Below are 72,089 nucleotides of genomic sequence, written 5' to 3' on the forward strand. Positions count from 1 at the left end.
TTCAGAACGTTGTTGGTTCTACTCGGGTGCATTTTGTGCCTGAAATAATGTACAGAGGAGTGCCTGATATTATATGCTCTGCTGTGTATATATAATAAATAGCATATACGCGCAGAGTAAGAAATTGTACTCCAAATGTACATGGCTATTTTATAATTATATTAATTATATATATATATATTTTTGTACGAATGATGATCAAAAATAAACCGGACTGTGGCTGTAAGTTTTCAATTTTCACCCAATCACTTTTACAGATAAAGATATTTATAAACAATGGATCCATCGGCATCAACGATGTGTGGAACACGCAGGGGCGTACTTTGAGAAGGAGTAAGAAGTTCTACACTACAAGACACTACACTTATGACGTCGTTAACGTTAAACGTTTGTAATATCCGGTGTGCCGGATCACTCTTCATGTACATGCAACAAACAGCATATCTTTGTTAAATGTTAATGTTTTATTTTAATTATTTTTTGTATCATGTAGCGGATAGATTCCGCCTTATGTTGTGGTTTTTAATTATGAAATGCATTAAAACATTAATGAATTATATACAAAATATATGATAAACAAGACCAACAAGGAAAGGCGGCGCTCAACGAACGCAACCCCCATATGACCCAGCAACAAGAACCAGTGGCAAAGAGCCCAGGCGGACCCCAAACAAAAATGTGGACATGCGTTTTGTTCAATATGCGCCACACATTTTGAGGATAATCGTTGTCTGTGACCGATTATTTGCCAGAATGTTTCATAGGCCTGCTTATTAGATCATTAAAATCCATCTGCATTTGATTCATGCTTCTTGGCATACAGTTATTGAAAAATCAGTAACAAAGCTAACATTAACTGGAAAGTAGGATATATATTCTATGTGTTCGGCACAGTACGAGTTATCATTTATTAAATATCAAGAAAATGGTTGGTTTAATTATCCCAAGACTGGCCAGACAACTAATCTGTTGTGTGAATTGCTTTAAAGGTGGATTTTTTTTCAGTATCAGAATATGTTTTGACTTGCTCTACTATAGAAAAAGATATATACAATTCAATGCTTTGTTGGAAATTAACTTTACTCAAACAAACAGAAAATAATTTTGTAATCAGATTTCAAAAGTGTCACTCTTATATGACATTGTTGAATAAATAAACTTGCATTGCACCAACATCCAGTATAACCCTGGTATTATTTCATTGTTTGCAAAAATATAATACACATCAGTTAAAACGATTACAACAATCTCAGAAATAGCTTTTTTTGCTTGGCTGCATGAGTTTGTACCTTTTTTATTAAGATCAGATATATTTTACTAAACTTATACAGAAATGCAGTTTTTATTTATCATTCCGTTCACTGGGTTATAATAAGTGCCATAAGCTAGCTTGATTACTTGTTGGCATGTGTGAAATTCCTTTCCTCAGAAAGGAGATAGTTCGATCATAAAATGATACATGTGAAATAGAAAGTCATGCAGATATCTCCCCTCGAATCTGGACACTATATAGGTTAGATAAGCTAAATATAGCCAAATAAGCTATTATAGTGTTTTGGGGTAATAAGACCAACTGTATATTCTTCTTTTTATATTTCATTGCAAAGTCGGAAGCCATATACAACAATCAATTTGCTATCTTTTTGCCTTGATTGATTCTTGTTAATTTGCCACTGGGCATATATTGCCTCGCTTCAGGGGAGCTCTTGTTTGACTTAGAATTTCGGTTAAGTATTTCATCCCCCCCCCCATGTATTTCCAGTACACTTTTAGTATTCATTAAGTATTCATTGAGTTTGACAAAAGTATGCCCCACTTTCCAAATATAATTAAAATGTTGTATTTCACTTGATGTACATAGACCTGTGTTGGCTCTTGTAACTGGGTCGGGTGGGGTTGCGTTCATTGAACGCCACCTTTCCTTGTTGACCTTTTTTATCATATTTGTCTTATTTAAAATTATGAAATTGCTAGAGTATTTACATAAAGCATTTTCATTATTTCACTTTTAGTCAGAGCATTATAGGACCTATTTTTATTCCACCAGTAAGTCGAGCACTGTCGCTGTTAATTGTTTGTGTTCATTTTTTTCTGTGTCAAGTTTATGACTTGTGCCTTTGTTTAATTTCAAAAGTTATGTTGCAACCTGGAATTCTAAATTTTCAGACATGTAATAGGACAATACATGTATATATATAATAATCCTTTTGCCGTTTATTATATTTTTGAGTCACACAAATTTTAAAACAGTGGCCATTTATGGGTTAAATACAAACAAAGTTTGTGTCGTGTTAAAGCTGGTAAAATATCGCTCCGTACATTCAATCAAAGAGATGCTATAATTTTTCGATAATTGAAGACCGTTCACCCAGACATTAAACTTTTCGGCATTTTCTAGTTGGGTGGTTCCAATATTCCTACTTTGAATAATGTTTCAAATCACCCTTAGGATATGTTGCCTGCCTTTTAAAAAGACAGACAAGACGCCTAAAGAAAAATTTAAAAAGCAGGCAACATATCCTAAGGGTGATTATACAGTATTAAAGTAGGAATACTGGAACACCAAAATGAAAATGGCTCAATAGAAGAAACTAAAAGTACCACATAACATGTATACATAACAATAATGTCGTGCTGACCGATCTTCAAGGATCGAAATATAACATCATAGATAAAATGTACGGGGAGACTTTTTAACAGCCGCCACACGGCACCAATAACATGGATATGACAATAAAGTAGAGAAAAACAGAATCCCTAAAGAAAGTCCAACACAACAAAATTGAAAATGTTGCAGCCTCGATTTGGTTGGTACTGTAAAGTGCAAGTTACCGTCCACGCCTTAGCTCTATGTAGATGATTTCTTATCTGCTATCGATCGAAAAGTATGAGAACAATTGAAAGGCAACTTCAAAAATTTAGATAAAATCCAAAAAGTGGGCAATAGAAAATGGTTTTAAATTTTCAAAGTCAAAACTCAATGTGTTCATTTTTGTCGATTGCGGAAAACACCATAATGACCCTGAAAAACTTTACATATCTGGTTCTAAAATTCCAGTAGTTGATGAAGCTCAGTTTTTAGGAATTATATTTGACAAAGAACCCTTTCTTTTATACCACATTTAAAACATTTGAAAACTAAATGCCTTAAAGCTTTAAATTTACTTAAGGTTTTTATCAAGTAAAAATTGGGGATCATATTCTTCCACATTACTGAAATTATACAGAAGTCTTATCCGATCAAAATTAGATTATGGTTCTGTTGTATATGGGTCTGCAAGAAAATCATATCTTCAAATGCTAGATACCATACATCACCAGGGTTTACGCTTAGCTTTAGGTGCATTTCGCACCTCAACTGTAGAAAGTCTATATGCGGAAGCTGGGGAACCATTCGCTTCAACTTCGTCGAAAAAGCTATCACTTCAATATGCAACTAGAATTTCATCAAATAGCAAAAATCCAGTCCAAAATATTATTTTCAAACCAAAGTATATTGAAAAATTTCTTAACAACCAAAGGAAATTAAACCATTAGGCCTCCGTTTAAAAAAGATGATTTAGATAAACTTAAAATTAATCCTGTCAGTATCCTTCAAAATGACGATGAGGATGTTCCACCTTGGACTTATAATTCCCCTGAAATAAATATTAACCTTTCAAATATAAAAAAGACATCAAATTCACATGAACATTTCAAAGAGAAGTTTTTAGCAATTAAGGAAGAACATGAAAATTTTATACATGTTTTATACGGACGGTTCAAAGGAAGGTTGCAAAGTAGGTGCGGCTGTGTATGAAAATGATTTTACATCTAGTACGAGGTTACCAGATAATGCATCAATTTTTACTGCTGAAGCAAAGCTATAGATTTAGCATTGTCATACATAGAACAGCATACCCATGATAAATTTGTGATATTTTCTGACTCGCTTTTTGTTTTAATATCCATTAAAAATTAAAAAATCTGACAATATCATGATAAAGAAACTTCTTTTGCGATTTCATTATATACTTAAAATAAAATCTGTTAAATTATATTGGATTCCAAGTCATGTAGGTATACGAGGAAATGAAAAAGTAGATGCTTTAGCTAAACAAGCTTTAAATTTTCAAAAAACTGACTTATTGTTAGAACGGCTAAAAATAAACTCGTTTCATCTGAATGGAAAGCAAATTGGGACAATGCCGTCTTTAATAAACTTCATGGTATGTTTAACCCATCTCTTGATGTGTCACCATCTCTGTCTCTGTCAAACCGCCATGATCAAACACTTCTTCTTCGATGCCGAATTGGACACACTAAAGTTACCCATTCTTATCTCCTCACGAATGACAATGCCCCTTTCTGTGTAGGCTGTAATGAAAATTTTACTGTCAAGCATTTTCTTCTGGAATGTCATGATTTTTCACAGGCCCGTAACAGATTTTATAATGTAAACTCACTCAAAGAACTCTTTAATACAATTCCATCAAAAAACATCATCGATTATTTGAAAGAGATAAACTTGTATTCAAAGATCTGATTGGCTCTTTTTTTTTTTTATTACAACGTTTTACATAATAGTTTAAGACTTTTTTAGCATTCGGCACGATATGGCCATTAATGTGTTGACGTGCCGTAAAATCCAAACAAACAAACAAACAGCACCGGTTTAAGCAGAATTCAACATTTAACATGAAAATGGTGAAATTTTGAATTTAGAAACATCCTCAGATGTGTTCATACGGCGGTCATCATGGAACCTCAATGTGACACAGTGGTGCCATTCCATGAAAAGCGGAGTATGGTCCCCAATTAAAAGAAAAGAAACTAAAAGTACCACATAACATGTAGACACAATAATGTCGTGCTGACCGATCTTAAAGGATCGAAAATATAACATCATTGATTAAATGTACGGGGAGACTTTTTACAGCTGCCACACGGCACAAATAACACGGATGTGACAATAACTCTGCTAGGTGTGTGGACGGTTGTTTGCATTTGACAGAACCGTCCATGAACAGGCTCAATCAAACTTCTTTATGGATTCTTAATTTCTCTTATTGCATTCCCCCCTGTCCCACCCAGAAGCATGTTACCTTACAGGGGAAAACTGAATGAGACGGAGAGACCAATCAGTTGAACCCTTTACCGGTCTGACCACTTTAAAAGTAAATCGGTCCTCCTGACCGCTGGTATTTGTTGTTGGGTCGTGTTGGGGCTGCGCTCATTGAACGCCGCCTTTGCTTGTTAGTCTCCTACGATAACTTGAAAAGTACTGAAAATATTTTTATGAAACTTCATATATGGATAGATGGCAGACAACTAATCTGTTGTGTGAATTGCTTTAAAGGTGGATTTTTTTTCAGTATCAGAATATGTTTTGACTTGCTCTACTATAGAAAAAGATATATACAATTCAATGCTTTGTTGGAAATTAACTTTACTCAAACAAACAGAAAATAATTTTGTAATCAGATTTCAAAAGTGTCACTCTTATATGACATTGTTGAATAAATAAACTTGCATTGCACCAACATCCAGTATAACCCTGGTATTATTTCATTGTTTTGCAAAAATATAATACACATCAGTTAAAACGATTACAACAATCTCAGAAATAGCTTTTTTTGCTTGGCTGCATGAGTTTGTACCTTTTTTTATTAAGATCAGATATATTTTACTAAAACTTATACAGAAATGCAGTTTTTATTTATCATTCCGTTCACTGGGTTATAATAAGTGCCATAAGCTAGCTTGATTACTTGTTGGCATGTGTGAAATTCCTTTCCTCAGAAAGGAGATAGTTCGATCAAAATGTACATGTGAAATAGAAAGTCATGCAGATATCTCCCCTCGAATCTGGACACTATATAGGTTAGATAAGCTAAATATAGCCAAATAAGCTATTATAGTGTTTTGGGGTAATAAGACCAACTGTATATTCTTCTTTTTATATTTCATTGCAAAGTCGGAGCCATATACAACAATCAATTTGCTATCTTTTTGCCTTGATTGATTCTTGTTAATTTGCCACTGGGCATATATTGCCTCGCTTCAGGGGAGCTCTTGTTTGACTTAGAATTTCGGTTAAGTATTTCATCCCCCCCCCCATGTATTTCCAGTACACTTTTAGTATTCATTAAGTATTCATTGAGTTTGACAAAAGTATGCCCCACTTTCCAAATATAATTAAAATGTTGTATTTCACTTGATGTACATAGACCTGTGTTGGCTCTTGTAACTGGGTCGGGTGGGGTTGCGTTCATTGAACGCCACCTTTCCTTGTTGACCTTTTTTATCATATTTGTCTTATTTAAAATTATGAAATTGCTAGAGTATTTACATAAAGCATTTTCATTATTTCACTTTTAGTCAGAGCATTATAGGACCTATTTTTATTCCACCAGTAGTCGAGCACTGTCGCTGTTAATTGTTTGTGTTCATTTTTTCTGTGTCAAGTTTATGACTTGTGCCTTTGTTTAATTTCAAAGTTATGTTGCAACCTGGAATTCTAATTTTCAGACATGTAATAGGACAATACATGTATATATATAATAATCCTTTTGCCGTTTATTATATTTTTGAGTCACACAAATTTTAAACAGTGGCCATTTATGGGTTAAATACAAACAAAGTTTGTGTCGTGTTAAAGCTGTAAAATATCGCTCCGTACATTCAATCAAGAGATGCTATATTTTCGATAATTGAAGACCGTTCACCCAGACATTAAACTTTTCGGCATTTTCTAGTTGGGTGGTTCCAATATTCCTACTTGAATAATGTTTCAAATCACCCTTAGGATATGTTGCCTGCCTTTTAAAAGACAGACAAGACGCCTAAAGAAAAATTTAAAAAGCAGGCAACATATCCTAAGGGTGATTATACAGTATTAAAGTAGGAATACTGGAACCACCCAAAATGAAAATGGCTCAATAGAAGAAACTAAAAGTACCACATAACATGTATACATAACAATAATGTCGTGCTGACCGATCTTCAAGGATCGAAATATAACATCATAGATAAAATGTACGGGGAGACTTTTTACAGCCGCCACACGGCACCAATAACATGGATATGACAATAAAGTAGAGAAAAACAGAATCCCTAAAGAAAGTCCAACACAACAAAATTGAAAATGTTGCAGCCTCGATTTGGTTGGTACTGTAAAGTGCAAGTTACCGTCCACGCCCCTTAGCTCTATGTAGATGATTTTCTTATCTGCTATCGATCGAAAAGTATGAGAACAATTGAAAGGCAACTTCAACAAAATTTAGATAAAATCCAAAAGTGGGCAATAGAAAATGGTTTTAAATTTTCAAAGTCAAAAACTCAATGTGTTCATTTTTGTCGATTGCGGAAACACCATAATGACCCTGAACTTTACATATCTGGTTCTAAAATTCCAGTAGTTGATGAAGCTCAGTTTTTAGGAATTATATTTGACAAAGAACTTTCTTTTATACCACATATTAAACATTTGAAAACTAAATGCCTTAAAGCTTTAAATTTACTTAAGGTTTTATCAAGTAAAAATTGGGGATCATATTCTTCCACATTACTGAAATTATACAGAAGTCCCCTTCCCCTCTGTGGGCCTATTATTATTTTCTTTGAATTCCTAATCAGTTACAAATTATTTATCATTTATTGATTAACGTGTCATTGCCCTGTCCTTTTTATGTTTGGGGTCCGCCTGGGCTCCTTGCCATTGGTTCTTGTTGCTGGGTCATATGGGGGTTGTGTTCATTGAACGCCGCCTTTCCTTGTTGATCTTGTTTTTCATATTTTATCCGATCAAAATTAGATTATGGTTCTGTTGTATATGGGTCTGCAAGAAAATCATATCTTCAAATGCTAGATACCATACATCACCAGGGTTTACGCTTAGCTTTAGGTGCATTTCGCACCTCAACTGTAGAAAGTCTATATGCGGAAGCTGGGGAACCATCGCTTCAACTTCGTCGAAAAAAGCTATCACTTCAATATGCAACTAGAATTTCATCAAATAGCAAAAATCCAGTCAAAAATATTATTTTCAAACCAAAGTATATTGAAAAATTTCTTAACAAACCAAAGGAAATTAAACCATTAGGCCTCCGTTTAAAAGATGATTTAGATAAACTTAAAATTAATCCTGTCAGTATCCTTCAAAATGACGATGAGGATGTTCCACCTTGGACTTATAATTCCCCTGAAATAAATATTAACCTTTCAAATATAAAAAAGACATCAAATTCACATGAACATTTCAAAGAGAAGTTTTTAGCAATTAAGGAAGAACATGAAAATTTTATACATGTTTATACGGACGGTTCAAAGGAAGGTTGCAAAGTAGGTGCGGCTGTGTATGAAAATGATTTTACATCTAGTACGAGGTTACCAGATAATGCATCAATTTTTACTGCTGAAGCAAAAGCTATAGATTTAGCATTGTCATACATAGAACAGCATACCCATGATAAATTTGTGATATTTTCTGACTCGCTTTTTGTTTTAATATCCATTAAAAATTAAAAAATCTGACAATATCATGATAAAGAAACTTCTTTTGCGATTTCATTATATACTTAAAATAAAATCTGTTAAATTATATTGGATTCCAAGTCATGTAGGTATACGAGGAAATGAAAAAGTAGATGCTTTAGCTAAACAAGCTTTAAATTTTCAAAAAACTGACTTATTGTTAGAACGGCTAAAAATAAACTCGTTTCATCTGAATGGAAAGCAAATTGGGACAATGCCGTCTTTAATAAACTTCATGGTATGTTTAAACCCATCTCTTGATGTGTCACCATCTCTGTCTCTGTCAAACCGCCATGATCAAACACTTCTTCTTCGATGCCGAATTGGACACACTAAAGTTACCCATTCTTATCTCCTCACGAATGACAATGCCCCTTTCTGTGTAGGCTGTAATGAAAATTTTACTGTCAAGCATTTTCTTCTGGAATGTCATGATTTTTCACAGGCCCGTAACAGATTTTATAATGTAAACTCACTCAAAGAACTCTTTAATACAATTCCATCAAAAAACATCATCGATTATTTGAAAGAGATAAACTTGTATTCAAAGATCTGATTGGCTCTTTTTTTTTTTTTATTTACAACGTTTTACATAATAGTTTAAGACTATTTTAGCATTCGGCACGATATGGCCATTTATGTGTTGACGTGCCGTAAAATCCAAACAAACAAACAAACAGCACCGGTTTAAGCAGAATTCAACATTTAACATGAAAATGGTGAAATTTTGAATTTAGAAACATCCTCAGATGTGTTCATACGGCGGTCATCATGGAACCTTCAATGTGACACAGTGGTGCCATTCCATGAAAAGCGGAGTATGGTCCCCAATTAAAAGAAAAGAAACTAAAAGTACCACATAACATGTAGACACAATAATGTCGTGCTGACCGATCTTAAAGGATCGAAAATATAACATCATTGATTAAATGTACGGGGAGACTTTTTACAGCTGCCACACGGCACAAATAACACGGATGTGACAATAACTCTGCTAGGTGTGTGGACGGTTGTTTGCATTTGACAGAACCGTCCATGAACAGGCTCAATCAAACTTCTTTATGGATTCTTATTTCTCTTATTGCATTCCCCCTGTCCCACCCCAGAAGCATGTTACCTTACAGGGGGAAAACTGAATGAGACGGAGAGACCAATCAGTTGAACCCTTTACCGGTCTGACCACTTTAAAAGTAAATCGGTCCTCCTGACCGCTGGTATTTGTTGTTGGGTCGTGTTGGGGCTGCGCTCATTGAACGCCGCCTTTGCTTGTTAGTCTCCTACGATAACTTGAAAAGTACTGAAAATATTTTTATGAAACTTCATATATGGATAGATGGCAGTGTGGAGATTATGCACGTCTTTTTCTTTTCTTCCTAAAGGAAAATTCTATGGCAACAAATAGGCTGAAAATATGGCAAATTTGACACATAATCTGGATACAGTGATAACGCAAAAAGAACTGGAAATATTATTTATTAAACTTGAAATATGGGTAGATGGCAGTCTGGAGATTATGCACGTCTTTTTCCTTTCTTCCTAAGATGGAAATTCTGGTTGCTATGGCAACAAATACTGAAAATATGGCAAATTTTACAAATAAACTGGATCCAGTGTTAACGCAAAAAGTAATAGAAATATGTTTATGAAACTTGTAATATGGGTAGATGGGAGTCTGGAAAAAGAAATGTTTTTATGAAACTTGTAATATGGGTAGATGGCAGTCTGAAGATTATGCACGTCTTTTTTTTCTTCCTATGTTGAAAATTCTTGTTGCTATGGCAACACATAGACTGAAAATATGGCAAATCTTTACATTTAAACTGAATCCAGTGATAACTCAAAAAGTACTGGAAATATTTTTATGAAATATGATAAACAAGATCGACAAAGAAAGGCGGCGTTCAATGAACGCAACCCCCATATGACCCAGCAACAAGAACCAATGTCAAGGAGCCCAGGCGGACCCAGCAACAAGAACCAGTGGCAAGGAGCCCAGGCGCACCCCAAACAAAACAAGGACAGGGCAAAGACAGAGCACGGACAGGTTAATCACTAAATGATAAATAATTCAGTACACTGAATTGAAGTACGGGGCAACTTTTTACAGCTGCCACACAGCACTTGACACCTGCTGTTGTGAAGTATAAAAATCTGGAGACAAAATGATCCCTCGGAAGCATTAATCACAACAAAATTACAAGAGAATTGCAGACTCGGTTCGAGTCTGTACATTCTGGATAATGAATACGTGCAACATCCATCACGCACTCTAGCACCGACTTGAGCGGTACTCAATTCGTGCTGGCATCAATGAGTTCAAAAACTTTATATCGGAGAATCGAAACCACAGTGAGAGTTCCATTATAAAGTCGGTGCCTGGTGGCGTAAACGGTACCGACGGTAGTTTGAAATAACCAATACCATCCATGAAGGTCAATTTTGCCGTGTTGCGCTTGAATGATTCTGTATTTCTTTATTTTACAAGTACAAGCAGATGTAACATTTTAGGATTATAATAACGATATTGTCAGGTGTACAGTTAGGCATCAGATCGCTCAGGTATTTATGGACCTGTTTGGGAGAGCCTGCCTGTTCACAGGAACACAAAACCTTTTGATCTTGTGGCTCCTCCTGGGCTCCTTGCTGCTGGCGCTTGTTGCTGGTCGGGTGGGGGCTGCGTTCATTGAATGCCGCCTTTCCTTGTCGATCGTGTTTATCATATTTTAGTGACCATACGCCGCTTTTCATGAAATGGCGCTACTGTGTCACATTGAAGATTCCATGATAACCGCCGTATGAATACATCTGCGGATGTTTCTAAATTCAAAATTTCACCGTTTTCGTGTTAAATGTTGAATTCTGCTTAAGCCGGTGCTAGGGGGCATGGACAGTAACTTGCATTTTCCAGTACCGTCCATGAACAGGCTCAATCAAACCGAGCCTGCAACATTTGTAATACTGTCGTGTTGGGCTTTCTTTAGGGATTCTGTTTTACTATATTTTAGGATTTGCCTTTAAGAGATGAGAAATAATAATCGCATCCACCGTTTTCTGCGTGTTAGTATGAGGCGACAAAATTGGTTTAATATTATTGTAGTCTATGCATCTCTTTATCTCCAGCAGCTGAGGTGATTTATTACGCTGATGTTGCTTTAGTTATTATTACCGAGGTTAGCAAAAACAAATTGTTGTGAAACCAAACAAAAAACATGCGCCGGAAAACCAAAAAAAAAAAAAACTTTTTGATTGGCATACACCCTTTGACTGTTGTGATACATTTCACAAGAAGGTAGTTAGAATGGGGCTTTAGGAAAATACTTGATACAATTAGTGTTTTTCAAATGCAATATGTGTACTAACATTGAATGTACAGTATATTTAAGCTTTTCTTTGCCATTACAAATTTAATATACATCTTTTCAAAAAGTATTTTAGTTGTATTCAGTCCGAATTGACATCTTACAAGTGAAATAGAACAGAATCCCCGAAAAAACCCAACACGGCAAAATTGAAAATGTTGTAGGTTCGGTTTGATTGAGCCTGTTCGTGGACGGTACTGGAAAGTGCAAAAATTTATAAACAAGATCAACAAGGAAAGGCGGCGTTCAATGAACATAAGTTATGCAAGTTACCGTCCAAGCACCAGCTGAAGCAGAATACAACATTAAAATATGATAAACAAGATAATCAAGGAAAGGCAGCGCCCAATGAACGCAGCCCCCATCCGACCCAGTGGCAAGGAGTCCAGGAGGACCCCAAACAAAAACAGGAAGGGCACAAGGCAGAGTACGGGCAGGCAAACCACTACTTAAACTGATAAGGAACTAAAAGAAAACAAATACATAATTGAATATTAGGCCCATAAAGTCAAAAGGCACAGGGGAAGGGGAAATGAGACCCTGAAGAGAAAGGAATCATCAGTTAGCTTTTTTATTCAGTTGGCCGTAGCTTTTTTGTTCAGTTGGCCGTGGAATCACAGTGGCATTTATGCACAGGCATCAGGATTTTTTAAAAAGAAACGAGAAATGAGATAAAATAGAGAAAAACATCCAGATAAATGATAATCATCATACATTTCGTATACTATTATTATTATATTAATAGAATATATCCTTGTGACATATTATGGTTTATTTTTATGTTGAACTATGCTTAATTTACAGATAAGTGATTGTTCAATCATATTCTTTGTTTATATAACCATACTAGCTGTTCTTCTCTTAATCGTAAACACATATGTTTTGTATTTCTTTTCAGAAATGCATCAGGGAAGTAATCGTGTCATAGTGACTGCAAAACGAATTACTGGATTGGTTCCCTTATTATTCATTATAAACTGAAATAAACATTTCGTTTACGTTCAATGAACGCAACCCCCATATGACCAAGCAACAAGAACAAGTTTGCCAGGGAGAGAGTTTCATATGTGTAATTCATTTATTGTCATTTGTCTGTCACCGACCAGGGGCGTCCGTGGCAGAGTGGTTAAGGTCGTAGACTTCAAGAGATGTTATAATTCCGATCCTTAAAGATCGTTCAGCACGACATTATTGTTGTCCTTGTAGTTATTTAGTTCTTTCTATTCGGCTTTTTAGCACAAAGTGACAGGGTGAGCTTTTGTGATCGCTTTTCGTCCGGCCTCCGTCCGTCGTCTGTAAACTCTTTTACTTTAAATGACATCTCCTCAAAAACCGCTGAGCCAATTTCATCCAAGCTTCAGAGAATGTTCCTTTGGTGGTCACCTTTAAAAATTGTTCAAAAAATTTAATTCCATGCAGAACTCTGGCTGCCAAGGCAACCGATAGAAAAACCATAATTATCTTCTTTTAAGTAACCCAAAAAGGTAGAGCTTAGATATTTGGCAGGAAACATCTTCTAATGAGTGTCCATCAAGTTTGTTCAAATAAAAGCCCTGGGGTCAAAATTGGCCCCGCCCCGGGGGTCATTGATTTTCCCTTTACGCATATAGTCGAAACTTAAAAAATCGGTAAAACCTCCCTGCACCGTTTTCGATTTACCACCAATAAACCGTATGTGGTCCTTATCATCATTTCCAGATTGATATTTTGTTACTTTGAGCTCTGTGTGCTCGTCAGCTGCCCGCAGACCAAACAATTTGCAGGCGTAGAAGTAAACTGCATATTGTAAACAAACAGCATCATTATTACTAAACACGGAACTCCAAAGGATAACTTCCTCCATGTTACTGATAGGTTCAGCTTGTTTCTTAGCCTTCGTAAGTTACATGTCCAGTTCCTTCATTCTTCCATCACAATATGATTGGAGGTTATAGTTATTTTTCTTTAATTCACTAATTTCCTTTCTCATAATTTCAATACTTTGTTTCTTTCTTTACATGTTCATATTTTGGCTAAGTCCATTCTTTTGTCCTTGCATATATTAAGTTTTTGCGGATCTTAATTGTTTTATTAGTCTATTTTGTCTAATACTTGATTTGAAAGGTATCCTATTCTTTTTTTTTATTTCTATCTATTTATTTTCTATCACTTTTTGTGCCAGTCTCAATTTTGTAGTCTGTCTAATTTTAACAGTTTCTTTAACGTTGGTTTTCTTTTTGCAATTCAGCATTTTCTTTACATCATTTACCAAAATCTTTTGAAAGTCCAATAATGACATTATTGGCAATTTCAAAGACTTCCGTCTTCAATTTATTTACTTCTAATTCAACACCATTTTGCTTTTTCTGTTTTTGTCTCTTTGGAATATTGAATTTTTGGCTACAAAACTTTCAAATTTCACAGCATAGAAATTTTTGTTTTTAGATTTTTACAAGTTCTTGTATTGGTTTATTATCTTTTCTTGTTTTCTTTTTTTAAACTAACTTAAGTTGCAGGCTGTTCTGATTTTTCCATTAGCCATTTCAAACAAAAGTCTTTTCCATTGTTTAAGGTCACCAACATTTATTGATATATCCATTTTATTAACCTTTTATTTTGCTACAAGGAACCCTCTTACTGCTACTGTCACTGTTGCTTTGATGTATTTCATGAAATTTAAAATTTATTTCAACATGCACCATATTTCTCAGTATTTAATCAAGTGCTTAACATTTTTGCCAATTGCATCAATGAATATATGTTTGGACAAGTGTAATGAAATATGAACTTTGAAGCAGCACACCTCCAGGTTCATGCTAATTTTTATGAAAATTTAGAAATGTATTTAAAAGTACAATATTGTAAAGTTACCAAAAGAATGCAATGTACACATTATCAATGGCACTTATAACCCATGTAAGCTACCAAAAAGAGGTCAAAATATAAAAAATTTCCCCTGACTGCATTAGTAACGCAGTAAAAAATATAGTAAAATAGATAAATACAGAATCCCTAAAGAAAGCCCAACACGGCAAAATTGAAAATGTTGCAGGCTCGGTTTGATTGAGCCTGTTCATGGACGGTACTGGAAAGTGCAAGTTACCGTCCACGCCCCCTAGCACCGGCTTAAGCAGAATTCAACATCTGAATGAGCTACACATGTGAGTTATTTCAAAATCAATCATCACATGTATTAATTATAGTAGGGACAGTCAATTAAAGCAGACAGATAAATAATATTTTTATCATAATATATGGTATTCTACTATATCATTGAACAATAATTATCTCAAATTTACATACATTGTAAATGATGTTATATAATTGAAATTTATGTAATAATCTGTTTCTTAAAACATTGTCATAGTTGGCTCTTAAAAGAATCTAATGAGGCTATGTATTTTGGATATATGAAGATTTAAATTTTACGAGTTAAACCTCTTTTGTCAAAGAAACTACGAATATTTCTTCATCATCATCATCCTCATCTGTACTGTATGTATTCAACTGTGATATATAAAATAATAATTTTATCAACAATATATAAATATATTAATTTGGACAGCTAAATTCCCATTTTTATTTTATTTATATAAAATGAAAATAAGTATTTGAACATAACAACCTAATTCAGTGATTATGTTTTGCTCAAAAAGACTTTTACAAAGGAAAAATGAGGTTTAAGTTTAATTTCTGCTTTTTTGAGGTTCAAATTGTTTTGCTTTTAGAACTGTCTATCATAACTGAAATAATAATAATGAAATAGTTTTGTGATATGAAAATAATTATGTTCATAAAAAATGGCCTACAAAGAAAAAAGTATATGTAAATTAATTACATTATTGTTGATGTGAGTATCTGAAGGTGGCTGTGTGGATATATTACTGACTGTTTCATCATCTGAAGGTGGCTGTGTACTGTCGCTTTCTTCTTCATACAAAAAAATGAAGGCGACTGATTTCTGTTCACACGTTCTACTTTCTTCTGAAAAATATGTAATAGAATATGTAAGAATTAAAGTCATTCAATATTAACTTCTGATTGCAATGGATGTTTATTGTCATGTGTTTTAATGTAGTTCAACCCTGAACAGGCTCAATCAAACCGAGCCTGCAACATTTTCAATTTTGCCGTGTTTGGCTTTCTTTAGGGATTCTGTATTTATCTATTTTATAAAGTGTACTGTTGAATCAGAGATTAATAGAAATATATTTTTTTAAATTGTTTTATAATGAAACCACCCTTATATATTAATATAAATTTCGGCAAAGCCTATGTACAACTTCAAGGAAGTCAGATAAAAAAATATTGCTCTTTTCTTATTTGATTTTTTTTGCACCTCATCCATTTTCAATTATTATTCTTAAAATATGATAAACAAGATCAACAAGGAATGGCGGCGTTCAATGAACGCAACCCCCATATGGCCCAGCAACAAGAACCAATGGCAAGGAGCCTAGGCGGACCCCAAACTTAAAACTGTAAATTTACTTATGTTCCTTTTTCGTAATACTTCTCTGATTATATTTTTAGTAAAATTAAGAATGGCAGAACCCAACTAAAAATGACCTGGAAATTTGACAGTATATATATGTTTTTTATTGTTTTTCATTTTATTTCCTTTTATTTTATTTTCTTCGTATATGTATTGTCTGTAGCCAAAGCATGTGCCTACGACATTGCCATCGTCCATGTGTGGGTTGAGGGCATCTTCCTTCCAGTTACAAAGTTGTGACAGGTCATTTTCAAGTAATGGAAAGATAAATAATATATAACATTTCATATTCATAATTTAATAGTAACATAATTTTTAAATAATGACTGTGGGTGATTTATTGATGTATCAGAGTCACTTTCTGAAGAAATAACAATAACATCAAATTTTTCTGAGTCACTCCCGCTCCTGTAAAAAAAAATATTTAAAATGTCAATTTTTTTATTTGATTATTTAAAACGGTCTTAAATATTTTTTCTTACTTTAGAAAATAACTTAAATAGTGGGAAGGGCTATATTCAAATGGAAGTATATCCAAATATGATAAAGAAATAGTGTCATGTCATAAAACATGTACTGAATGAAACAAATATCATATATAAACAATTTCCCATGTAACTTTTTTCGTGTTCCATCTTGACTCACATGCTAAAGACGAAAGCTTTTATTATATGTTTTTCTCTGTCGCGTATGAGCTGTTTAAATCTCGCAAGGTCACGTTTCTCAAAAACGGAGAGTCATCAAGAAACATAACTCTTGAAAATCCTACGATCATACTTCGGCAACGTTCGACATGCAACGTAAATTAACGACATCTGCCGGAAATTCCCGAAACATTAAAATGCTTGTCGCTATTCGTCGCAACATTTTATCTCGTTAATTATGGTACCACTTTGTTAAGAAAAGATGTAAGAAACGATAGTAAGCGGTTTCCATAGGTGTTTTTTGGTTTAAACATCTTTTGTTTTCAAAATTGGTATTTTTTGGTCTTAAAATACGCCTCAAAACGGTTAATAAAACGTGAATAAAATTATTATGTTTTTCTTCCGGTTGTAAAAGGTTTAAAAAAAATATTTTTTGCATCTGAACTGTCAATGCATTGCTTAAAATTACATTTTTAAAGTATAATTTCTGTTCCGAAAGCGTCACTTTTCATTCGTTATTAGTTTACACCGTACTTAAATGGTCTACACGACGCTGAAGATATTTTTAAGCTAATTATGAAATTATTTATCCTTTTCTGTATAATTTTTGAGTTTTATACTTGAAAAAAGTAAGGTTTTCAATAAGAACGACCAATTTATTTGAGGTATATACGACATGGTGACAGATAGGCGCCATATTATTGGATAATCCGTTGTTATCGCTACTAAATTGGTTTCAACTTTCTTGTCAATCATAGCTTGAGAGTATGGAAAATAACCCATTTTTACGTCCATATCCATATTAAATTGCCTTAAAACAAAGTCGGTTTCGGTGTCAAACCAATATGAATCAGAAAAAGAGTCCATCTCCATTTGACTTAAAACTAAGTCCGTCTCTTCTTCAAAATTTAATTCGGCCATTTCTGTCGATGTTGATAGTGTACATGAAGAAAAGCATTCGTCTAAACTTTTTGCACGAAAATTTCGTGAGATAACTTTTTGTCGATACTATCATTGCGTTTAGGCCAACGAATTATTTTTACATTTCATTTTTTTCAACAAATATTTTTATTTCATTTAATATTTGAAAAGCATTGTATTTATTTGCCTTTATATCATATTTTACCCATTCATATGTTTTTTACACCTAGTTGTCTTATAAGTCAGATAAATTTACTCGTTTTTCTTCAAAAGTGTCTTCTTACAGACGTAAAAAGGCAGTTTGCTAGGACAAACAACAATTTATCCTCGGCTTCGCCTCGGACAATTTGCTGTTTATCCTAGCAAACTTTTTGCAATGAAAACAAACAAAACACCATGGCTATCAATTTGAAATAGAAAACTAGAAGTTAGGCGTGTATTATTTATTGTTTGCTGTGAGAAACATGTTTATGCTTAAATGAAATGCATTCATTTCAGGTGTGTGATTACAGACTCGTATGTGAGGTTTTGATTGTGACGCGATCGGTTACCAATAAGCCTTCTCTAGTATCATTATATACTGAAAGGAAGCAGGTGAAATTTGATTCAGACGTTTATTTATGAGACCAATTCTCGGCTATTTTAGTCAAACCTCTGACAAGAACCTAGAACACAAACATACAGCATTTCAGACATCTCTACGCATCAAAATAGAGAAAACAAGAATCACTAAAAAAAAGCCCAACACGACAAAATTGAAAATGTTGCAGGCTCAGTTTGATTACACATTGTAAAAAATGGTGAGTAAATATGCTTTGAGTAAAGCAAGCTTATTGCATTATATCTTGTAAATGTTTTGTATATAAAAGTTCCAATTAATGACATAAAAGTGGGCAGTGCATTATTTACTTATGACCATGCTTAAAGAAATAAAGAAAAACAGAATCCTTGAAGAAAGCCCAACACGGCAAAATTGTAAAATGTTGCAGGCTCTGTTTGATTGAGCCTGTTCATGGACGGCAATGGAAAGTGCAAGTTACCGTCCACGCCCCCTAGCACCGGCTTAAGCAGAATTCAACATTTAAACATAAAAATGGTTAAATTTTGCCATGAAGACGACAGTACAAATGTTTACCTGTGAATGTTATTTCGGATTTAGTTATAAGCTACGCAAATTGTTTGATCAATTGATTCTTATCATCTGCCATATCTTCCAGGTATAATATTACCAAAATATACATTATTTTCCATTTGGTGTAAAATATATACAGAAATGTCACTCTCTGTTTTCTGTTAACATCTAACGTTACGTGGTAGAACTAAATGTCTACTGTTTGTTACCATAAATAGGCTACCGTCACATTTAATCTGCTAACTTAAATATTATGTGACTAAGAAATTTTGCTAATTCTACAGATATTGGACGAATCTTCTAATCTCAGAATGTTCTATATTCTTTATTGGATATTTGAATATCAATTATTGCATACCTTCTTTTCCATGCTACTTTTTGAACACCCAAATTATGAAAAAAAACTTTTAGGACTACATACAGTACCCATAGTTCATGCGCGTCTGACAGTGTACTCGCTATCGACAAAGTGCTAAATAAATAATATCACAAAAACTATCGAAAGAATGCAAGACAGCTTTCAGGTCCATACAAAATAATCCGACATACGACATTATTCGACATTTACCAAAGTCATCAGAGTCCGTAATTCTTAAGATTCGTTCAGTCAAACACGTGTGAATTTGAGGATGTAAAAGGATATAAGTTCGTGCTAGTTATATCATATCGTTGACTGATTCTTACAGATAAGAAATAATTAATGCGTTATGAATAACCGTCTAACACTTATTCAATTTACCTGCGTAGTATTACTTCTTGATATACAGATAAAAAATAGTAAAGTTCCCCTTTCGTCTTGTTTGCAAATCTGATTAATTATATGTGCTAAACTTAACTTTCAAATTTATAAATACAGTAAATGTATTATATTAAACAAGAGCGCCATGATGGTCCAGAAGACGCTCACCTGAGATTATTTGCTAGAAATGGTTATACAATCTAAATGTCAAATCAGATAACTTGGTAACATTTGGGCCTGCCCACATAAAATTGACCCAGGGGCAGGCTATTCTACCCAATTTGAATGTGTTTCTTTTTTATAAATAATTTTTATAAAGGTTTTAAGCTATTTTTATAAAGGTTTTAATCTATGTTCGGTAGGTTTAGTTTCACTCACGAAAGCTTAAATGTGTGTCACTATACGCTTTTATATAACTAAGTGACAGTTAATGTCATGATTTACAAAACTTTTCTGTGGACCACAAAGAGATGGTACATGCCAAATATCTAATGTATGTATTAGGCATTTCCGTTTCATACAGGAATACTTAACTATGTTTTCCTTTAAAGTTTATATAAGCAATTAATCTCTGTAACGGGGCCAATTTTAATCCTAGATGAAGTCAAATAACTGTAGCAAACTATAATTTGACTCTACATTCCAAATAACTAAGCTCTGTATATTTTTGTTACTGAGAACAGGATTGCCAAATAATCTGTTTATAAAGTCCTTTTATAGCTCATATAAACTATTTAGCAGACTGGAACCATTTATATTAAAGTTAGTTTGTACAGAACTACTCCAGAATAATTTCTGTGAAGTTTGATCAAAAGTCTTCCATGTGGTTGCAGACAAGAAATTATAATGACACATGGCCGATGAGACCATGCTGATTTACCTGTTCACCTCTGAGCACTTTGTTCTCAGGTGAGCTAATAAATGCAAATTCTGTCTTTACATGCTTTATGGATAGAAGAATAGAAATTGATCAAGATATCACTGTATATTTTAAGCATGTCAAATACAATTAAATGATGGCTGCCCATTTTTCTCACCCTGTGACATTTGGCGCCCAACGGGGGATCGTGACTGAATAAAGTTCAGAGTTTAATTCACATTGCTCTGTAATTCTGTGACATTCGAGGACGAATTTCAATATAGCAGGGGAGTATGTCACTGTTCAGACCTGTTCACTCTTTAGGGGAGAAGATGTGTAAGCGGCCGGATGGCTTAGTCGGTAGAGCCGCGGAACGGTATTCCGAGGGTCCCGGGTTCGAGTTCTGTTCAGACTGCACATTTTTCTCACCCTGTGACAAGTATCTTTTTTGGAATATGTAACAAGATACAAACAATTAAACAGAAATTGAGAAAACAAAGTGATAGAATTTCTGAGGCATAACGTGCCTTTAATATAAAGGTCGAAATCAAGTTTGTCAAAAATTCCCGGTGTAAATAAACTAAACATATTTATCATTTATATTGCTTTAACATCTACTTCACGGCAAGCGAATTACTAACTATTTCTATTAGCAAGCGATGCTTTTATCTTTAGCATCATCATAATGTTGATTTAATAATATATCCCGTCTAGATAAGTTTACAATTAGCTTCAAAAATTCACGCAAACTATCAACATGTATACAGATATAATAATACGTAATGCAAAGGTACATTTATACTAGAGCATCTAGCATGCGATTCTCTGCGCCTACGTAATAAGAACATAATTATATATCTGACAGTAAAATTTGTTCATGTCAATAGACCTAGATTTTTCTTGGTATGTTTCGCTAATGAAAATGTTTTAGAAATAAGCATGGAATCAAGGTTACCGTAGTGTTTTGTTTTATTTACTTACACAGCAAGTTAAATCAGTCGACCAATCTGGTAGCTGACTGGTTGGGTATTTGTACGTAAACTGTTTTCATCCTTATTTCAAAGTAAAAGTATTGTTTCTAATACCCTAAAAGATGTACAAGTTAAACAAATTATCCAGAGTACAGCTTGTTATTTAATTTGAGAGCTTTGTTCGCTGACTATTGCTTACGAATATATATACGAATATACGAAAATTTTAGTCAGCAGTTAAACACTGTTTATAGCCTATACAAATCCAAAGTGCAGTGTGTACAAAAACAGGTTACAAGGTAGATGCAATTATTGATAATTGCTACATAGCCTTTTTGTTAATAGAAAATAAACATGTAATGACTTTAAACAAAGAAGATATGTTATGAATAAAATTTTACACAATATATGTGGTCACAATATGAATATAAAGTGTCATTAAAAACTGGCATGTTTGTTTGTTTTTGTTTTGTTGTTTTTGTTTTCTTTTGTTTTTGTTTTTTTAAGAAAGGACTAGCTTTACTTGTCCCGTAATAGAGAACGCAGCTTCCCGTTTGTATTCATTCTTTTATACGAATTAGACATAACAGTATAATAGATTTTAATAAATTTCTTTGATGAATATATTTTACTAAACTTTTTAGGATAACAGGACAGCATATCTTAAGATTAGTATATCTTTAGATAACGTTATGTTTACAAACCATACTAGTAATTAAAAACAAATGTATAAATTGCTATTTTGTTCGTTCGTTTGTTTGGTTGTTTGTTTGTTTGGATTTTTACGGCACGTCAACACATAACTGACCATATCGTGCCAAATGTTATAATAGGCTAGCCTTTTTTGTTCGTATATTCTATTTTAATATTCATAATTTATCAAAGTCATGTGCTAATAGCAACAAGGTCGGATCTTTTAACTTGCTTAAATGATTATGCAAGGAGACAACGTTGCTGCTTTATTTTCTTCTATTTCTCTACACGTTTATCAAATAACAGTTTTGCAAAGGATTTCTATTCATAACAAGCAGTAACTTCAACTATGTAACGTAGATAAACAGATGGCGCACTTCAACGAGCAAATTAAATGAAGACAGCTCTGTCATTAATTTTACAATTCTGCAGGCGGAATAAAGCATTTAATAACAGTGTATAAATTTAAAACACATTGGATTAGATATCAGGGCCAAATATCAGGTAATATTTTTTCAGGATCTTTTTTAATTGTTATCTTAAACTTTATTTATAATTATATAGTCTTTAACGGAAACGCATATGAGCGAACTCCAAATAAATGTTTATAAATGCATAGTGTAACGAATATAAATAATCAAACCTAGGAGAAACAAGCCTTTGTTTTTCGTGCAATGCGCCAGCACAATTACACAGGACCTTAATTTTTAAAGGTTCACCACACACTTGTCATTTTTTACATAGCACATCGGCGACTCGATGTAAAACAAGTCGGAAGCATACCAACCCGTCGAATTTCTATTTCTCTCGTTGAGAGAGTACACTAGCCAAATACTTATATAATAGAATTTTTTTGATGTGCGTGTTGTTATACTCGATAATATATATCACTCAATGTCCAGTTCCAATCCACTCTTTGTGGGCGCTACTGGTGCGTGAGAATTTGGTGCGAGTAGTGTGATATTTTACTATCCTCACTCCATCACTATAGTATATTTTTAAACTCAATGTTTAAAATTGTTTTTGATGATCTTTTGCTCTGAACATACCAGTTTATACCTTACTGTCAATTGTTACATCTGCAGAATACATTTTTTGAGAGTGTAACATTCTAAATATTTTAAATCAATCTTTTTGTGATATTTCATTACAATTTCGATCGCATCATTCATTATAAAATGTAAACTTTGAAACCATATAATATTTTATTTAAAAAATATTAACATTTATTTGAAAAAAATGCGCTTTTTTAGATATACATATATCACAAAATCAAAATTCTTAATCTTTTTTTTTTGTACAGATTGTTTAACAGCTCTATCAAAACTGAAAAAATATACATTTTATTATGCTATGAATTTATAATTTATTATTTTATATAGTACATCAAGATAGAACCACGAAGCGTTAAGATGAAAGAAGCTAGGGTCTGATTTCGTTCTTAATTGTCTTTTTTCTTGTATTTTAGGGGTTAATGATCTAGGCCAGTATGACGTTTGGAATATTTCTACTTGTTGCTGCACTTATGGCTGGAGTAGAGAGCGTACCTACAATCAGCTCAATCAACAATCTGTCATCAATGCTAATGAAAGGCTACAATAAGAACACTCTACCAATCGCAGACTTTGACGGGAAATTTGAGCTAAATGTTGAAGTATTTCTAGTCGCTCTAGGTGACATTGACGAAATCGAGGAGAGACTATCTACTGTGCTGATGTTTATCTATACCGTACGTAATTTTAGTACCGTCTTATGTCTAACACTTAAAGATATATTATGTAAAAATTTGATATTTGAAAATACTGTCTCTTATTTAATGTATAATCATCATTTTGTTGTGCACCCACAGAAAAGAAAAGTTACGTTTTAAATTCTACACATAAGAGTTTTCACGACCAAACTAAATGACCCGTATATTCTATTATTCAAATAAGACATATCCAGTAAGAAGTTCCTAGATTTCAATCCAAAGCTGTACATAACTTTAAAGAAGCTATATACAATTTCATTGCAACCTGTAAACAGAGCGTAATTTTGTCAAAATCGATGTTTGTAGTTAAAGGGTGAAAGTGCAATTAAATGGGTTATTTAAAATTAAAATGTCTAAAGTGTAATAGATTTTTGTAAATTGAATCAAGACTAAACGAAGTACATGGGGCGTCCGTGGTCGTTGACTTCAAACCATTTGACTCTCACTGCTGTTGGTTCGAAGCCCGATAGGGACTTTGGATTCTTTCATGTGAGGAAGCCATCCAGCTAGCTTACGGAATGTCGATGGTTCTACTGAGTTCCCCGTTTGTGCCTAAAATAATGCACGGAAAAGGAACCTGAGGTTTCTGTCTAACAGTAAAGCTGGCAAGTCGCAATATAACCTATAAAAAGGAAGTACGCACAGGTGAATAAAGTGATCAATTATGTAAACACATTATATTAAGAAGAGAACAAAGAGGCATCAAGGTGAATTAAACAAACTGTGTTGTATTAGAAATACTAATGGATAAATGTTAAGTAAATCAATGTTGTTTTAACGTTATTTGACTCATAATTAAGCAATATTTGTTAGATTACGAGAGTATTAATGCACAAACACATTTTGTTTTCAAAAACAACTACAGTAAACAACAACAAACACACATAAAAATGTCTATCTAAATAGTGACAAGCTGCAAGTTTAGATATTACTATATATCTACAGTAACTGTTTTACTTAAATGAAAACAAAATATTATCCGCTGTCTTTGATATATGTGATACCGTCCGGTGCCTCTTTGTTTGTAATTGCTGCATATAAGTGTTGGAGCGTTTATCTTTAGTCTCATATCTAGAGATAAACACTGTTATAGTTGGTAAAAATGTTAACTATGAAAAACATTTTAAAAGTATAACATTATTATACATGTATTTACAGTGGAATGACGTAAGTATGAGGTGGAACTCAAGTGATCATAGTGACATACAGAACTTAACAATGACCTGGTCTAAAGTCTGGAAACCTATCTTACTCGTGATTAATCCGCATCAGGAGGCTACACAGAGTCATTCCGAAAGAACCTCGGTAATACAATGTATTTATTATATACTTATAAATGAAATTTATTGATGAACTAAAATGCTTATTTTCATTTTCCGTATTTTTGTTGTAAAGAAAATTATTTTGCACTGCAGTCAAACATATTTTCGGGATTTTCACTAGTGTCTTGCCTACGCTCGTACATTCAGCCAATACACAGAATTTTTGGGGGAATCTTTGAATTTGAAATGTCAAAAAGGAAAAAGAACAGTTCATATAATTAATAGAAAATTCAAGATTTCTCTATTAAAACAGGATTTATTTTCATCTTGTGATATTTGATTTCATACCACTCGCTGAAAATTATTCCCGTATTTATAGAAAAAAGCTTGAATATTGATCACTTATTTTATTTTGGATTTTATGATCGTACCAGTACTGAAAAATAACACAAAAAAACATACATCTATTCAAGCTTGCTTTAATAAATGAAAAATAATAATGCATTATCTATTGTATCATCAAGATTCTCTGATAATACATTTCAAAGCAGAACAAAAGGCAGAAGTTTTATTATAATATAACAAGCATTTTCATTAAAGGCCCATTATGCCACAGCATAGTTTTCTTTCATTTTTAATTTATTGTTGCAGTTTAAAAAAAAACATATTTTATTTAAAAAAACTTATTTGCCACATAGATGAAGTCTTTTTTACATCTTTGCCCAGTTGGTATAAACAAAGTGAACGAGTATTTTGTATGGAAGTCAATATACTACTTTGTTCACACTTTGCCGTCTTTATGACACATTATTTATCAACTTTCTTAAATTGTTAAACATCTAATATGCTCTAGATCCATTACTAAATCATTACTAAACAAACGTTGACATTTCTAAGGATTAAAAAAATTTTTTTTAGGCATAATGTGCCTTTAAAAGAGAATGTTTTAAGCATTCGAGTATATGAGGTTACGGGAAACATTTATATAAAAAACAATACTAAGCACGATGTAAGTTTTTATAATAAAATTCCTTCTTTGGTTTCAATAAATTTACATTTATAGCGTAACGTGTGATATGAAAATATCTTTTTTTTCTATCTTCTTAAATGTATGTTATCGCGTTTGTCTTTCATTAAAATCGTGTATGTTACTTCATCATTGGGGGAAATGAAAGAATCTATTAATTTGAAAGTGGAGAACCACATGCAAAGTAAACGCATTAAGTGCTTTCAGTGTTCATATTTTTTTTATTTTGGGGGTAATTAATAGCAACCTTGTGATTTGAATATGGTTTATTATTAATTCGTTTAATGCAGCAGTAATTTTGCATTTGCTGAACAGAGAAATAAAAAACCCAAAAACGTGATTTTAAAGTGGCAAAAAATTCATATGAAGCATGCAAGAAACATGTATTTCTTATGCTGGTACTTGTACCTATTTATACTGGATCTATGCTTATTTCTATCTATTTATGCTGTACTTGGTATTCTTTATATTTATATAGTTTCTTAGTATACTGATAATTATACGTGTTATACATTCATGCCGGTACTTGGTAAACTAGTATAAATTTTAGCCTGAACTTGGTTTACTTGTATAAATTTATGCCTGTACATGTTATTCTCGTATATATGTATGCCAGTACTTGGTATACTTGTATATATTGATGCCGGTACTTGGTATAGTTGTATATATTTATGCCGGTATTTTGGTATACTTGCATATATATTTACACCGGTACTTGGTATACTTGTTTATATTTATGCCGGTACTTGGTATACTTACCTAAAATAATGCCGGTAGTTGGTATATTTGCATATATTTATGTCGGTATTTGGTATACTTGCATATAATTATGCCGGTAGTTGGTATTCTTGTATATATTTACACCGGTTCTTTGTATAGTTGTCAATATATTTATGCCAGCACATTGTATACTTGTATATATTTTGGCCGGTACTTGGTATACTTGTATATATTAATTATGTTACTTTTCATCCTTGTGTATATTTATGCTGGTACCTAGTAAACCGGTTTGTAGTTTTTGAGGTACTTGGTACATTGTAAACATGTTTCAAATCAAATAACGAAATATTCGTTTTAATCAATTAATTAATCAATGAATTGATTGATTAATTAATGTTTTATTAATTAATTACCTTATTTATTTATTTATTTATTTATTTATTCGGAATATATACCTATATCTTCCAAACTAATGACAGAGTAACAATAAACATGATTTTATTACAGATGACTGTCGGATATACGTCAGACGGGCAAGCGAGACTTCTTGAACTGGTAACCTTTCATACCACATGCGATCTGGACACAACCGCCTTTCCTTTTGATATTCAAATTTGCAGTATTCAATTATACATTTCTGAAAACGATGCATATGAAATGCGCGTAAACCCGTCCTGGTCAAAGTCTGGAAATTTTGAGAAAGAAAATGGTGCCTGGAAACTAATTGGGAGAAACATTGTTGGAGGTGACAAGTCTGGTTTTGTCATATCTTTTCAGCTGGAGCGGAAACCTTTATTCATGTTGGTAAACATTCTGTTACCGATTATCGTTCTTGCATTGCTGACTCCACTCGTATTCCTGATGCCTAAAAGTTCTGGAGAGCGTGTTGGATATGCTATCACCACTTTACTTGCTATATCAGTGTATATGACAATTATAAGTGACCATCTGCCCCAGAACTCTGATCCAATGCCTCTTGTTTCTATCATGATCTTTGTATGGTATATCATGAACTCTAGTAGTGTATTTATAGTGATTTTGAACACGAAGATTAACCATATTAAAGACAAACGACCACTTCCATTTCTGTTAAGGAAGTTTGTGTACTTAACCCGCAGAATTCGGCGTGTGAAGCGGTTACATGTATCAGTCACAGCAGAGGGGGCCAGATGTCTTGCTGACAATAACGATGACGATGTCGAAAAGGTGAAGGTAAATGGAAATGACGAACTTCCTGCAGAAAAAGCGGAAGAACATCATCACGCTGTTGTGACGTGGCAGGAGCTGAGCGTTGCCATTGACAAATGGTGTTTTGTTCTTAGCTATCTTGTTAAGATATTAATTCCTGTTATATTCTTTTCCCTCATGAAATCAAAGAGACCATCGCCTGATAAGTGGTCATAATTCACATTGAATGAACAATCGTCTGTGAAAACTAAAAGAATATAAAATCGTGTAGTCTATGCGACGTCACCTTATATTCAACAAGACCAAAATTCACCTTTTGTCATGTTTTCATGCATGTTTTGTACTTTATCTATCAATTTATTTTTGTGAATGAAATATTGTTTTTACAGTAGCCTGCGCCTATAATGTCAGAATAACTCTACACAATATCATTTGTCTATGTTATGTTGTCCGACTTTGAAACAGAAAATACGTTTACATATTTCATTAACTTTTAATTAATATTTACAGATATAAATTTCAACATGACAAATTCTGCATTTCAATTATCCCTAAAAAGAAACTTCCACGCTCTTTGCAGATTTACTAACAATAATATGTTTTCAAATTTATTAATGGTCTAAAAATTGTTGAATAACGTATAAAGAATAGAGAATTTTGAATAGTTTTCATGATAAACATGTGAATTCAACTATAAAACCTATGTTATCTTTTTTAGAATACATATCAGAATCACATGTATTTGCTTATATGTTTTCACCCGTCACTTATACTGTGAAGCTAATGATATAATAAGAAATTTTGTGTGTCAGAAAGGTAATGCTACCTTAGAAATAGGAAAATGTATGTGAAAAGCTTTAACGCCTCTGTATTATTTGAGAATAATAGTGTTATATTTCGAGACACGTATATTCAACAAGATATTATGAAATTACAAAGCCTGCAAGGATTTCTATTTATACCTAATTTAATAAATCTGTATTACGTAAATGGTTAATTACTACTATAAGACTTCGGATATTTATGTGTAGTGATGGTGTTGCTCAACTACACGACTACTATCAAATTAGAACAGATAGAGTAGAATAGAATGGAACAGAACAGAATAGGATGGAATGGAACGAGACAGAATATTATTAAATGAAATAGTATAATAAATGGAATGAGATTGACCAAAACATGGAATGTAATTAAATGAAAATAGAACAGAATGGAATAAAAAGAAGCTAACAGTTCAACTAGATAGGAACATTTTCACCTTTATCAATATGACCAATTTACTATCGTCTGTTTATTAACTTGACTATATTGTACTTAACATTGTATTATATGTTTGAAAATGCCATCACTTAATAAAGAAACACCGTGTGTATTCATGACTTGTTATATGCATCAGTAATTTTCCTGTTAAGTAATAGAAAGAGCATCGAAACACGAGGCTATCTGATTTGTACGAGGGGCGTAGCCCCCGAGTATTAATCAGATTGCCGAGTGTTTTGATGTTCTTTCTCTTTTGTATCATCGTCAAACATAAAAACACGTTCCCTGTTGTCACAATATGAAACCCCAGAAAGAAGGAACCAATGAACTAGCATCTGAATATGATATTTCTGTCCCTTACCCTTTCTCTGCCGTCACAATAAGTAAACCCCAGCAAAAAGGAGCCAATCAATGGGCATGCTCTGGAGTGCGGGTATCTAATACCTGCACTCCAGTTAACGCACTGTGCATGTATATGTATACGATCTATCTCTAATATATTTACAACAGAAAGGTCCCCATACTATAATGCAATGATTTGTTACATGGTTACATCATTAATTTTACCATTAATGATTTTCTATAAGCATCATTAATTTCACTATAATTAATGATTTGCTATATGCATCAGTAATTTTACTATTAATGATTTGCTATATGCATCAGTAATTTTACTATTAATGATTTGCTATATGCATCAGTAATTTCACTATTAATGATTTGCTATATGCATCAGTAATTTTACTATTAATGATTTGCTATATGCATCAGTAATTTCACTATTAATGATTTGCTATATGCATCAGTGATTTCACTATTAATGATTTGCTATATGGTTACATCAGTAATATTAACTAAAACGAGTACAGTTATTGTTCTCTTTGTACATTGTTATATTGAACTTTTTAGAGCATTATGTTGGGCACATGTGTTTTCTTACAGCGCGTTTTAATTATTATTATTTTACAAAAAAGAGCGGAAAATACGAAGGGTCGCTCAAAATCATGTTTATTTGATTTTCCTCTGTTTTATTTAATAAGTCAATTTTCTAAATAATCGATGAGTGATATAGACGATATATCACTGATAAATAATTCACCTTGCTTTTATTGATAACCTTACATATATCGTTTTTGTTAAATTCTCTACAGAAGTCAATATTGGAATAGATTTGAGCCGTGTCATGACAAAACCAACATAATGGGTTTGCGACCAGCATGGATCCAGACCAGCCTGCGCATCCGCGCAGTCTGATCAGGATCCATGCTGTTCGCTATCAGTTTCTTAACTTGTCAAAGGGTTGGTAAGCGAACAGCATGGATCCTGATCAGACTGCACGGGTGCGCAGGCTGGTCTGGATCCATGCTGGTCGCAAACCCATTATAGTGGTTGTGTCGAGACGCGGCTCATATGTTTAAGTAAAAACGTCGTATCACTTTGAAAAATCTCTGCAGACGAGACAAGTATTAAATGATCACTGTAAGTAAATGTTGAACTTATTCATAAAATGAAATTAAACACACGCGCACAATGTTTAGAGAAACGATTTACCTGACAGAATCTACATCATCTCGCAATATCTGATTGCATGCTATGAAGTCTCTGTTTCAATATGATAACTTTAGAACGTAACAGAGTTTCTTCAACATAATCACTTTACTTTGATAGAGATAAAGTCGTGTATGTTTCCTGTTAGTATAGCAGTATGTGAAGACGAATCTAGACAATATCCGTGTTAAAATCATATCCTTCATCCATCATATAATCAGCGAACAGTTACAATTGTTTGAAATCTTACGGAAACGTCAAAAGGCCTCCAATAAGTAAGATCATGATGTGTAAGTCAACTGATTTTAATTTGATTTAATTAGACGTTTAAACACAAATCAATTTATTTTATTCTGATCACAAGATCAAGAAAACGTTTATTTCACGAACATTGCTGGTATGCTTTAAGATTTGATCTAGGTGAAAAGGTATATTATCGTCTTTGGTAAAACATTTGTCTTTCTGACAAAAATTCGCCTAGACATCAGAAACTTCAAGCATTTTGATAAAAGTCACTTAGAATGACAAAAATGGTATAGTCGTTTTTAATCAAATGAGTTGATTTGTGTTAAAACATCTGATCAACTCGAACAAAAATCAGTTGTCTTACACCTCATGATTGCGCGAAATGGGCTAAAACGCACTGAAACATAATTACTCATAATAGAATAGTAATGGAACATGAAAAGTTTTGTAAGTGAATGAAGAGAAGATACTACATTGTATATATAATCAATTCAGTGTGATTTTTCAAGCTCTAGATGAAGAAAATGCTTTATTAATTTTATTCTTCTTAAGTTGACGTTGACCAATAAAGAAAGTTAAGGTGTGAATTCTCCGAAAGTAAGACGATTTTGTATGTAACTTATGTAAATTAAATATGTTATATAAATCAGATACACCAGGTTTATCTTAAAATGAATTTATATACGCATTAAACAAAAATTGGGCTTTTAATTCACTTTTGAGTGATATGATCATTTTTAAATTAAATATCGGGGTGTGTGCATTAATGGGTTGTCACCCCGCGTTTAAAGATAGTATACAAGATTTTATCATACATCAGCCAATTTTATTTTGTAAAATCCACCAGAATATCTAAAGATAAATGTAGAAAAATGAAAAAAACAAGTAGGTTAGTATATATATAGTTTTGTGAAATCAGAACATAAACGCATATTTGTAATATTGAAAAGTATCTGTCTGTTCAGGTGTATATAGCGTGTTTTGAAATCAGAACATGAACGTAAATTTTGTAACATTGAACTGTTAGTGATTTATTGAAATGTTATACAACGAATAGTGAGAAGATAATTAAGTCATCTTCCCTTATCATATTTTGTATATACGAAATTTCGTATGACGTGTGGCGGCTGTGCGTCGTCGCCCGTACTTCAACTCGGTGTCACGATTTCTCCAATTAGTTCTTTGAGAAATTGAAAAGTCTTCGTACAATTGATAAGGCTTTGTGTTATTATTTGCTTTATCACATACCCGTGCCGTTTTTGCGACTCCGTAAAAATGGCCTTGCACGGCCGTGCATATATTTTGACGTTATGTCATTTGCGTTATACAAACATAGTGTAAAGACGCGCTATATGTAAGCATTATGTTGTAGACATGTCAATGGAAAAAAGACTCTTTTTTCACTTTAAATGGTCTTTAATTTTGGTATGTAATAAATAGAATGTTATATTAAATTCGTGTAAGTTCATTACTGAATTTATTAAACTCGTTGAATAAAATGATATGCTTGCCAGAGGCTCGCATAATATGATTTTATTCAACTCGTTCAATAATTTCAGTATTGAACTTACAATCATTCATTATTCACTCTATATATGCAATCATATGAGAAAACATGGCCTTGTTTAATGTCACCTTCAAAGATCTATCACGATCTTGTCGACCCATCGTCGGAACCCAGACATACCGTATATGCTTCATGTGTCACTCCTAGATAGTCTAGGTTACCTAGGATACAGATTTTACTACTTGTCAGAGTACTAAAGGAATTAATTCAGTGTATCCGTGAACTAGCTGGATAGTCTTGTCAAATACACGAATTAAGATGACTTGATGGTAATCAATTAAGTCAGAGTCAGTGACTTTAACGGCTCGGTCACGAAATCATTTACCAGCTAACACAAAGCGAAACAAACTTGGCAATTTAAGAACGTGTGTTTAATAATTCGATGAATGTGTCTATTTTATGTTAGGATAGTATATGAATCATTAAATGTAATAAAGTTTTTAAATTAAGTGGACACTTTAATAGCTTCTAGTAGTTGATAACCAACATGAAAGTGTCGGTGTAACCATTATTCAATGACTCATGTGAATATTTATATATGTACACAACTTATATTTAAAAGCAACAGTTGACCTTTTGATCGAAATAATATTACCAATTGCCAGCGTAACTATCTGACATCTACAAAGAACAGTCAAACTACGGCATTTCATGCGTAAGTATCTTTTTGCACAAGATTTTGAATTTTTATTGAAACATATAAGTACACGTACGTGAGAGATCTGTCATCAAATTTATTTTTACTATCTAAAATTAATCATTTATAAAGACGTTGTGGGAAAGTATCATCTTTTTATGAATAAAACATTTTAATGGGTGTTTATATCTGACACATTTTAACGCTGGTAACATTCAGATGTTGATACCTGATATATAATATATAGTTACTCATATAATGTTATGAACACAATGAATAAAGTTCGTTTTCGTAACTCAGTATTACATGTTATACAAGCCTTCTTCCATTGTAACTAAAATGTTAAGAAAGGTCAAAAGTAAAAGTAATTTGACCTGAGGAAACTTCTTTCCCACATTAATATACCTTCGTCAAATAGACGAAAATAACCTATAAGTTTGTAACATAATGAAAATGTCTAATATTTTGCAATAGTAATCCTTATTGCAATTCACAAGTGTAAGTCATTTTTGAACGTTTCGTAAAACAGACAAAGTAAAAATGGGAATTTTAGCGAAATAGATAAATTATATTTATTCTTACTTAATTTGGGTACATCTAATACTATAAACACGGATTAGTTGGAATCATGCCGAAAGTATGAACTCCCGAGAACATCCATGCATTACCTTCTGTCCATCTAGGCTATTTGACGAGTATGCCCTTATATACAATGTATTAAGTACATGCATATTATGGTATTTGTTTAAAAAATATATATACGAATAGCGGGTTAATGCATTTTTTTGCGTTCTCTTATATTTGCAGAAGCCCATGGACTAATAAACACCTCGTGTTTGTTAACAAAGCGTTCTCGTGCTTCTACAGATGTAAAGGCACGTTAACACTCTACTACACGTCTCCTTACTTGTAGTAAATAAACCAGTATCCTATAAATGTGTTTAATAAACGTGCGGGCGTGCTGAAATTGGACTGTTAATTTACCGGGGCTTTCATCGCAGTCAGTTTTTTTCCTGATTCACGCATGTTAAAAAAGTGTAACAACGTCGATGCTCGCGTGATTTTATCAATTCTCTTTTCAGGTACACCTGAGATCGTATTTTTTCTCCTTTTGTACACCTGAGTGTTCATTTTTTGTAAGAATACATCTAAGTGGTTCTCTAAAATTACCTTAAGTTTAAATATATGCTAATTGCTCCGCGCCCACAGGCTAGTACTCTATAAGTATAATTATGCAAATTTAAATGATTTACAAAACATCCGGAATAATGTACAGTAGCACTTAATCTAAAAAGAAAATGACATGTGCGCAGGAATGATTTGCTAAGGTATCTGTAATGAGCGCATTTTTTGCGCGAAGCTTTTCAATTGCTGCATTGCAGCAACATTTGTACTTGTATATTTTTGAGCTGCATTATATTTGTAAATTCCAAAGCATTGAGAATTTAACAACGTGCCCGAACTACTTCGTGCTGTTTCTGATAAAATGATCGTCCATTTTTAATTATACCAAAATTTACGACTGAAGTGATGGAAAGAAAGGTTATATCAAATATTTTCGATTCTTCAAATATTTTTCGAGCAATTTATTGATGATAATGGGAAAAAAAATAAAATACGACTAAAGTCATGGAAGGGAATGTTATATCAAATAGTTTCGGTTCTTCAAATATTTTTCGAGCAATTTATTGATAATAAAGAACAAATATAAACCAATAGTTCTCAAAAAGATAACCAATAAGATAACGCCGTATCGTTGATGTTTAACTCTCTAGGTTCTGATTATATACACATTTTAAAACAGCGAACAAATACATTTAAATAACCATACACCTGACTCTTTCCCAGCATGTACTTGAAAACAGAAATAGAGCTAATATATTTATGTGGTTTATTCTGAAACTTGTATTACATGTTTTATAAAGGTTATTATATTTTATGGTTTATAATAAAATCTAAAAATATCTATACACTGACACTTCACATTTGTTCTCTTGACAAGGTGAAAAAACTACATTAGTCAATCAGTTACTTTGTGTTTTCATTATGGTAAAGAACACGACTGGGATCGAAATCTTTATGACGTAGCTCAGAACAACACCCCATTTGTCTATTGCCACGCTTAGTTCCTGCCACGTGACACCATCAGGATACCGTGCACGGTAGTAGTTATCCGATTTTTCCAAATGTGGCTGACTCTTCCTTTTCATTGGCTTAGCGCTGTTTTCTTCATCGTCCTCGTCTTGCGATGACCCATTGCTCAAACTGTTAAGTATTTCCTCTTCAGGAGTATCACCTACGTGTAACCGTTTAACGCCCTTGATCTTACGTGTAAGTATGACAAAAGTACGTGCAAGCCTCGGAACCTCTCTCCCGTCCTTAATATGGTTTATTTTTGTGTTTGTAATAACTACAAAAACAATGCTAGAGTTCATGATATACCAGATAAAAATCATAATTGACACGAGCGGCATTGGGTCAGAGTTTTTCGGAAGGTTATCGCTAATTATAGTCATATACACAGAGAGCGCCAACAACATTGTGATAGAGTAACCAACTCTTTCACCAGAGTTTTTAGGCATCAGGAAAACTAAAGGTGCAAGTAAAGCTAATACAATGATTGGCAGCAAAATATTCACCAACATAAACAATGGTTTTCGCTTCATTTTCAGGGATATCTTAAATCTCGAGAAATCATCTCCTTTGATTTCCTTACTAATAAGTTTCCATGCTCCATTTTCCTTCGTGAAAGATTTTCCATAATTATTCCATGAAGCGTGTATCTTTATAAAGTACGCATCGTTTTCAGAAATATAAAAACTCATAGAACATGTTTGTATGTCAAACGGAAAATATGTTGTGTCAAGGTCACATGTTGTTTGAAAGGTAACCAGCTCTAGAAGATATGCTCCACCCGTATGAGAGAAACCAATAGTATCCTGTCAAATTAAAAATAATATACATATTTTAAAACTTCCGTGTTATACAATTTTGATAAAATACTTGTAGCCGTGTCCAAAAATAATGGACCATTGAATATCATTTTGTAAGCGATATCAAATTTTAATTCTGTAAGTTAACACAGGCAAAAAAATGTTAGTTACAATTGTATTAATATATTATTTTTCTAACACAATCGGAGATTTTCCATGTAATCAAGGAAGTGCGGAATCGTTCATGATTTCACACAATAATGCACACCACACTCCTTATAATATCTATTTACGAATGTTTTCGGTTCGTCCTAGGATCCCAGATATCGGGAAGGGGATTTCCAATATGCCATTTTACTACACCTAACTAGTAAACAGACCATAAATTAACATGTTTAAAATGTATTATTCAAAAAGCCTTTGCACAAATGGTAAAGTTATCGATAGGTTTTTACAGAAGTTTTTTGAAGGGCATTTAGTCCAATACTGTTTTCCTACAATTCATTTGACTTACGTGTTACAATTTTAAAAAAAACTATTGAATACTTTATATATATAATTTTGCATTGAATGTCGGTCGGACATTTGTAATTATTTACTCAGGACTACGACTTTCTTTGTGATATTACAGTGCATCTTAACTCCATACCATCATATACTAGTATTATACAAAAGAGCACTCGAATACAAGACAAATGTCCTAAATATAACATATGAAATATCACATTATTCAAGTTGTATAACAACATTCATCAGGCTAACTTTGCGTATAATTAACACGCTTTGAAATTGAAACAAATGCAAATACTTTGAGTCAAAATCGTGCCTTATTGGTGCTTCTTTATATAAAAGGGTGACTTACAGAATTTATCTCTGAATGTTGTTTTGATGCGTCTTGATGTGGATTAACAACCATTACAACAGGTTTCCACACGTCTGTCCAGCTTACTGTTATGTTCGTTATATTGTTATGATCGCTGGCGTTCCATCGTAAGCTTGTGTCATTCCACTACAAACAAAAGATTAAACAAGTTGGTAAAGAGAACATTTTAAAAGTAAAAGATGGAAGTTTGAAATGCAACTTGTTTGAGCCCATGCAATTATTGCAGTGCCAAAATGCAAGTAAAAGTCCATGCTTCTACGCCGGTTTAATCATTATTCTAAATCGGAATAGTGTTTGTTTGGTGTTTAGGTCTACCTACAATTATATTCATTCGGCGACTTTCCGGCATAAGTGGTGAAGGATGACATCAGAGCATTATTTCAGACACGAACAGTCATCCTAATACATTCTCCAACCTACATAAAGCTAGCTTGATAGTTTCCTCACATGAAAAGAATCTAAGTCACCGACGTAATTCAAATCATCTACGATAAATGGCAATTCAACGATCTTAATCACTTGACCAACCAGTATTTATTTACATGTGAAGAAGTGCTCATACAGTAAGGGTCATTTGACCACCATATATTTGAAGACTAACAGTCCTCAAAAGCTGGTTTCATATGTTTTTATATGTATATATGTAATGTTTTCTAAGTCATCATAGGCATTACATTGTAAATAAACTTCAAAATTTTTGCTCGTAGTTCACAAGAACTAAAACAAGTATGATTATGTATATAAATAGACATACTGTGAAAATGAACATCATCACTGTGGAAAGTCTCTCTTCAACCTCATCAATGTCACCAAGGGCAACAAGACCAACGCTTATACCTAATTGGAACTGTTGGTCAAAGTTTGCGGATGGTAGAGTATTCTTGTTGTATCCGGACAAAAGTTCAGCAGACAATTTGTTGATGTCTTGTACCGTATGTACTGCCTCTACCCTTACTAAAAGTGCCAACAAAATCACATAGAATATATCCAAATATTTAGAATTCGTCATTGTTGTTTTTCCTGAAATTATATACAAATTATATACAAATATAACAAATTTCCTTACGTCATATCAGATGATCAGTAACTTCATATACCTCCATCAGCATCTGTTTTCCGAAAGATTGCTTTTTTTTAAAACTCAAGTAACTTTTAAATTGATATTTTCGTCCAATGTTCCTTTTTCCCTTGTAAAAAGTCGGCATTCACTTATTAGATCTACGTTAATTTAGACGCTTTCGTAATTGGTTACACAATCAAAACATCTAATAAAACCTGTGAAATGTGCGCTAGCGCCGTTTCTCGACCTTGGGATACTTATTACATAACTAATGAGTGAAATATCAAATGTAACTTTATATGAAAATGATAATTTGCATGCATTATTTACCTATGTTAAGTCTAGTTTTATTGATAAAATCAGATTAAAAATCATATAACATTAATATTGATTCAGTTGCTGTTACAGTAGCTTTACACATTAAAAAAATCAAAGGACTGCAAGCTCTGTGGTATTTCTGATCTTTGCAATTTAAATCGTACTGTATGTTTGTATAATAATATCTGTCATATGTTGCGATTCGGACCGGAATATCCGTCCCGAGGGGACCCGCACATTGGGCGGTAACGAGGCTTGCCGAGTTACCGCCCCAGGGCGGGTTCCCGAGGGACGGATATTCCGATCCGAACCGCAAACATATGAAAGATTTTTTCTTGCATATTCTGCCATATTATTTCATATTTAAAATGGTTTACCTCAATATGATATATGTTTACGGAAATTAAAGTCATTTCATCCATAACTATATTCTTACAATAGCGTATGAACTTACAACTTAAATAACAACGGCGAAATGACGTCAGCCTAAGCACATATTTCCCTTCTAAAACGACGTCATTTTAACGCGGTTCATTCATAAATGGCGCTAAAATGACGTTGTTGTTTGGCACGCGACTCATCTGGCACCCCCATGCCAGATGAAATTTCCGGCATGGGTAAAACTCACGGAAACGCCAGTCTGCTATTCAAGAATGTATTTTCCTGTATAAGTTAATTGTATATACTATAAATCATCTTACAGGGTACCAAGATGCAGCAACTTGATATGACCTATACTGTGTCGATGTGACGTAAAACCCAAAAACAAACAACAACAAAAAAAATTCGGTAATCGTCATCACTAAAAAATAGCATTTTCATTGATTAAAATGATATTCATCCGCGTAATTTGTGATTGTGCATTTATTGACAAGTCTCTAAGCCAACGCTATTTTAAAACTTTAAATGCGTTGTAATTTGATGGATACTTTCAACAATATAAAAATATTTCTATCTTTTGCATCGCTAGTTTTAAGCTGCTTTGAAGAACTACTGTGCAGGTTTGTCCTAAGCGCTGTGAAAGAGATTGACTGTCAGCATTGTTTCCTGATCGCGATTTATATGCGTAAATGAATCTGACCTTTTAATGTAAATTGCGTTTTATTTTATTTATTTACTTTAATTAATATAAACTTTTATGGGGGGGGCAGGTGGGGGTCCCGGGGTGTCCGGTAAGGGTGGTATGTCCGCACAAAAACACTGAAAATGTGATATGGCACATCGGGTACCCATCTTGAGTAGAAACACCGACGGTCCGAACCCACAGCGGTTGAGGCAAGTATTTGATGTAAACGATCATCTTACCCACTTGGCCTCGAACGCTCTTTTAACGATGACCTCTTCTGTTTATAAAAGCCAATGACACAGAGCAACAACAGTATTGAAAACGACAGAAACAGATAAAAACAATGCAATGAGATCAGAATCGCGTACAAAGCAACACAATCTGTTCCTTATGACTTACACAAACGTTATCAAATTTAAATTATGTACATGTGTCATCTGCAAAGTGAAGTTACAGTAGCTCTATTTCTAATTCTTTCGCCAAATTCTCTTCGTAAAGCGACTGAATATGGTTTAAAATTTATGCGTTATTTCGTATGGCCTAGCTTAATTGTTTACATGAAATTTAGTTACTTCAAATGCACCAAAATATTAAGAGGCGGTTCATTCATTATAAAGGAATTTCAAAAGCTGTTTAATTCAAATCTAAATTATCATGAAATTAATAGCAGACAATATCAGGTGCTGGGCCAATATAATTTATTTTGGAAGATATCCAATACGGGATTTTGTTGCGAGTAATTTTTGAGCATGAGGAAGAGACGAATATATCTTTTGTCTAGTTCACATTCCTATGCACAAAAAATAATACATGATCAGTCTTGTTTGTTTGTTTGTTTCATTTTACGCCTTTTTCAACAGTATTTCAGTCATATAGGCGGGTAGTTTCCTAACCATCGTTCCTGGAGAGTTACACCAGTACTAGACTACCTTCCTCCGCGCTTAACTACCAAAGCATCTCCCGGGGATCGAACCCACGCCAGAGAGGTAACTGGATTAGAAGTCATCGACTCTAACCCCTCGACCAGTCTAAAACACACTATGTTCGTATTTTAGGTTATACATCCTGATAAATTACCGTTTCTGTTCAAAACAATTGCACAAATGGAAATCAACATAACAGCTGGATATATATTCTTTTACGATTGAACCGAACCTTTTATTGTTTCGGGTGCCATATCTGATATCAATGTGACGAAATTTCATTTGATGCAGACTTATTTTTAAGCTTGGAGAGGTTGTTAGATGCGGAAAAGAAAACACTTATTTGCTTTTCTTTGATAATGCAATCTGAAGACTTTTAAGGTGTAAGAACAAAATATGTTGTATAAAGTTAAAATATAGCAGAATATTTATTGCATTCTACCATGAAGAGGAAACGAATATTTCTTCCAGAAGACAATTTCTCATATATATTAAAAAATTGTCAGAATTTATCGGGTAATATAACTTTTTATCAATTTTATTTTTATCCAATCATCAGTCACAAAGATTACAAATTACTCACTTCCTACCCATACATTTAATAGTAAGTTAAATTTTCTTTTCAGAAATAAAAAAACGTGTAAATTTGTAAAATGAAACTGCATACAAAATATACAAATCGAGAAATTAAAAAGCAATCTTCGAAAACAATGTCTTGTTTTATTCAACGGTGTATCAAAATGTTGCTTGTATACAATTATCTAAATATTTTTAGGAAAGTTTATTCATCATATAAATTAGACGCATATCGATAAAATAAACATTTTTAAATTACCTTATCTCACATATAACCTTTTGTTTAAGGTATCTTCTTTTCTAAATAATACTTGTCTGAAGCATTTCCAAACTATTTACACAAACAAGCAAACATATGGTTGGAAGTACATATGTATTAAATTTATTAGTTTTATTTATTATTTATATTACACTCGCTGAAATGGGCATGTTAAGTGTTTAAAAATGTTATATTTCATGCACTAAAATAGACAGCCAGACAACTGCAAAAAAAGTATTGGAAACATTGAATTTAAGAGTTTTACCAAAATATGATTATTTCTTATATTGAATTGAAAAGGTTAACAATTGATAAAAAAAATAAAGATTGAAAGTATGACAATTGCTAGTGACTACTTTTATTCATCACGCCTGAAAAAAAATTAACTTCAAAGTTAATCACGTACTTTTAAGTTGCTATAAATTTATTGTTGATTTATCTCGTGCGAACAAAAAATAAATTAAGTTATTGTCTTAATACAGACAAAGCAAATCAAATTGGAAACGAATATGCGCATTTACAAAAACAATTTTTCAAATGTCTGAAATATATTTATTTTAACTTCATTCTTAAAAAGGAAAATAAATACTTACAATTATACAGCAATTATCCCGTTTAGACCTACTTAAATGTGCAGAACAAGTTTGATATCTTATTATTCTAAAAAATCCATACAAGTTTGGGACGAGATAAATAAACGATAACAAGTTAGTTTTGCTTGTAAAATTGTAGCCATCAAACGTCAATCGTTATCTAATAAAATCTTACCCGTTACTTCAAAATATATGTGCATTAATTCCAAGTTTCCTTTAGATTGAATAAAAATTCACTTCCATGCAAAATTTGTGCGTATTAACTGACGGCTCAGAAAAACAGGTAGATAAAATACACTTCTATAATTATTATCAATTTTGTGTGTATTTTACTTGTTTAACAGGTAGAAATAAATGAGATTGAATTAAATAGTTACCACAATTGTAAAGCATAAAATATTTGTTGAAGGAAAAAAAGATACAAGTACAATTTGTCCCTATTCCTGTTCGAATTTGCTAATATTTTTCATAAAAAGAGTTTATATGTCAAGATCAGATCACCTTGTATAGATATCCCAAAGAAACCTTAGATATTTAAGCTGGTCAGGATGAACGTGTTATAAGATATATCATTACGATATCATGTATCATAGATTTGTATCATCTGATAGTCACATTACAAATGTTAGATAGGTTATTCATATAACATTAGCATGATGTATAACGTGACATAAGTAATAGTTCGGTCGGTTTGTATCCCTACATGTCAATGTATAATTAACCGTAGCATATTTTGCTTGCTTTTTATATGTTGTTTAAATCACTGCCATCCATGAACAGGCTCAACCACACCGATACAGAAACAATTTTTAGCCTTGATGGACGAGCTTTAACGTTTTCATTTTGGGTTTTTATTTGAAAACAGGGGAAACAGAATCCCAAAAGAAAGCCCTACAGGGCAAAATTGAAAATGTTGATGGCTTTAATCGCTATAGATAGATGTAATACAAAATATTTGAAATATTTAAGTTAGTTAGATAATCATTACTTCGTTAAGAAATTAGCTATGTCTCCATTATACATTATTAATCAGTGTCTTTTTTTCTATTTATACCTATTTTTTGTTTCAATTTTAGTCATTTTTTAAAATTAAAGTTAGATAATGAACAAAGAACTTATTCCTTTTGACTGTAAATTAAAAAGGATAACTAAAGCACGCGGGCGTCCCGAGTTGTAGTGTTTGCATATTACTTTTTATAAACTATTTATATCCTTGTTTCTGTAAACTGACAAAGCTTATACATCATATTTTTCCATACAGTTTGTTTATGATTTGATAATGTTATTGTATAAGTTGCCATCGTAATTAATAAGCATTCCAAATTCAAATTTCAGGCATTCTTAAAAGACATGCAATCTTGTGGGAAATATGTAAAAAGAACAAATACATTTTGAAAGATACACTTAAGGACCCAGAATTTGTCAACTTGATATTTGAAGTCATCTTTTAAATGTATTTGTATCACATTTCATGGGAAAAGAAAAACGCTCTCACGAGAAAGAGATTTGATTATTCTATTTGCTTGTTAAGCAAGCAATTGTCATATAATTATGATAACACAAAAAAGAACTAAATATATGATACCTTTAACAATGAAATAAAGACGAAACTGATGTTTACTGTTGATTGATTATTACACGCATATATATAAAATTTGAGCAAAACTGTTTATCAAATGTTCTTTAAAGTTCATTGTATCTCTATTCGTTTTGTCTTTTCTGTTTCTCAAGTTTTATTGTTTTTCTTATTTGGTATTTTTCTGCTGTTCTTGCATAGAATATACCCACATATGACCCGTTTTGCAGATATTATAACCGTTTGATATTATACAGTCTGCTAAAACAAACTTTATCAAAGTATGACTTCAAATGAAATAAGTGTATAAGAAAGGAAAAAGAAAATGTGATGTTTAGAACTCTGACTTTTGCATTCTGTGTCCTTTTTATGTTGTAATTTTAGACAAAATTAGGTAAACAAAGCATATGCTTTAATTATATCACATTGATCTGGTGTGATAGTACCGATCTTTATTCATTTTAAACGATGCATTTAAACATTTTCAGGCCCTCCGTATTTTCTAAATACCTCAATATGAAAAAAATCTTCCTACTTATTTCTTGCTAGTGGAAATATAATAAAATAAAAGGACGAGCTTGAAAAAATAAGAGTAGTAAAACAAGTTGGAGAAAATAAATCTACGCTTTCCTTTATCGCTTTATTTTCAATACCAACACATATGATAGGAGGCCGCCTATATCTTCCCACAGTTAACGTAAAATAAATCAGATAAAAACATATATTTTTTTGTAATCTGACAGGAGGTTAATGTGGTATTCAACACTCTATATTTACATAATAGAATCAATGATTCCAAACACATTTAGATTATTTTGAAATTTTGGATTTTTTTAATAACATCAAACATCAATAAATTATTTGTTACGAACACGTACAGAGCTACCAATATCATTGATGTCTTTTTTTATATGTACATTAAAATGATATTTGCATACTATTGGACAATTAAATTACAGGCTTGATCAAATGTAAGAACTGACAAAGCGAATTTAATTTTCATCAATGTCGTATGATGTGGTTTATTAATAAATTAATTTATAAATCTTATTTATCCTATTTAATATTATTTCATGATGCAAGCAAGAATTAAGCAAAAAAGTATGATTTATACCTATGCATGATTTTTGTACTAATTTGATATTATCATATTAAAGTGCGGTTCGTTACCCTTAAAATTGTTATAAATGATTATTTTATGTCTAATTACCGTTCGATTGATCCGAATCCGTAACTAATCGTTTTTGTCATGCGTCATGCTGTGGACAAACATGATTCCCGTTTCAATACCCTATTTCATTCCAATAATTTTTAAGGGTTTATTACTGCTTGATCAATTGTATATAGCTAGATAAAAGTTAAATTTGATAACAAGATCAGCAAGGAAAGGGTGTGTTCAATGCACGCAACCCCCACACGACCCAGTAACAAGAACAAGTGACAAGGAGCCAATATTCCACGCAACGGTTAAAGACGATGACATTCCAGACAGTCATAATGCTTTCTTTAAACACATAATTTCCGTTATGTCTCACATCTTTTTGTTGAAACAAGTTTCTTCAAACAGTCTTTAGATGTGGATATGAAAGAAACTACTAGTATTATATAGCCTAGTTTGTCACTGCCTCAAAAACGAATAAATATGTAAACAGTAAATTTATTTTATGCCATTAATATTTAGTTAAATCATTAGACTTTAATAAGTAACTTCACAGATGAGAAAACTCTGCTGATATCTGCCATTGAACATGCCTTTAAGTATGCCTTTTACTTTTGTTTAATATTTTAATGTTGATTTTTACTTACGAATTTTGTGTATCCTCATATATTGAATGAATTATATAAAACAACACTTTTATGCCTGCAGGTACATACGACTTATATAAATTAATCCCTCCTTGCATATAATTGTAACTTTGTATCTTTCTTTATTTCTGTTGTATTCATCTGAATCAAATGTTTTCTTTCAACAAATGATATTTACAAGCGCGTTTTGGAATTGAATACGTTTTATGAAGAAAGACTGCATTTGCGAAATATATTTTTGAAAATAAAGAATTATTAAAACATCATAATTTTGTAAATTACATTTGATATTTCAGCGGCTTATTGCTATATCAACGGTTTTTAATGGCAAGGAACAATTTGGTTGAGAAATTCGAAATCTTTTAAAACATTTTACCATCTATACACTTCAATAATTCCACTCACTTATAATTTAATAATTAGCTGGATGGCAATATTCTATATTACATACATTTTTATTTTATTTTACACCTATATATAAACTATGTACAGTGATTAAACTAAAGTTAATAAATAATAAATTCATGTTTATGTTTTTCAAACGGTCGTAACTGAATTAATTGTCTATGTTTGTGATTTTATTGGAACTGGTTTCAACGTGCATATGTAATAGACCAGCTAGTTATTCGAGTAACACATTTAAATATACATCTTGAATGAACGTTTGGAAAAGGGGAAACTCCTAAAATAATTTAAGAAATAATAACAACCAAAAATAATAAATAAATAAACAAACAAACAAACAAACAAACAAACAAATAAATAAATAAGTAAATAAATTAATTAATTAATTAATTAATTTATTATTTAATTAAATAATTAATCAATTAATTAATTAATTAATTGATTAAATAATTTATTTATTTATTTATTTATCAATAAATACGAAATGAAATAATTAGCTGGATTATGATAAATTAAATATAATTATGTAAACAAAACATATCTTGATATACCAGCTTTGGCCGTATTCGATCTTCAACAAGTATTATATTGTACTCGATAATACATAGTGAAAATCATTAACAAGGGCCATTAAGTGTAATTATAACATCACAGTACTTTATCAAAAATACGTCATAATACGATACTTGGTATATAAATTTGAAGAAATGAGGTCAGACAAATTAGATACTGACATTTGATACATCCCTAGATCTGATTAACCCAAACTTTGTTTTCAATTTAAATACATTTTAGGTAAGTTAATTTTGCAACATTAATTGTCTGTGTGAATCATTTACTTTACAGATCAAGTAATTAATCCATCAACATGTAAACCACTATCTTCCAAAAACACAGTTAAAATACAAGCATAAACTGTCGGCTCAGAAAAATAGGTAGATAAAATACACTTCTATAATTATTATTAATTTGGTGTGTATTTTACTTGTTTAACAGGTAGAAATCTTGAAAATGAATAGTTACCACAACTGTAAAACATAAAATATTTTGTGAAGTAAAAAGAGATATAAGTACATTTTGTCCCTATTTCTGTTCGGATTTGCTAATATTTTTCATAAAAAGAGTTTATATGTCAAGATCAGATCACCTTGTTTAGATTTCCAAAGAAACCTTAGACATTTTAGCTGGTCAGGATGAACGCGTTATAAGATATAGTATTACGATATCATGTATCAAAGATTTGTATCATTCTGCCGCTGTCTGATAGTCACATTACAAGTGTTAGATAGGTTATCCATATAACAAAAGTATGATGTACAACGCGACATAAGTAATATTTGGTTTCGTATCCCTTCATGAAACTGTAATTAACCTTTAACTATTTTTCTTGCTTTTTATTATATTTTGTTTTAACCTGTCTTTAACCTTGTCTACTTATACCTGTACTTGGGGGCATGGACGGTAACTTGCATTTACCACTGCTATCCATGAACAGGCTCAATCACACAAACATTCTTTTTTAGCCGTGTTGGACGAGCTTTAATGTTTCCATATTGTTTTTTATATGAAATTAGGAAAACACAGAAATACCTAAAGAACGCCCTACACGGCAAAATTGAAAATGTCGATAGTTTTAATTGCTATAGATAATACAAATTATATGACATGTTTAAGTTAGTTAGATAATAATTACTTCATTAAGAAATTAGCTATATCTCCATTATCAATTATAAATCAGTATTATTTTCTTTTTTGAACTATTTTTGTTTCACTTTTAGTCGTTTTTTAAAAACAAAGTTAGATAATGAACAAAGAACTTATTCCTTTTGACTGTAAATTAAGAAGGATATTACCAAAGCAGGCGGACGTCCCGAGTTGTAATGTTCGCATATTACTATTTATAAACTATTTATATCCTTGTTTCTGTAAACTGACAAAGCTAATAAATCATCTTTATTTAGTTTGTTTATGATTTTGTAATTGTATAAGTTTCCATCGTAATTGATAAGCATTTTCAAATTCAAATGTAAGGCATTCTTAAAAGACATGCAATCTTGTGGGAAATATGAAAAAGAACAAATACATTGTGAGAGATACACCTAAAGATCAGACTGTGCAAACTTTGTCATCTTTTAAACTGACTTGTTTCACATTTCATGAGAAATAAAAAGGTCTCACGAGAAATTGATTTGACTATTCTATCTGCTCGTAAATTACTTGTCACAAGATAAATGTATGATATCGTTAAAACGAAAATAGAAATTAAGTCAAATGTTATACTTTTCAAGATTGAATAAAAACGAAACTTATGTTGACTATTGATTGATATCTATATATAACAAATACATATGCATGCAAAATGTTTAAGACTTAGCCATCGTCAGTCATATTTACACAGAAAATCTTAATCTATAAGCGTTAGTATTTTTAGAATATATTATCGTTTTGTAATTTATATAAAAAGTACAGATCTTCATCATAAAGAACAAAGAAAAATATATAAGATTTGACCAACATTCTTTATCAATTGTTCGTTAAATATACATATTATATAATATAATACATATTATTGTAATAACAATATTATATAACAAAGTATGATAAAACATTTTTTTTTCAAATAAGACTTCAAAGAAATAGTTATATGTCATGAAATGAAAAAAGAAAAGATCGTCTTTAGAACTATGATTAATGATTTTTTAAGGTTTTTCATTTTTTGTTCTTTTACAAAATCATTTCATCGAAGATTAGGTCAATAATCTATATATTTTTAGAATAAGTATAGAGCAAAAATATACAATATCACACTGTTCTGTTATGATATGTTCGCTTTTCATTCGTAAAAAAAAAACGAGAAAAGCCACAATATATTTATATATTTTCAGCACTTTCGCTCTTTTAAAAACTTCAATATGAAAATACATACTGTATTCTAATTAATAATATGATAATTATGATAAAATGTAAGAACAGGTTTCAATTGCAGAAAATGAATCTACATGTACTTTTCCTTCTTGCTTTATTTCCAATGCCAACATATCAGATAGATGGTCGTCTATATCTTCCCTCAGTACACTTGGTTTACGTAAGTTATAAATCAGATAAACGCTTTTTTGTAATTTGACAGGAGGTTAATGTGTATTTTAAAAACGTTGATAACAAAAAGTGATGCTAATGAATAAGATATCTTCTATACATCTGAGACCCCATCCGTGTATATTTACAGCGTTTTATTACACAATATATGAAAACAAAGGGAATATTTCATTATCATAATTTTGAAAGTCGAATAAAATGTCGAAACGAAAGATAGTTTGAAGAACATTGACAACAAAAACAAAATTTTCATACTTATTACTTTTAATTGTATCCCTTTACGTCTTGCTTCGGCTCTTCTGGTATTCAACACTCCACACTTACAATATCAATACATTATTTGTTACTGTTTCTTATATAGCTTTCAATATCATTGACGATGATTTTAATATGTACATTAATGTTGTATTTGCATAATATATGAAAAGATTTAACTTCAAGTGAAAGAAATGAGAATCAAAGCCTTTCATCAATTTCTTATGATAACTTTTAAAATTACGAATCTTATTAGTCTTATATAATAATTTGGCATGATGCAAGCAGAAATGTGTTAATGGCCATACAGTCCGATAAAAACTATGCATGCGTTTTCTACTAATTAAATATTATCATATTAAAGTACGTTTCATTACCCTAAAAACAGACATAAATGATAATGTTATACCCGGGTACCGTTCAATTGATCCAAACCCGTAAGTAATCGTTTTGTCATGGCTTGCTGTTACAGTAGACGAACATGATTCTCGCTTCAATATTCTATTTCATCCCAATAATTATGAGGGTTTGATATCCATTGATTCCAGGATCTAAGACAATGTAGTACATGCATTTATCGAGATATAAAGTTACGGAATAATACCTAATATAAATACCTAATTTTCCTTTCGTCGCACATGTATTCCTTGAAACAGGTTTCTTAAAACAGTCTTAGATGTGGATTTGAGAGACTATTCTATATCTTAGTATGTAACTACATCAAAAACGAATAGATATATGAAAAGTAATTGATGTTAATTTCACATTTTATTCAGTTGAATTATTAGACATTAATTAACTTTACAGATGAGAAAACTCTATTGATAGCTATCATTAAATATGTATTCCTTTTAATTTGATTTATTATTTATTTTTAAAAATTTCACTTACGAATTTTGTGTATCGTCATACATTGAATGTATTATAAAACAACACTTTTTTGCACATTTTGGATAAATATATGTCTGCAGGTACATGTGATATATGTAAATTACATCCTTGCATAATATTGTAATTATATATCTTTCTCTATTTCCGTTTTATTCATCTGAATCAAATGTTTCTTTCAACAAATGATATTTGCAAGCACGTTGGTAAATGAATTCAAGTTTAAATGAACACTTTAACAATTTCTACAATTTCTATTTTGAAATTATAGAATTATTGAAACATCATAATGTTTTTAACTTTTTATAATATTAGGGGCTAACCATATGTCTTGTAGTAGCCTAGGTTCCAGTCTGTCGATTTTTGTATGTGCTTCTGTTCGGCAAATCGACACTCGATCGAGTATGAAATAGCGCGTATGTTATGAATAAGCAAAAAATGTCAACGCCTGAATCCCAGGCTAGTCTAGTAGAATCTTTTTAATTTTACTTCAGCAAAATAATTCAAAGCATCTTATTGTAATGATAATATATAAGACACGAATGTTTTAAAATTCATACTGTGTAACTACATCATTGCAAAGTTTTACATGTGCAAAATAAGTCTAAGTATTTTAATCATGCGAAATAGTTAGGTGTGTACATCGCCCCTGACAGTACGGTAACCAGTGAATCATAACTATGTTGGGGTAAAAACGAAAAAAGATAAATATGTGTTTATCTTACTATCTTATTTATAAGTTTTAGTTTATTGTCGGGGAAACAGAATGTCGAAAACACATCTCCTGTTAAAGCATTTGGTATATAATTATACTGTTTTAGCATCATCCACCAATATCTAAAAGTCTTTTTTGTAAGTTAAAACATTTATGTATTCAACGGACATTTATAGGCAAGGGACAATTTGGTTGAGAAATTTGAAATCTATATTAAAATTGTAACTATCTATACAGTTCAATAATTCATGTCACTTAAAATTCAATAACAGTAGTTTAATAATTCAAGTCAATAAACATTTAATAATAGTATGGTAATATTCTATATTTTATTCATATCGATTGTATTTTATGTATAGACTATGTACATTGATTAGAATAAAATGAATAAACAATAAATAAACTTGTTATGATTTTTTAACAGTCATTACTGAATAAATTGTCCGTGTGTTTTACTAGGACTTGTTTCAACGTATCAACGTAATGGACCAGCTATTCTTACAACACATTTAAATATTTTTTATGCTACTTGAACGTCTTGAATAGGGGAAAATCCTAAAAGTAATTAAAAAATAATGAGAACCAAAATAAATAAATAAATAAATTAATTAAATAATTAATTAATTAATTAATGAATAAATAAATAATGAACTGGATTAATTAAGATAAATTAAGTATATTTATATCCGAAACATATCTTCAACACCATCTTTAGCAGTAATCAATCTTCAACACTTATTATTTTGGACTCGATAATTTATTATGAAAATGAGGAAAGCTACGTGGCGACTCGAAGGCTATTAAGTGCAATTATAACATCTTTTTAAATCGCCACCAGTACTTTATCAAAAGTAGTGTCATAATACGATACTACGTATATAAATTAAAAGAAATGAGGTCAGACAAATTAGATACAGACATCAGATACATACGCCTGAGACATCTCTAGATCTGATTAACCTCAAACAACGTTTTCTTTTTTAAAGTTAAAACATCTTTTAGGTAACTTAATTTTACAACTTTAACTGTCTGTGTGCTGCATTGAATCATTTGCAGAACAGTTAAATGATCCAGGAGCATGTAAATCACTATCTTCTAAAAACTCAGTAAAAATTACAAGTATAAAAATTTACGATTTATAATTTATTATTTTTACCGATGCTCATTTTTGAGATACATATGGGGTTCCACTCTGTGTTAAGAGCACAAATTTATCAACAAATAATAAAAACATTCTATCTGCTATGATTTAGTGTACTGTAACATAAATATTACCGACTATTTCTGCAATATCATTTGAAGCTTATAAAGCAGGTGCCACAACTATTGGATTACTTTTCCGTTCATCCGCTAAGCTCATGAGCTCATATCAATAATCAATGTAAGACTGCAATTACGATCATATCATCATCATTGTGCACCTCTATCTCATACTTGATAAGCACTTCCATGCTTTTGTTATGGTTGAAATATGTGCAATGCTTCTTAAGACATCATTACCAAAAAGAAAACGTGTGTCAGCATTGGCCAACTGCTATGTTAAAGAGATTATATATCAAGCATTTAAGGACATATTATTATATATCATTAACAAGTGTAAATAATTATTTGCAGAACATATTATGTTACTTTATATCTGTGTTTATTTCGGTTTATTAAACATGTTTAAATGTTTTACGTTGATATTTTACGAACAATTCTTAAGTAATTGCTCATCTTGTTGAAATATTGCTTATGTTAGGCTTGATCACGAAGTGTAAGTATCTATTTCAAAAGACATTTACACTGAAAAGGTACTCGTAAACTAATCTGGGACACAACAAGGGGTTTTACTGAGATCTATGGTAGATTGTATATAGCATATAAATGATAGAAATAGTCTGATTTAAATTTCGTTATATAACGAAACAATTTAATGTTACATTTTTTTATTGATTAAAAGGAACGCCCAGCATTTTTATACAAAAAGGATTCAGGCGATTAACTATAACTACATTTGTATTATTTTTCTTAATATTGTGCATTTAGAAAAAAGCAATTAAACACTTCGTTGTTAACATGAAAAATAACCATATCAGGTCAAGGCATGTAGGTATATTCTCTTGCTTTCAACATAAAATAATACTTGTCCTTAACTATCAAAAACTTAGATTTGATAACGTTCGTGGTTTCAGAGATGTTGCACTATTTCACTATACCTCACGTACAGACCCAATCAAACCGAGTCTTTATTTTCAGGTTATTTTGCTGTTTTTAAAGCTTATGAGGGATACTTTTTTCCAGATGTTCAGGCAAACATAAAGGCAGAATGAAATCTGTAAGATAGACCTTATGTAAACTTTGCATGATTAAAGTATATAAAAACACAATATCAAACAGGCATACAATAAGCTGTAATCATTTGTTAGTATAATGTAAGCTTTATCTTTTTTCAAATGTCGGTTTTTATCATTTGAATCTTATTTCAAAAACATAAATTATTATAGTAATGCGAAACGCCGAGTACGGTGAAATCTGATTTCAATCAAATGAATTTGAAAGTGGTATACAAAAAGTTCGTCATACCACAAAAAGTTCGTCATAATTATGACGTATAAATGACCATACTAAACAAGCAACTTAAGAATTACGAACTTTAATGGAAATTCTAAATTTAGAATCGTTTTATTCGCTACTGAAATTTTTTTGGTAACTTTATTCGAAGCATGAGATAAAGGTTTGTTAAGAGTAGTAAGTAAGCGGTTTGGTTTAAAGATATTTATTTAAGCTTGATTACAAAACAAGTTCTTGCAACTTATATTAATCACTTTCCAGTACTAGAGTCATTTCAAGAAACATGGTCCTGACCCAAATAGGACTCGAACCTATGATCTCTGGGTTGAGAGGCAGAGACCTTAACCACTAGGCCAGCGCTCCCCCTTGAGGTTTTGGGTTTGAATCTCAGTCCAAGCAACTAAAACAATTTTCAGTGTCTTTGTTACAATTATTTCATTATTATATGTCAAGCCAAGATAGGAAAAGAAAAGTTTGGTAAGGTTTAAAACAGTGGATAAAATTGTACATGATATTTCATGCAAGTTAGAAATGCGGGCAAAGCAAAATTCGAATGAGTTCAAATGAAATCGAAAACATAGATAAATTCTACAAACATAAATCATCTTACGTGCCACTAAATAATTATATATAAAAAGGATTGTGAAATATGTTTAGAAACATAAAGAGAAATAAATATAGTTATGAAAATCCGATTGTTACTTAAAGAACCTTGACATCATTATATCATTTTAAAAAATCAACCTTTTTAAGCACAATGACCTAAACTAAGATATCCAATACACATATAAAACTAATATCATTCTTTTTTCATTTCACTTAATACTGTCACAACAATAACATTGTCACATGATGACGTTGCAGAAAATATTTTAATTTGCATTCCAGCAATGCTATTAATCTGATTAAGTAATAGAAAGAGACTCGATCGAAGCACGAAGATTTTGATTAGTATATTCCCCATTGCCGAGTATTTTTATGTTCTTTCTCTTTTGTATCAAAGGCAAATATTAGGCAAAAATAAAAACACATTCCCTGTCGTCACAATATTAAACCTAAGAAAACTGAAACCAATATACGAGCATCTGAAAATGTCTTTTCTATAATTATCTCTTTCCCTGTCGTCTCAATATAGAAAAAAAGACAATCAACGGAAATGCTCTAGGTGGGTAACTATCACAACGCACTGGGCGTGTATTGGTATACGAGTTTTCACTTGTAAAGTCTCCAAACTATAATACAAATTTATTTTAACTTTTTCCTGTTAAAGTTTATTTTCTTAACATTACAACTGCGCAGTGGCAACTTCTAGTTAATTCTAAACAACATACAAATTAATTAACACTATCATAACTATTTGATTCTTTCTCTCTCTATTTTACAAGAATGACAGGCTTTTTGAGATCGTACATTTATTATCATTCTTACACAAACGGTTTTATTTTTCATTATACCCTGATGCACACAAGTATCTTTTAAAGCTAATATTTGATTTATCCGCTAGAGGATTAAATCTTTTATTCAAATCTTACAACTTAACATTTTTATTATAACACCCCAGTAGGGCCTCAAAAAGAGTTGTCAGGGGAGACAACTTACGCTGGATTATGTCATATATAAGGCAGAAAAAATTCTGGGAACGGTCTTTTAATCGTGGCTCACCATAGAAGAGGTAGACTAGTTTATCGTTAAAAGATCTAAATTAAAAAATCAAATATTGAATGAATCAGTATTATTTAATCTCACAGGAAATAAGATATATTTTATATTCTGTTATTATTTGTTTTATTATTTGGGGTTTGAACTTGAACAGATAAGAACTTTGACCAGATCTTATGACCACGTGGTGATGACCATGTTTTTCTCGTTAAGGTCAGTAGTCTAAAAAATCAATTTGGATGCTTTGATTACACAAAATATATGTCAAAGTTAATAGGTTTCTTTGAAATATTAAGTAAATAAATAAAAAATGGGATCTAGATCTTGAGTTTAAACCTGTATATTTATTTGATGTTTGAGCACGTGATCTTTACTTAGAATCTAGATTATTATCATTATCTTATGAATGAATAAATAAATGAGCATAGCTATAAAACGGTTAAAAATACTATATTATTTATAAAACTCGATTATGACGGGTCATGTTTTCCAACGGGAAAATTATTGAAATCCTCGCGCATGACATCATACCTATGACGTCATTCCATCTAGGCTAAAAGAAAATAAAGATAAGAGTAAATAGAGTCTAAATATTTAAAGTATAAAATAAATAAAATACATCAAATGAACATTTAATAATAATAATTTATTAAGATCTACACAAATTTATTTATTTAATTTATTTACTTATTTAGATCTATTTATTTATTTATATTATTTTATTTTTCGACAATGCCAAAACATCGCCAACAACGTGGGTATACACGAGACACGCTCCAACAGCAAGTCAATAATAGGAGGAACACTCGAACGTCTGTTTCTACAGCCATGCCTCAAGCTGACAGACCTGTAAGGGAGCCCTGTGCAGAAAACGAGATGGATGGCCAATCCGGACCTCCGGTAGATGTTGATCTTCATCACCAAGAGGCTAATAAAGGTGAAGTTTCCAAAAATTTCATGATAAATACTTGTTCTGGTACAATGCTAGGCGCACATGTATCTGTCAGTTACTAAAGATAAGATATGGAACAATCAATTTGTAGAGTTACACACTTTGTTGCCAAAGAAAAATATGTTAGAAAATATACAAAAGATTCAACTTGTTGACGGGGAACTTATACCCAAGAGCAAACTCCGAAACAAATAGAAAAAAATAGAAATTTGGTCAGATGCATTCGTGGTGTACATGAGTATTTTTATTATGAGACATCTAGAACAAGCAAATAACCTATTACAATATTTTGCAAACATTCGTTTAGCGGCATCCAGAAATGTCGGATGGTTCGAGTACGATAGGCAATTTAGGTTTAAAAAATCAATCGATTTGGGTATAAAGTGGCAAAATATTGACCCAGAATTGTGGATGATATATATGCAGCCTACTCAGTCCTTGAGCCAGCCGGCACTTCTGAATATTTAAAAAAATTGCTATGACTTTAATAACTAAGGCTTTTGTACAAATAGATCATGTACCTACAAACACGTTTGCATCAAATGCTTTGGTAACCACCCTTCAACACTGTTATGCAAACAAACAAACAGCGCAATTCACACCGCGTCATGTAAGGCCTTCATTACGTTTCAGACCACCCCAGATGCAATACCCTCGACATGTATTTGGATTGCCAGCTCAAAGAGTGCCTATGGGACCTCGGGTTTTCACCAATTAATATCTCGGGTCTCGCTGATAAACTGTTTCAATACCCAAATAAGGATGATGCCAATTACATTTTACAAGGCTTTAGTACTGGTTTTAAGCTCGAATATACCGGACCAAGAATCGCTATTTTTTCCAAAAATCTCAAATCGGCAATTGATCAAATATGCTTGTTAAATAAAAAGCTTCACGACGAATTTTTACTTGGGCGAATCCTAGAACCGTTCAAAAACCAGCCAATTACTAATCTGAGAATAAATCCCGTAGGTCTCGTACCAAAACAAAACGGTGGTTTCAGTTTAATAACGCACCTTTCATACCCACCAGGCAAAAGTATAAATGAATTTATCGATCCAGAATTTTGCCATGTTCAATATTCACAATTCGACAATGCAGTAAGAAAAGTTCAAGAAATAGGGGGTTCTGCTTTTATGGCAAAAGCTGACATTTCTTCTTCTGCATTTAATTTATGCCCTATATGGCCAGGCGATTTTGATTTATTAGGTAAAAAAAACGAGGAGGGATATTGGATTCAAAAAATGCTGCCACAAGGCGCATCATGTTCATGTTTTATTTTTGAAAATTTTTCAAAGTTTTTACAATGGCTTGTGTCTAAAGAATTAAAAGCATACTATATTGATCACCTGCTAGATGATTTTTTTATGGCAGAATTTTTTTTTTGAAAAATGCTTGAATTTAATGCAAACTTTTGATAAAATTTGCAATGAACTTGGTGTCCCCCTAAGTGTCGAAAAATGGATTGGACCTGTTACAACTATAACATTACTGGGTCTTGAAATTGATTCATTCAACCAAATGGTTAGGGTGCCTTTAGAAAAAATAAGGAAAACTGTCTCGTTTGTTTGAGAAACGCTAAAAGGATCAGACTCAAAGACCTACAATCAGTCGTTGATCTACTTAATTTTATATCAAAAGCTATTCCCAGTGGCCGTGCCTTTAATAGACGTTTTTATGACGCCATGTCGTATGTAAAGAAACCGTTTCATTTTATTAGAGTCAACCAAGGCATGAAAGAAGATGCGAATATTTGGCTAACATTTCATGAAAAATTCAATGGTTATTTTATGTTTACAGAAAAAAATTGGGCAGATAACTGCCATTTAGAATTATATACGGACGCATCTGGCAATAAGAACCTTGGTTGCGGAGCATACTTTCAGGGCAACTGGGTGGCTTTTAAATGGCCAGACGGTTGGGACGATTCTACTTTTAAAAATGTTAATTATTTAGAATTAGTCCCTATTATACTGGCATTTTATACTTGGGGAAAAGAATTAAGAAACAAAAAGATAATGCTAAGGTCCGATAATAATGCATTAGTGGAGATCATAAATAAAAAGTCATCAAAAAATAAACTAGTTATGGTACTCATCCGCCATGTCGTACTTTTGCTTTTAACCAGTAATATTCAAGTGAAAGCAAAGCATATATTGGGGTACAAAAATAAAATATGTGACGGTATTAGCCGTTTTCAGTGGCAGAAAGTGGCCAAAGTTCTACCGGACTACGCTGCATCAGACCCATGTCCAATCCCAGAGGCATTTCATGCGATCTTCAAACAGAGAAAGAGCGAATAATCAATGCTGCACTTAGTCAAAGTACACATAAAGCCGACCTTGCAGGTTTAAAATCATTTGAAGAATTTTTGGCAAATTTGGGACACTCTCAAAACTGGCCGCCAGTTGTACAAGATATAACGGAATATATTGCATACATGTCTTTACGTCAATACTCATTTTCAACAGTAGCTGTTCACGTTTCAGCAATAAGTTATTTTAATAAAATAAACAATTTGGTTGACAATACAAAACAATTCATAGTCAAAAGTATGCTAGAAGGGTTCCGTAGATTATCGAAAAGACATGACACAAGACACCCGGTAACACAAAATTTACTGATACAGCTTTTATCAGCCCTACCTAACGCTTGCAGGTCACAATATGAGTGTTTAATGTTTTCTGCTGCTTTCTGTCTTGCCTACATAGGTCTGTTAAGAATAAGCGAATTTGCATTGCCTTCAAAGAAATCAAAAAAGGTAGTTTTATATGTAGATGACGTAACGATCAATCAAAATCTCATCAGACTGTATTTTAGATGTTCAAAAACGGACCAGAGATATGTAGGATGTTCTATTGATATTCCGATAACTGACCAAAACAAACTCTGTTATGAAAAACTGAAAGAGTTTTTACATTTTAGAAGTAAAGTGCAAGGGCCGTTATTCTGCCATTTCGATGGAAGTCCCTTTGAACTTGATAGGTCAAGAAAAAAAATGAATTTAAAGCACACTCTTTTCGAATCGGCGGGGCTTCTAATATGTTCCGTGAGGGTTGTGCTATCAATGATATAAAATACAGAGGCCGTTTGCGATCTAACGCTTACAAATCCTACATCCGATCAGTTTATGCTATTTCAAAAAACTTATTTTTTTAGGATCTGCCAAAATGGCTGTAATGTGAATGCCGGCGATCCGAAATTTGGCTATTAAAATAAAATATGTATTTGTATTAAGAAACCGTTACCGGGTCTTAATACACATTAATGTATCAAATAGAGCAATTAATGCTGTTGTAATACAAAGATGTTATATATATTGGCATTATGTGCCTGGCATTATGTGCCTGATATTGTGTTTTTGTAATGTGTTAATGTATAACAAGCAGTTGGCATTATGTGCCTGACATTATGTGTCTTTAATGATTTATAACACCCAGTTGGCATTATGTGCCTGACATTATGTGTCTTTAAAAAATTTATAACTGTTACCACATAGTTGACATTAGGTGCCTGACATGTGTTTTTTGATAACATTACTTTATATTAAATGGATAGGTACACCGTACTGAATATATAATCAAACTTATTTCAGACTGTAAAATGTCGGATGTTTGGATTATAGGCTCTTCAATTATTAGGGATGCCTTTCAAACAGCATGCCGCAGAAGTGAAGGTGCTCACTTGGGACTCCAATCTCTAGGTTATAATGTAATATGGGAACATCAGGGGGGCATGAAAGTTTCTGATTTAAAACCTTCGATAGAATACTTGCTTGAGTTTAAAAATGCGCCTAAATTTTTGATAATACACTGTGGCGTATAAAAAGTTGTATCAGTACATTTGTTATTAAACTCGGGGGTTATTATATTCGTTACCCTGATATTACGGAAAACCCTAGGTTGTATAGGCCTGATGGCACACATCTGTCGGACTTTGGCAACCACATTTTATTGAATACAATATCGGGTGCTCTCCACACATTCACGTCCATGGCTGGGTAGGGTAAAATTGTACCTGTGATAACCCGCTTTGGCGGAAGCCCACAGTCAAATGTTTCACTTTGCTTGTGGGCTTTTTGGCATGTGCTACCACGTTTTTGCAACCGTTGCCGGGGCAAAAACAGTTATAGTAAAGACATTTAGTAGTTTTAACTCGAAACACATAGACATTTCAATAGGTTAAATAATTAAAATGCTTTTATCCAGCCATGGCCGTTTTCACGCCAACACGTTTTTATTAATAAATACTAGTACGTTTTTTAAACTGATTTCTCTTTTCCTTTATTCCCAAGTTGTAATGTTTGAATAATGTACCCCAGAAAAAATGAGCAAATCAACGAGCATGCTCTAGTGCGGGTAACTAATACCTGCACTCCAGTAAACGCACTGTGCATGTATTGGTATACTCTAACACGTTTTCACTAAGTCTCCAAACTATGATACAAGGGTATTTTTACTTTTGCTAGTTTATTATCTAAACATTTCAACTACGCAATGAAAACTCCTAGTTAATTCTGCACATCATAAAAATTTATAAACACTATCATCACTTTTTCATTTTTTCTCCATTTTTACAAGAATGACAGGGTTTTTGAGATCGTACATTTAATATATCATTCTTACACAAACGGTTTTATCTTTCATTATACCCTGATGCACACCAGTATCTTTTAAAGCAAATGCATGCTACCCTCGCTATCCTTTTACTTCCAGATTTTGGAAGAACCGTTTTCCTCATCTATCTTAGTAGCCTGGGTTACAGTCTGTCTTTTTTGTGTGCTTCTGTTCGTAAAATCGACATTATCAAAACACGATCGAGTATGAAAATGTGCGTATGTTATGAATAATTATAAAAATATCAACCCTTGAATCCCCGGCTACTATCTTAGCAATACAGTCAACAGGATATTACAGAATAAAATAACCATTAATCATGACATCTTTAACATTCATATACATTGTAATTACAATATTGGCTTGACAGTATTGAACTGATTCGTCTTATGTCTTGAGAGTTTTGTAGTTATCAGCTTGTTGTTTGACGTCACGTCAGTTCGTATTTGTTAACCAGTGATGTACTGTCATTAACTACGAATCATTATATCTTGGTAATTCATTGTTTTACATTGTTTGAATGGCAAATTAGCAAGCCTTTATATGTTTAAGTATTTACATAATTATGAAGATAAAAATGGCTTAAAACGCATTTACTTTTCAAAAGTAATACATTATATTCAGGGATTTTTATTTTTCAATATCCATTGATAGAAAACGATAAAATTGTAATAATTATAACATTTGTTGTGTATAACTCTGTTATTCATTGGTCAGAATGTATTACTAATAAGCCCCGCCTACTAACCCTATCTTAGCATGCCACGCTCTGTATCAAATCAGTTAATAAACGATAGTTCAGCATTAAAGACGTGTTACTTCTCTATAGAAAACATAACAATCTGGCGACGAGGATAATTGAACATTAAATTTCGGGGATTTTATCTATTAGATATTAATGTTATTATCATAATATGTGTAAAATTCTGGATTTAATTTATAAGTGTTAAAATGGCTGCATTAATTGGACATTTATCTAGATTTGATGGCAATTCAGAATCATGGACATGCTATCAAGAACGTTTAGAGCAGTACTTTTTAGTAAATGAAATAGACGATGAAAAAAAAGTTCCAGCTTTATTAACTTTACTTGGAGAAAAAACTTACGGGTTACTTCGAAATTTGACATCACCGGACAAACCTTCAACACAGTCATATGACGATCTTTGTGAATTATTGAATAAACATCTTAACCCAAAGACATTGATTATAGCTGAACGATTTCGATTTCACAAACGAAACCAAGCGGCGGGTGAAAGTGTAAATGATTATGTAACTACACTGAGGAAATTGGCAGAACATTGCGATTTCCAAGCCAGCCTAAACGATACGTTACGGGACCGCTTAGTTTGTGGACTTAAAGATGAGCACATACAGCGTAAACTATTGTCGATGGAAGACTTAAGTTTAAAGAAGGCTGTTGAAACAGCAGTTGCTATGGAAACAGCAACGAGGGACGCCGCAGAACTTCAGTCGTTGACCGCAAGTGTAAATAAGGTTGAGAAAAGGAAACCTTCGAGAAGAGTTGAACACAGGCCACGGCAAAAACCGGCGACCGCAAACTCGACCGGGAAACAAAACGGAAAATGCATTCACTGTGGTAAAGATAATCATGCATCTTTCAAATGCCGATTTAAGAATGCCATTTGCCATGCATGTAATGCACATGGACACATAAAAAGTATTTGTCTGAAAGCACGTGCACGAGACGTACATGCCATGAACAACGACGACGTTCCTGTGATGAGTATAAATTCCGTGACCAAAGGTTCGAGCAGGAAAATCACCATCACACCGGATATAGACGACAGACCCATACAAATGGAAGTCGATACGGCTCAGCTGTTTCTCTGATGTCAAGAGAAGAGTTCCAGAAGTGTTTTGGAAATGTTACATTGGATAGGCCCACATCAGTGTTAAAGACATATTCTGGTGAAGAAATACAGCAAGCCGGAACAAAACTTGTAAATGTAAGGTACAATGGACAGTCAAAATCGCTGAAACTGTGTATTGTCATGGGCAACGGTCCCGCATTGTTTGGACGGGACTGGATGAATGAAATTGTATTGGACTGGTCACGTATTGTACATGTGAATTCAATTGATGATCACTCAACACAAACACGTATAGCCGATATTATGAAGCGATATGAGTCAGTGTTTTCCGACGGTATCGGGAAAGTTAAAGATATAAAAGCAACGCTATCTGTCAAAGAGAATGCTTCACCGAAATTCGTAAAAGCTAGGCCAGTACCATATTCGTTAAAGCCGAAAATAGAAAAGGAATTAGACATTCTAGAAGAACAGGGCATTATTACGAAAGTGAATACATCAGAATGGGCTACACCTATTGTGCCCGTTGTTAAATCATCGGGAGGAGTAAGAATTTGTGGAGATTTCAAAAGTCACCGTAAATCAAGCTATAAATGTAGATAAATACCCACTTCCGAGAATAGAGGACATTTTCGCGAATTTTGGCAAATGGAAAGAAATATTCAAAGTTGGATTTACGCCAAGCATATCTTCAATTGGAGTGCGATGACAAACACAAAAGAAATGTTAACGATTAACACTCACAAAGGTCTATATTCTTATAATAGATTGACATATGGAGTATCATCAGCACCTGCAATATGGCAAAGAACAATTGATCAAATTCTTCAAGGACTACCAGGAGTACAGTGCATTCTCGATGATATGGTCATTACAGGAGAAAATGATCAAGCTCACTTAAATAACTTAGAAACAGTAGTGCAACGGTTGTCAAAATATGGTTTAAAAGTGAATAAAGAAAAATGTCAGTTCTTTCAAGAGAGGGATTACATATTGTGGTCATGAAATTGATGAAAACGGTCTGTGGAAAATGTAATGATAAGGTGGATTCTATTTTTAAATACACCACGTCCACAAAATGTCACATCTCTCAGGCATATCTCGGATTACTAAATTACTATCATAGGTTCTTAAATAAACCTAGCCACGGTAATTTAACCGCTTAATCAACTGCTAGAAAAGGGGCGTAAGTTTGTTTGGACTAAAGAATGTCAAAACGCGTTTGCGAAATCAAAAGATTTGATTACGTCAGAACCCGTTCCTTACGCATTACGATCCGAAATTACCCGTACGGTTAGCAACGGGATGCTTCCCCTGTCGGTATTTCTGCAATATTATCACATGTAATGCCTGATGGCAGTGAGAAACCAATTGCATTTGCAAGCCGTTCGCTATCAAAGTCTGAAAGAATGTACGCGCAAGTACAAAGGGAAGCTACTGCAATATACTGGGCAGTACACAAATATTATCCGTATCTATATGGTCGAAAATTCACGCTGATAACAGACTGTCAAGCACTGTTGTCTAATATTCTCTCCGAGCAAGGGCATCCCTGCCACTTCTGCTGCGAGAATACAACGATACGCGGTTTATTTGTCAGGCTTTGATTATGATATTAGAATATAAAAAGTACTAAGAAACATACTAATGTCGATGGAATGTCACGTTTGCCCGCGCCATCATATTAGAAAATGAAAGTAATTTTGAGGGAAGTATTTTTCAATGAACAATTTGATAAACTTCTATAACTAGCGCGCAAATCAAGCGTGAAACGCAGCGAGAACCTATCTTATCGCGTGTTTACGAAAATGTAAACAAGGCTGGAGTCTGAACTTAAATGACCCTGTCCTGAAAGGTTATCACACGCGCCGGAACGAATTAACTATTCAAAAAGAGGCTGTTTAATGTGGGGAATTAGAGTTGTTATTCCTGAGAAACTCAGAGGTCAAGTTTTAGATCTTCTGCACTGTAGCACAGTGGAATAGTTAAATGAAAAATTTTAGCGCGAAGTTATGTCTGGTGGCCTGGCATTGACTCAGACATTGAACACATGGTGAGACAATGTCAGGGCTGTCAGATGCAGCAGAAAATGCCAGAAAAAGTTCAACTTCACCCATGGGAAAATGCGCGCTCTAATTTTGAACGCGTTCATGTAGACTTTGTAGGTCCATTTCAAGGTCATATGTTCCTAGTAATAGTTTGTGCTCGAAGCAAATGGGCTGAAATAGAGGATATGGGAAATTGTACGTCTGCCGAAAAAACAGTCAATGTATTTAAGGACCATATTTAGTCGTTATGGTATACCAAAACAATTGGTAAGCGATAATGGTGTACAATTTACATCAGATTTATTTGCGCAATTTATGAAAAAATAACGGTATTTTTCATATAAGAACCGCAGTTGCTAAACCGTCCACAAATGGTTTAGTGGAACGTTTGAACGGCACTTTTAAGTCAAGAATTCGAGCAATGAAATTTGATAAAGGAGACCTAAATTCTTAAGTTGGCAAATTTCTTGTTAACATATCGCAATTCTGTACATCAAAGCACACAAGAAAGTCCTGCAATGATGTTTATGGCAGAATTTGCGAAGCAAGTTAGACTTATTAAAACCGGATATAGACGGTTATGTCGAAAAACAAAGAATGAAACTCGCAACATCGGAATCGCGAAATTTCCGAGAGTTTAAAGAAGGAGACTCAATAATAGCGCGAGACTATAGGCCTACTTCAACCGAAAAAATGGTTATCGGGTACAATTTTATCCCGCGAGGGACCTCTCATGTATAAAATTGATATCGGTAACAATCAAGTCTGGAGAGGCATGTTGACCAGCTACGGAATCAGAAATGAATAATGAGCTTTCTCGCCGAGAAAGTTCACCGTTAAACATGATCCCGCTTATTTGTCAGAAATGCCAGTTATGACGAGAGAAATGACCCTTTGTTAGTACCTGGTAATCCTGAGAAAATGCCATCATTAAATGAAAATAAAAGATCAGATCAAATGTTAATGGAACGAAGATACCCATTGAGAGAACGCAAACCACCTAATCGTTTCTCATACTGAGTTGACTACGTAACTGTATAAACATTCGAGAGCGTACAGACAGCTAATGTGCTATCTAATTAAACATTACACTATTTTGTTGTAAACATACCACTGAATGAACTCGTGTGAACTGTAGTAAAAGTCAAAGGTGAATTACGAACAATAGGTCGATAGTTTGATCTGGTTTACGAATGAATTAATCTCGTATATCTCATGTTGTTAAATGATTCAACCAGTTTGTCTCTTTCTTGTTATTTGATTATATTTTTAGTATTAATTATATGATAATGGACTAAAATGTTAAGAAGGGAGAACTGTTGTGTATAACTCTGTTATTCATTGGTCAGAATGTATTACTAATAAGCCCCGCCTACTAACCCTATCTTAGCATGCCACGCTCTGTATCAAATCAGTTAATAAACGATAGTTCAGCATTAAAGACGTGTTACTTCTCTATAGAAAACATAACAACATTGTTAGTTTTCGAGGAAACCAAGGCTTGACAGAAAAATCATTACTTCATTCCAAACTTCTTTATTCAATACCACGAAAAAGTCTTAAACTTGCTTCTGATAAAAGTATTCATTTAAATATTGAATATTCCTTAATGCTTTAAATGTCTCAGATTTTTTTTGATTCTCTTAAATCGCTTAAATATCGATTTTTTGGGTCATTTAAACATTTAAAACGCATTTTTATGTCTTTTGTCATTCTAAAGAAAGAACGTGTACTATCAACTAAGGATTCCAAAGATAACATTTATGGTTATGCAACACTGTACCTGATATCTAAGCTGTTTACCTCCGATCCTAATCTATAATGATAATACAAAATATATGAAGTAAATTTCCATTGCAATTAATTAGCATTTCAAATTCACGGTTAAGGCATTCTTAAAAGACATGCAATATGTGTGGGAAATAAGGAAAAAGAACGAATAAATTTGGAAAGATATACTTAAACTATGCCAACTCTGTCATCTTTTAAATGGACTTGTATCTTATTTCATGGGAAAGGAAAGAAATGTCTCACGAGAAAGTGATTTGATTATTCTATCTGCTCGTAATATATGCATTTGTCACAAGATACATATATGATATATTTAACAGCAAAATAGAAATATAAGTCAAATGTTGTAGCTTTTCAAGATTAAATAAAACGAAACTGATGTTGACTTTTGATTGATTTCTATATATTACAAATACATATGTATGCAAAATGTTAAGACTTAATCATCGTCAGTCATATTTACACAAAAAAACTTCATCTAAAAGCGTAAGCTTTTATTTAGAATATATTATCGTTTTGAAATATTTAAAAAGGTACAGATCTTTATCATAAAGAACGAACACAGAAACATATAAGATTTGACCAAAATTCTTTATCAAATGTTCGTTAAATACACATATTATTGTAATAAAAATTTCATATTAAATAGTATGATAAAACACAATTTTTCCAAATAAGATTTAAAAGAAATAATTGTATGTCATAAAATGAAAATAGAAAAGATCGTCTTTAGAACTATGATTAATGATAGGTTTTTCATTTTTTGTTCTTTTTGTTTTTTTACAAAGTAATTTCATCGAAGATTAGGTCCACAATCTATATGTTTTTAGAATAAGTATAGAGCAAAAAGATACATTCTAACACTATATAGACAAAGAAGGCCTGGAGCGTGCATTATTCTACAACAATGCACTCGCCGTTCTTATTATCTCCCCGTGTATTTTCATTGAGGGCGCCATTTTGTTTAAAAAATCTGATAAATAAAAACATTTCTTTGTTGAATTTTGTTGAGAAAACTATTTAGAATGAAAGAAAATGGTCTAACTAAGAAAATGAATCCGAACACCAATATCTTTAATTCAGTCGTTAACGCTGTACAGACGTTTAAAGTGTTGTTTACGTGACGTCACAATGTGTCGCCAAACAGCACGTGCAAAACAATCAAATCAAGTACGCTATTTTTATGTCGCAAACGAGTAAAGTTTTACATTTATTTCACTTTTGATAATTTGTATTTCGCTTGAAACATTATAGAGTGAAATAAAATAAACAAACAAAGGTTTATCAACATTTACAAAATTCGTTATTCTCAAAATGTTTCTACACACATAGATTTAACGACAGTTTTTTTCCAACCCACTGGAACAGCCTTTAAAGACGTTTCTATGGGAAACTCTGAGGCGAAAACAAATTTAACCAACAAACATAAAGTCCAACTTTATAATAATAATTATATTTTTTCTTGACGTGTTAGAATGGAAATAGATATTAATTCTTCGTGCATTATTGTATAATAACGCACAGTTTTCGTTCAAATGCTTTATAATTAATCACTCAGGCCTATCGGCCTTCGTGATTATATTACTACGCATTTGAACTCAAACCGTGCATTATTCTAAACAATGCACTCAGAATTGATATCTTTTTCCTAAATATCACATTGTTCTGTTATGATATTGTCGCTCTTCATTCATAAAAACACAAGAAAAGCCCCAATATATTTGTATATTTTCAGCACTTTCGCTCTTTTAAAAATGTCAATATAAAAATACATACTGTATTCTTATAAATAATGTGATAATTATGATAAAATGAAAGGACGCGTTTCAATAAGAAAAACAGTAATAATAATATAAAATTTTACTTTTCCTTCTTGCATTATTTCCAATACAATCATATCAGATAGAAGGTCGTCTATATCTTCCCTCAGTTCACTTGATTTACGTAAGTTATAAATCAGATAAAAACGTTGTGGGTTTTTTGTAATCTGACAGGAGGTTAATGTGTATTTTAAAAACGTTGATAACAAAAAGTGATGCTTATGAATAAGTTATCTTCTATACATCTGAGACCCCATCCGTGTATATTTTCAGCGTTTTATTACACAATATATTCGAAATAATTTGTTGATGAGGGTTACTGAAAACAAAGTGAATGTGTCTTTATTATAATTTTGAAAAGTCGAATTAAATGTCGAAATGGAAGATAATTTGGAGAACAGGCACAACAAAAACAAAACCTACATAATTATTACTTTTAATTGTACCCCTTTACGCCTTGCCTTGCACCGGTTCTTCTGGTATTCAACACTCCACACTAACAATATTAATACATTATTTGTTACTATTTCTGATATAGCTATCAATATCACTGACGTTGATTTAAATAAATACATTAATGTGATATTTGCATAATATATGAAAAGATTAAACTTCAAACTTGATCAAATGAAAGAAATGAGAAACAGCGCCTTTCATCGATTTCTTCTGATAACTTTTAAAATTACGAGTCTTATTAGTCCTATATTATATTCTAGTATGATGCAAGCAGAAATTTGTTAATGACCATACAGTCCGATTAATACCTATGCATGCTTTTTGTACTAATTAAATATTATCATATTAAAGTGCGGTTCATTACCCTTAAAATAGTTATAAATGATAATGGTATTCCAGACTTCCGTTCAATTGATCCGAACCTGTAAATAATCGTTTTATCACGGCTTGCTGTTACAGTAGACGAACATTATTCCCGCTTCAATATTCCATTTTCATCCCAATAATTATGAGGGTTTGATATCCCCTGATTCCAGGATCTAAGACAATATAGTACATGCATTTATCGAGATATAAAGTTACGGAATAATACCTATTATTAAAATTGCGGTTCATTACCCTTAAATAGACATAAATGATACTGTTATGCCCGAGTATCGTTTAATTGATCCGAACCCATAAGTATTCGTTTTGTCATGGCTTACTGTTACAGTAGACGAACATGATTCCCGCTTCAATATTCTATTTCATCCCAATAATTATGAGGGTTTGATATCCCTTGATTCCAGTATTTAAGACAACGTTATACATGCAATTAGCGAGATATAACGTTACGGAATAATACCTTATATAAATACCTAACTTTCCTTTCGTCGCGCATGTATTCCTTGAAAACAGTCTTAGATGTGGATTTGAGAGACTATTCTATATCTTAGTACGTAACTAAATCAAAAATGAATAGATATATGAAAAGTAATTTATGTTAATATCACACACACATTTTATTCAGTTGAATTATTAGACATTAAGTAACTTTACAGATGAGAAATCTCTATTGATAGCTATCAATAAATATGTTTTTCTTTCAATTTTATTTAATATTTATTTAAAAAATTTTCACTTACGAATTTTGTGTATCATCATACATTGAATGTATTATAAAACAACACTTTTTTGCACATTTAGGATAAATATATGTCTGCAAGTACATGTGACTTATGTAAATTGCACCCTTGCATATAATTGTAACTATATATCGTTCTCTATTTCCGTTTTATTCATCTAAATCAAATGTTTTCTTCCAACAAATGATATTTGAAAGCACGTTTGTAAGTGAATAAGTTTAAATAAAAACATGAACAATTTCTATATTTTCTATTTGAAAATATAGAATTATTTAAAACATCATCATAATGTTTTCAACTATTTATAATAAAATTGTAGGTGCTTACCGTTTGTCTAGTAGAATACTTTTCATTTGTCTTCAGCAAATTAAAATATTTCAAAGCATCTTATGTACTTATAAATAAGGCGCGAATGTTTTAAAATGCATACTGTGTAACATCATTGCAAAGTTTTACATGTGTATAATAAGTCTAAATATTCCAATCATGCGAAATATTTAGGTGTGTACATCGCCCCTACATTTTCAATTTGTTTGACACATGTAAAATTAATAATAATATTCAGTATACAACAAACACCATCAGTCAAAGGCAATCAATCATCAACACTTATTATATTGGATTCAATAATACAAAGCGAAAAAATGAAGAAAGCTACGTGGCGACATTTAGATACATATGTATCGAAGGCTATTCAGTGCAATTATAACATCTTTGTAAATTGCAACCAGTACTTTATCAAAAGTTATACGATACTACGAGAAATGAGGTCAGACAAATAGATACAGACATAAAATACACACGCCTGATACATCCCTAGATCTGATTAATCTCAACTCTATTCTCTGTTTTTAAAAATTAAAACATCTTTTAGGTAAATTAATTTTGCACCATTACCTGTATGGGTGCTGCAGTGAATCATTTGCAGAACAAGTAAATAATCCGAGAACATGTAAGTCGCTATCTTCTAAAAACACAGTAAATTTAAAAGCATGAAAAATACGATTTTATTCTTGATTGTTTTAAGAATATACATTTATATGTGTTTTAATCCTAGGAGGCATGCTGTTGTTTTAAAAGTAATTTGACAAAATAAATTTGATTCAAAAATGCTGTGTATACACGAATAAAGTATACAAGAAATGCTTTTTTATACAGTCATGTGTATGCGATGAAAGTACGATTGCCACATAAGTTTTCTGAAGTCACTACAACATAAATATTTAACAATTTGCATTTAATGTACCCATAATTGGATATGCGCTTTAAACTTATGAAAAGAAAATAATGTTTTAAACTTCTATTTCGACCGATACCAGTTCAGTCCAATCCTTGCGCATATTTCAACAGTCCAATCTTTGCGCATATTCCAACAGTTCAATCCTTGCGCATATTGCAAACAAACATTGGACAATGTACATTTATTAGAAATAAGCAAGAGACTCAATGAAAATTAAATCAAAATTCTTATAACTCGTTTCATCAAAAAAAGAACCTCTTTTGTGTTTCTCTTAACCCCTCGGAGTGTTCGATTCGCAGATACTATTTTCGGGAGATTTATCAGGCACAACGTATCACTTTAAAACAGTATAGAGCAATAGGAACAACAATACTAGCTACAAAGCAAACTTTATGTATTGAATATGAATTGCCAATGTTCTGTGATGGTACGACTTGGAATGTTGCTTAGGTTATAAACGTCTTAAGCGGCGGTGCCGTGTGCTGAAGCTACAACAAGTGTAATGAACCTTCTATGTTGTTAGCAATAGACAAGTTTCTCACAATATATAATATCGAAACATAGTAAGTTACCCATTTTATCTATGAGTTGATAGCATTGGTCACCTCAGACAAACAAACGTGTTTTAGCACCTTGTCTACTTTTAAGAAACTAAATATCTTCATAAAAACATATTCATAAAGGAAAAAATAAAATTATGAAAAAAATTGTATCACAAAAAACAATAAGGATCTATTCATAATACCAAGATGATCATATGGAATTATTTTTCTAATATCATGAATGTAAATCAAAAATTAATTTGTTTGAAAAAGTTTGTAACTTCAACAATATCGATAAAGTATGTCTCGAGTTTAAACCTAAACTAATAAAGTTTTGGAAAGTCTTAAAATATGATTTTGAAATCATGCTGATTTTAAGTCGTCAACCTTGTGTTTTAAAATTTAATGAAGACCTATTAAAATTACAACATGAAAATATATTTCATTTGAAGTATATCCTTAGTAGATAAATACACCACACGTGTTAATACAATGTACATTTTGTGGTAAGATAAATGCTATCATTTATTTCTACTAAATCGATGTTTAGTGCTTTATGTAATTGTTTGTAAAGCAGAGTGTATTTAGATTTG

General features: G+C 32.3%; 2 protein-coding genes across 3 annotated transcripts; one reads left to right on the forward strand and one right to left on the reverse strand.

The window, feature by feature from the left end:
* Positions 1–22,556: 22,556 nt before the first annotated feature.
* Positions 22,557–28,871, forward strand: LOC132713086 (acetylcholine receptor subunit beta-like). Its single transcript, XM_060695549.1, has 4 exons — positions 22,557–22,810; positions 23,775–24,035; positions 25,215–25,361; positions 27,573–28,871. Exons 2-4 carry the CDS (start codon positions 23,796–23,798, stop codon positions 28,467–28,469), a joined length of 1,284 nt encoding a protein of 427 aa, XP_060551532.1. The 5' UTR covers positions 22,557–22,810; positions 23,775–23,795; the 3' UTR covers positions 28,470–28,871.
* A 6,517-nt stretch (positions 28,872–35,388) lies between these two features.
* On the reverse strand, positions 35,389–50,005 carry LOC132713087 (acetylcholine receptor subunit delta-like). Of its 2 annotated transcripts, none has more exons than XM_060695551.1 (4): positions 49,878–50,005; positions 38,082–38,347; positions 37,307–37,453; positions 35,389–36,450 (listed from the first exon to the last, which is right to left on the reverse strand). In XM_060695551.1, exons 2-4 carry the CDS (start codon positions 38,334–38,336, stop codon positions 35,536–35,538), a joined length of 1,317 nt encoding a protein of 438 aa, XP_060551534.1. In that variant the 5' UTR covers positions 38,337–38,347; positions 49,878–50,005; the 3' UTR covers positions 35,389–35,535. The 2 variants fall into 2 exon arrangements, with proteins under 2 accessions (XP_060551534.1, XP_060551533.1); XM_060695550.1 differs by lacking the exon at positions 49,878–50,005 and adding an exon at positions 42,123–42,249.
* Between the last annotated feature and the right edge of the window lie 22,084 nt (positions 50,006–72,089).

This window comes from Ruditapes philippinarum, unplaced genomic scaffold (assembly GCF_026571515.1).
Source record: "Ruditapes philippinarum isolate M1 unplaced genomic scaffold, ASM2657151v2 ctg5541_1_1_1_1, whole genome shotgun sequence".
Lineage (NCBI taxonomy): Eukaryota > Metazoa > Mollusca > Bivalvia > Venerida > Veneridae > Ruditapes > Ruditapes philippinarum.

Coding starts and splice junctions, on each gene's coding strand:
- LOC132713086 (XM_060695549.1), top strand. CDS start 23,796: ATGACGTTTGGAATATTTCTACTTGTTGCTGCACTTATGGCTGGAGTA. Junction 24,036..25,214: donor TGCTGATGTTTATCTATACC/GTACGTAATTTT, acceptor ATGTATTTACAG/TGGAATGACGTAAGTATGAG. Junction 25,362..27,572: donor GTCATTCCGAAAGAACCTCG/GTAATACAATGT, acceptor ATTTTATTACAG/ATGACTGTCGGATATACGTC.
- LOC132713087 (XM_060695551.1), bottom strand. CDS start 38,336: ATGACGAATTCTAAATATTTGGATATATTCTATGTGATTTTGTTGGCA. Junction 37,454..38,081: donor TGATGATGTTCATTTTCACA/GTATGTCTATTT, acceptor TTTTGTTTGTAG/TGGAATGACACAAGCTTACG. Junction 36,451..37,306: donor AACATTCAGAGATAAATTCT/GTAAGTCACCCT, acceptor TTAATTTGACAG/GATACTATTGGTTTCTCTCA.